This window comes from Rhipicephalus sanguineus, unplaced genomic scaffold (genome assembly GCF_013339695.2).
Source record: "Rhipicephalus sanguineus isolate Rsan-2018 unplaced genomic scaffold, BIME_Rsan_1.4 Seq3116, whole genome shotgun sequence".
Taxonomy (NCBI): Eukaryota; Metazoa; Arthropoda; class Arachnida; order Ixodida; family Ixodidae; genus Rhipicephalus; species Rhipicephalus sanguineus.
In genome coordinates, this window is record NW_023614995.1 from 1 (window position 1) to 54812 (window position 54812).

Sequence of the window (54812 nt, forward strand, 5' to 3'; positions counted from 1 at the left end):
ACTTCTGACAATGTGCGGAGTTCAGTTGAATTCAACCAACCGCGCAACGCTAACGGTATAACGCGAATGTGAACGTTCAACAACGACGGGTAGGTCTCACGAGCACGGGGAATCAAAACACAAAGTTGCTTCACCTACAACCGTAACTGGACTTTAACAATGCGAGAAGACAGCGAGTAATCATTACTGTAGTCGCTGCGTGCATGCGTCCCGTTACTTACCGATTCAGGTAGTCGGAACGAACGAAAGCGATGAACTCAGACAGCCAAAATAGAAGGCGCTGTCAGCTATCCACGCTTGCCGCCTTTATTTCTCGTGCGACACGCCCGGGAACCGATACAGTTTAACACGTGAATCGTGTGCCTTGTCTGCACTGTTGTGGCTGGCCACTAAACCGCAATACTTCGGCCACGCTTGCGCTTCCGCGGGGTCGCTTCTGCCATCGTGGAAATGCGCAGCTTCGCACAGCAAGCCTCTCGGTTCAACGTGCCGAGCTGACGGCCCACAGTTACCCGCACCGAGACAAGAACGCGAGCGCACGTGCGCTACCGCTACCGTGAAAGGGGCTGAGTCGGCCGCGCGACGGTTCAGTTGGTTCAGTGTTGTCCGACAGAGCCGCAGCGCGGCTGGCGCGGCGCTGTCGTCGCGCCGCAAACTTGAGCTTGGGTTCCCTATGGCTTCAATGAACTCGCCAAGGGGTTGCCGGCTCGCCGTAGTGCGAGCCCTTAGCGATAAGGGGCCTAACAAAAATATTTTGAGTTCAAATTTCGCGCTAGTGACAACAAAATGACGTCACTGTTTACCAGATATTGCATCACATCCGCTTTATTTTTTGTTCCGCCGGAAGTGTTCCCTCCTCACACAGATGGCGCTAAGCCCCATGAGCAGCTGATGAGCCGCCATTTTCTGAACGTATGGGCTTCTAAGGAAGCTTCGCTACCATTTACATTCACCTTGGAATATCCGCGACTGAAGGCGATAATACAACGCTTGTCCAGATGGTGACTAGTGGCGCATGCGCTGTTCGGTATTTTTCGCTGCAACGACTGGTAATAGAACGAAGACCGCTTTGCGCGAAGACACGTTAGCAAAAGTTCGCTCTGGCGATTCAGCTGTCCATAAAGGGGCTGACAACAGCCGTGCATGCTCCTAAGCGAGGATAAAGCGATTTCAATGGTGCCCCAGAATGCGAGGCACCAGTTAATGCAGCGTTGACGCAGAAAGGATGACGTACCACGTGCCCAGCACAGACGCCTTTGCAATCGCAACAATTTGTGAGGCTCTTCGTTTTGATAAAGGCTTCACTGTGAGGCTTCAGGCAAACGCGATTTTTTTTCAGTGTCTACTTAAAGCGCTTCGAATGCTGCAACAAATGGCGACTTGGTGAATGGCGCGACGGACAGGCTGCATAGACGACGCTCGCCAATGATTCATGTATCGCGTGTGTGGTTTCGGTGACCACACTGAATGGGAGATCGTCGAGTTCCTGGAAGAACTAGACGACGTGCAAGTTTGCAGCTGGTGCGGCGTGGTGTCGACAAAAGCAGCGGTGCTATCTTGCTCGCACATGGTCTGCGAGGAGTGCTGTGCAATTGCTTACAAAGCAGCTGTTCCCGTGTGCTGGACCGACAAACGACAAACAAACTCTAAGTTCAGTAGTCCCACAAGTCGACCACTCATTGCACTCGGCGCTGCAATACAGGAAGGTTCATTGTGTTAACTTCGACAGAAGCTGCGACTACGCCGACCGCATCGACCAACTTAACGAACATCTACGCAGAAGCTGCGCTTTCTACCTCAAGGAGTGTTCGAAGTGTGAAGAAGCTGTAGTCTATAAATACCTAGTCAGCCACTATAAGGCGTGCAAAGGAGTGGCGGGAGTCTTTGTTCGTGCCGTGGACGGTCAGCCTCTCCTAGACGACATCGAAAACGCCCGTAGAGAGCTGGAGCAGGCGTTCGCCTTGACAAGCTCGGAAGTTCGGGACACGGTCGGCTCGCTCACTGATCAACTCGTAATGCTTCGAAGCCAACTGACGATGCGTTTAGGAGGTCGAACGGACAACGGGAAGTTGAGCGACTGCAAGCAGTGACGCGGTGCCCTGCAAGACTACTTACAGAAGACACCAACAGCATGTGGTACGCCATTGGAACAGCTTAGTCGCCGTACACTTGTCTGCTTCAACCCGGTGTCCGTTGCTCACTTGTGTTACTTCAAGTGAAGTCAAGAGCCTTAACATTTCAATGCAATAGCCTCGAATAACTTTGTTGTTAACGTGCTTTTCTTTTTCTTTGTTATGCACCTACATGATTGGTGAAAGATAGCGAAACCGTTCTCGGCAATTCCGCATTTTCAAATTGGAATTGCGTCTTGACGCGCCGTTCATAACATGCGAGTTTCAAAATTGAAATAAAGATTGTTGTGAGCCTACCCGCCGATGGTGTAATGGTTACGGTGCTCGACTGCTGACTCGAAGGTCGTGTGATGGAATCGTCGCCGCGGCGGCCGCATTTCGGTGGAGGCGAAATGCTAGAGGCCCGTGTACTTAAATTTAGGTGCACCTTAAAGAAATCCAGATGTTGAATGTGTTCCGGAACCCTGCACTACGGCGTCTCTCATAACCATATCGTGGATTGAAACGTTAAGCCGTAACAATTATGATTGTTATATATTGTTGCCAGCCACTTCAAATTTCCATTGTAGCATTTTAGCACTGTCCTTGTGTGGTCAGAATAGCCAGACGTGCAATACTGATGCCGCATGTACACGTGTATGTACATAAACGAAAATAGAGCTCGTTTGCCCGCACACAAAGTCCACTGCAACAAAATCTCCCTTTGGGTAAATTAATAATTTACGCTGTCCAAGCATACTTGACAAAAGCTACAGTGCTGGTAAATGTATACACAGAAATATGTAAGGACCACAATAGTGCAAAGGCTACGCGTAGCCCGCTAACGTACTCGGCGGCCGAAAATATTGAAGAAAATTGACAATCGTCCCTGCTCATATTATTCGCCAGCGAAGCTGGTGACCACGGCAAACGACATTGAAAAATAAATTTGGCATCTTTGCGATGTTCGCGCATGCGCTCGTATTCTCAGTTGACAGATGCCGGGGAATTTATTTTATTTATTTTGTATTACTGTCAATCTCCCAAAAATCACAACAGGGAGGGCAGATTTATAAATACAAAAGAAGCACAATCAAATATTTTGTACCACGCAAAACGCTAAAGTAATCAATACATGAAGTCCGGTAGTACAGCAATGCGCATGGTAGGACTACCGATCATGACAAAACTACAAATTGAGAGAATTACAATTCCAGGGACTGCAAACGTGCACTCACCCAAGTTATTGAAACGCAAAATACGGAACAAGCTACAAAGGGAAAGAAGTTCACAGAAACTGCTCAGCATGATTGTACTGTACATCTAGTTCCACCGTAGCTAAGAACGTACTTAAATATGAAGCGTTAGTAGCTAAGGACTAAGTTGATTCCATTGCCTTAATATTTGATGAAAATATGCATATTCAGAGCACTTTCAGTTGAAAGTCTATTTATTGCCTGAGAGTGCCTGTAGTGTGTTGACTGCCTGCCCTGGCGCCTGCGGTCAGCTGCTTGGGCACGAACTGCTGTGCACCTTGCCTTGCTTGGCGCATGTTCTCGGCAACTTGTATGAACCGGAATTATACAAGATATGCCGTATCATATGTTAAATACGTTCGCCTTCCTTTTCATGCTGTTACGGCTGCGTTGTCAGTACAAGTTTTGTAGGAAGAGTGACGTAAGGAATCACATATACATATATAAACTTAGTAATCTTGCATTTCACAGTGACCCGTACGCGTACAATGTTCTTTCTCTATTTTGCGTGTCATGTACAGGGGTCCAAAAAATAATTCGGAGCGCCGAACCGGTGGCCGCTCTTCGACGGAGCACACCCGCGGAAAAAATATAGCCATGATCTGCATGTGAGCGACATCCCTAGCAAGCAAGTCTCGCTCACTTGTGTATTTAAATGGGCGTTGCCTTGCTTTAATAACCATGCTGCTTGTCCCTCTTAGCGCTGCGACAACACATCGGGAGGGGATCGGGGCTTGTAGGCTACAGCGTGCTCGCACTCTGCAGTGGAATCTCTGAACGCACGCGTAAACTTTGTGGCGCAACCCTAATTAACTCTCAGTTATGAATTTTTAGTCAACTCCTATTGATTTACTGAACACAAATGAACTCTTACTTAGTCTTAATTCGGCATGACTGGTCTTTTTACGGAGTCTTGATGTCGAGTATAGTCTCCATTACTATTCACAATGCTTAATTCCTTTTAATTTTATGTAATTGCGTTCATTTAGTTTGTAATACACTTTAGCACGCTTTAATAAAGGTGTCGTCTGATGTCCGTGTTTTAGTGTTGTTAATTACTCTAATTTCTTTAAAGTAGTCTCGTGACCCTTGAATTACTCTTACTTACTTGAAATGGCAGGAAGTGGAAGATGGAAGCTTGCGATGAAAAAATCCGCAAACAGGGGGCGGGTGCTTGCGAAGACGTTTCGACAAGTAGACTTGTCTTCTTCAGGCAGTTCCAGCCTTGAAGAAGACAAGTCCACTTGTGCAAACGCCGGCTGGAGCACCCACCCCCATGTTTACGGATTTTTTTTCATCTTACTTACTTTTTTGTTTAATTAAATTTTACACGCTTTAATAAACTGTAGAGGTGTATTAGGCCGCTTAGTTCGTTTTGCTACGGAAGTGTTTTGGGCGACGGGCGACCGGACGGCCACCTTCCGCGACAAATGAACCAGTTAATTATTTCGCTTTCAATGGAGCCGATGCCGGTTAACTAGCATGTACGCGCGTGTGCTCCACCGCGTGCACACGCGCGCACAGAGCGTTTGAGAGACCGCATCCGCACTCTCCCTCTGTGAAACGCTAAAAGGCACACAACTCTATTCTTGGAGCAAGGCAACACCGATCTAGATGCACTGGGTAGCGAGGCGAGCTTGCTAGGGATACCGCATAGGCGCACACCCTGGCTCCGGCACGCTCCGCCGACCTGCGGCCACCGCTGCCACGCTCCGAATTATTTTGTGGGCACCTGTACGTGTTCGGTACGAGTATAATTCTATGGGTGCTAAATACGTAGGACAACTAAATAAGCGTCGTTGTTGCGCCCCACCCGCCGGCCGCTGTTCAGCGCACGCACGATAGGCTTAAACTGCGCATTCTATCCCTGCGTTAAAGAGGACTTAACACAGGGTCGCTGGTCGGTCTGCGCTAGTGGTAGCCCAGCTGCTTCTGCCTCCGACGCTGCAGTGACAATAGGGGTTCAGTAATCACACTCCTTGTGGCAGCACTCCGAGCTGCAATGGGAGTCTTGCCCTATGACTGCCCGGTCCGCCCGCTCTGTGTCGCAGCGCTGGCCACTCAACTGGCATTAACCAGTGATGGCGAGTAACTACCACCGTGAAATTAAGCCGCGCATACTGCAGTGGAACTGCAACTCACTGCGCCGCGACAAGCAGTGCTTGCAGCGATCTTCCCCTTGCACGGATACGACCTCCTGGCGTTCCAGGAAACGAAGGTTCGCGCGGAGGAGGTATCGCTGCCCAGCGACGTCGGCTATAGCAGTTCAACGCAGCGTGGGCTGCCTGATTGCAAGAGTGTGCCGTGCGGTGACGCTCTCCACCCACCTGGGAAGCCGCGCGCCGCGCTGTCCATTCGCTCTAGGCTTCCACACGCTCTCATCCCCACGGGACAATTCAGAAGTGAAACGTGTGAGTGTGTGGCCGCCGTGGTGCGCGTAGACGGTGTTGACACCTCAGTCGTGAGTGCGTATGTTCGCCCCGTCGCCGTGGCCAGCTACGCGTTCGTGCCGCCCCTACTCGCTGCCCTCTCGCGCGACCACGTCCTCTGCGGGGACTTTAACGCGCACCACGTCAGCTGGTTTGATCCGACCACCGACGTGCGCGGTCGGGTGTTGTGCGACGCGATACACAGGGCTGGTCTCGTTGTCCTGAATAATGGGGAGGCAACCTTCATCCGTCGCAACACGGCTGCCACTGTGATCTACCTGGCCCTGGTGTCAGAACGATGTTCTTACGAGTGAAAGCGACACTCTGACACGGCCGGGACCGATCACTTTTCGATCGCGCTACTACCGTGCCATCCCAGCCGTGGTTCCGTCCGCGAATACAGGGTCGTGCGCTGGCCACTCTTCCGCGAGCTCTGCACGGGTGTACAGTCCAGTGAGGACTTCTTTGCGCGCATCGCTGACTGTGCCGAGCGTGCAACCACACGCTGTGTGGTCCCCGCCGGAACGCCATGCCCGGACATCAAACTCCTCAACCTTCGAGCAGTTCGCCAGCGCGCTCAAAGGCGGGCACTCCGCTCCTCTGGCCCCGGTGCGTGGACTGAGTATAACCGCCTCGACGCCGTGTGCCGACGCCACGCGCAACGACTGCGCAACCGCAGTTGGACGGGCGTGTGCCACTCTCTCCGTGACCCGCGCCGGCGCCGCCGCGGATGGCACATCATGAGGGTCATGATCAACCCGAAGGTCTCGCGCTTTCCTGTCCTAGCCATCGCGGTAGCGCGCGGAATCACGGAGTTAGAGCTCGCTGAGCTCATCGCCGCGTCCTTCGAACTACCGCCCGTTGCTGCCCAGGTTCCTACGCTCGCCTTGGTCCACACCGCCCCGCCCCTCCCACCTCCCGAACCGGATCTTACGGCTCCCATCCGCTCCCTTTGCGAAGAGGATTTCACCCTCTCCGAACTAGAGCGGGTAATCCAAAGGAAGCGAGGACGCACCGCTCCTGGTGCGGACGGCATAACACACCAGTTATTGAGAAACTTGGACTCCTCCCAGCGCCCTCTCTTGTTAGAGGCATACAACCAAGTTTTCTCAAGTCCACGTCTCCCGGATCAGTGGCGCTCTGCGGTCGTTGTGCTAGTCCTAAAGCGAGGCAAGCCGCCCCGCGAACTGAGGACGTATCGGCCCATTTCCCTTACATCCGTGGCTGGGGAGACCATGGACAAAATGACCCTTTACCGTCTGCAATGGATCGCGGCGGCGCGCGGCGTGTTCCCACCCGAACAGTGTGGCTTCCGACATCGCCGTGCAACAGCTGACTGCCTCGCTGCATCGTCAGCACGCTGGAGCAGGCCCTACACGATGGGGAGATGGTCATGCTCCTCCTGCTTGACGTCCAGTCGGCATTCGACTCGCTTCCCCACGCGTCCATCATCAGTGCTGTCCGCGCGCTTGGTGTGGAGGGCAGGCTCCTGAACTATGTGCAGCTTTCCTCACAGACCGTACGTCTGCTGTGCGCGTGAGGAGAGCGACAAGTTCATCGCGCCCCGTTAACTCTGGTGTGCTACAGGGCACCGTATTAAGCCCGTTTCTGTCCAACCTGGTACTCGCACCTCACGTGAAGTGCCTCCCAGCAGGGGCGTAGCCAAGGGGGGGGGGGGGGGTTGGGGGGGTTCAAACCCCCCCCGAAATTTTTCAGTTTTGCTTGCGTATATATACACGCGCACATACAAACGCACGCACGAATATACATAAACTATGGTTGAACCCCCCCCCCCCCGAAAAAAATTTCTGGCTACGCCCCTGCCTCCCAGAAACGGCTGACTCCCTGTGCGCGCGGTGATATATGCCGACGACGTCGCCCTGTACGTGCGCGGCCCCACACGGAATTGCAGAGCTCTGCGCGACTGCATTCAGGCAGCTCTCGTTTGTGTTGCTGCTTTAAATGCGAATGCATTTCTTAGTCGGGGGTTGTCGTGCGTCCCTGGTCGGCGTGCGCACAGATCTCTCCGCGCGCGCTCCTCCTCGCTCCTAGAGACAGCTGCGCCGCGCCTAGCAACCGGAGCAGGTGGTGAGCGGCGGAGGGTAAGGGGCAGGAGGAGCGCGCGGGCGTGTGATGGCGCTCGCATCGCGGAGCAGCGGAGGGTAAGGGAGAGGAGGAGTGTACCCGGTGAGGGCGCTCGAATCGCGGAGCTCGCTCCGCGATGCGAGTACGGGAACTGATATCGCACGCCTTTGCCACGTCTCCCGTTCGAGACGCGTCTCCGTAGAAGGACTTGTACACCCTTGCCTACACCGGAGACGGAGTCTTTGTGGTGACCGCGTACCTCGCGCCCAACCTCGCTCGGGACGCCGTTGCCGCGAGGCTCGACGCGGCTATGGAAAGTGGGCGTGTGCGCTCCAAACCCTCTGATCCCATTGTCTTGGTCGAGGACTTCAACGTTGACGTGTGCAAGAAGAGTGGCGAGTGGCTGGTGGAGTACATGCAGACCAAGCACTCTATGCATTGTCTCTCTGCCGCCTCCGACAACACGTGCCCCACTACCATTCGTGGGAGTTACATTGATCTGGTCTTTACGCGAAAGTGTGCCGCGCGTATGCTTCTCAAAGACCATTTGACCGTGCACTTCAGCGACCACAAGACGGTGATTGTGGCTGTCAGGTACAACGATAACACGAACAGGTGCTGACGTATGAATAAATAATGCTTACGTGCACACTCTCGTCTCTCTTCATTAATTAATCGCACACTCATCGGGTGCACGCAAATGCATTCGCATTTCCTCACGATCCCCTTCGGGGAGGTGCGGCTTTTTAACGCGAAAGCGTTAAAGAGCTCGTATCGCAGAAATTCCGCCGTTGGCGTCGGCACCGTTGGTTGTGAGCGAAAAATCATCATCTTGTCCGTGACCGAAAAATCGAAAAAGCTGCAAATAAAATAAATAATAAAAATGTTGGGTCCGAGTGAGAATCGAACCCAGGCCGTCTGCGTGGCAAGCAGGTGTTCTACCACACAGCCACGCTTCTGCTGGGAGCTGCACTGAAAATAACTTCCGTGCTTCCCAAAAATACGCGTCCTGTATAAAGGTGTCGCAGTACGAGATGTAATATCGCAGTAATATTGCGTAGTAAAAGCGTACATTGCCATCGGGCGTCACACCATATCAATATCATAACGACTTGGTGGTTTAAAGACAGCCACCCATTACAAAAGGCACACACATTACTGCGCGTATTTCCTTAAGACCACGTAGTGGGTGCATCGCAACTTCGAAAACCTTTCTCGCGCATAATTGCTCCTGGTTTAAAGCATGCTACCCATTACATAAGGGACACACCTTATTGCGCTCATTCTGTTGAACACTCGTAGTGTTCGAAGTGCGCACTAGGGGCAAGATATCGCTATCGCGTTCAACTCTTAAAGGCGAAGCTTAAGCGTCCCCTAATTTTTTTGCAGGGCATCGGCCTGGCACTCTCTCCCACGTAGACTGAGGCACTCGTGGTGTATCTCAGAGCTGCTGCGCACCGCCACCTACCATGGCTTTAGCTCCACGGTGCGCCGATCGCCTGGCGAAATCGCGTGCGCTACCTCGGGCTCACCATCGACAACCGTCTACGGTGGCTGCCTGCTGTCAAGCGCATTCGCCAAGACGCCCGTCGTGTCGAAACCTGTGTTCGCCGACACCTCGCCTGTGGTGACGGCTGCCCCCCTTCATTTGCCTGCACCATCTACGAGGCAATGGCTCTTGCGGCAGTGCACTACGCCCTTCCACTGTGCAGTGTTCGTGAGGTGCAGCGGCGCGCGCTGGAACGGGACTACCTCCAAGTGATCCGCATGTGCTACGGATTTCCTCGCAGTTCTCGTGTGGCAGAAACACTTGCGGAAGCTCGCGCGTGGCCTGTTTCTTTAACATCTGACCTGGCGCGCCCTATGCCACATAGAGCGCCTTCACCAGGCCCCAGACGCCGGCCCGCTCCTCGCCCGACTTCGCGCAGTGCCCAACTCGCGCGTAGGCCGAATCATCGACTTCTACGACAGTGTGGTAGTTGGCGAACCGTCGCCCACTACACGCTGGCCCGCCACTCACTGCCGTGAGCCCCTGCGAGTTTCCCTCGAGACCCCTGGTGTCCGCTCCAAGCGCAACACCACTCGCTGTGCCATCGTGCAGGAAGACGCAGCGTGGATGCACGAAGACCTCGCCGGAAGGATCCCCGTCTTCTCCGACGGCTTTGTTCTACAGGACCGCTCCGCTGCTGCAGCCTGCTTTGCCCCCGAGCTCGGCACTGAACTCCATCGACGCCTGAGCTACTATGCTTCTTCTACCACAGCCGAACTGGTGGGTCTGCAGCTAGCTGCCGATCTCCTTCGCGACTCGCCGGCTGTCACGAGCGCAGTTATTTTCTGCGACTCTAAACCAGCCCTGCGCCAGCTCGCGAGGCAGGACTCCAGCACACCACTCGCACAGCGCGTCATCCAGAGTCTCCTGGCACTTCGGGAGAGTGGTTGCGACGTTGTCTTGCAGTGGCTGCCATCCCACTTCGGCATCGCAGGTAACGAAGCAGCGGACGAGCTCGCAAAGCGAGCACACTGCGCCGCGACCCCGCTGAAGGATTACGCCACGTCGTTTGACTCTGCGCGCATCAACTTTCATCGAGAGTTAGCGCGCGAGCATCCTGACACGCGGATTGCCGCTGGATGCCCCGCCTCCCCCTCTTCCTGCAACTGGTTTCAGCCGCCGCGATCGCGAGCTCTGAGGACCGCTCTGAGGACCGGTTCTGTGTGGCGCGCGGAACGTAAATATCGTCTCCGCGGCGCGGCTGCACCCGACTGCGTCGATTGCGGTGCGATGGAAAGAGTGAACCATCTGTTCTGCGAGTGTCCTGCACTTGATGACGCACGGAAGCGGCTCGTCACAGAGTACCGCCTCGTCGGACTGCCCTGTGCGACCCTGCAGGAGTTCCTCTTTCCCACCGGCCACGAGGATCGCCGCCGTGCTGCCCTTACAGCCCTAGTCTCCTTCATGGAGGACGCGAACCTGATTGTACGTCTTTTCTAGCCGCTCGACACGGTGAACTAGCGCTTCCCCAGCCTCTTCGCGAGTTACAACCTTTCTCTTAACTTTTTAAAGACGATAGTCTTTCTTGGGGAACTTAAACGCAGAAATTTTGGTCTGTCTTTCTGTCTGTCTTTCTGTTTGTCGGCACGTCCCTCGATTCAGCCACTCGGCTAAAGTTGAACCACTTGCCCAAGGGCCAGCCATCGTGAACGGCTGACTAGGTTCATACTTGTGTACATTGTTGATCAAAAAGCAAACATTACGCATATCTGAGGCGCAACATCACTAGGTAAGTATTAGGTGGTGTGTTCCTTTATTAGAAAATACATAGATACGTAATACTAGAGACCCTAGTTTCTTAAGCTGCGCTGAAAATGCGACTGCGCCGAAACGTGGCTTCATCCGTGCCCTCTGCACGAGCTCATTGTTGTGTTTCGGTTTCGGTTCAGTATTGCACTGTACGAATGCCATGGGGCGCCGCTCTGGCATTCCTGCTTTACCCAGGCGACGTGAATACAAAAGAGTGTGTGGAGAGTACTCGTCGAGTGCGGACGTTTCTTCTGCTTCGGCGCTTCGCGCCAAACCGCGTGTTCGGGCTGGCTGGCGTCCCCGCCGGTCGCGTTGGTCACCGCCGGTCTTCGCCTGCTGCTGAGCCGGGACTACCAACCTGCAACACAGCATTCACGTTTCCCGACGTATTGTCAGATGGCGTTCATATCTCACGCAACGCCTCTTCTATCGTGTTTAGACGACATTTGCAGCGAAGCACGCAGATACGCGTTTTTTACTGTTTCATTTTTTTGCATTCTCTCTCTTTTTTTTCTTCCTTTATACTACCTTCACGCTCTCTCTTTCATTCCCATCCCCCGCGAGTGTTTCGGTTAATTTGTCCTCACTGAGAGACAGTTATCGTGCACTCCTCCCCTCTTTCCTACCGTCTTCCTCGTTCTTTCCTGTTTAATGAAATCTACAATCACTCTGCTCGACTCCTGTCACGCGAAAGCTTGCCGCTGCTTGCCACTCGGCGTCGCCGACGCGCGTGGGATACCGCCACGGCATATGCTTTCCGCGGTAGTTGCTGCTATCGATCGACAAGTTTGGTTTAGCTCCGTTCAAAGACGGCATTTTTTCTGTTTCCTACCTTCCTAATATTAGGACTGAAAGTTGGACTGAAAGTGATTCATGACAGCGAATTAAAGAGTGCGATAGGCTCATAACACAACGGACAAAGGAACTGACGACAGAAGCGTTGTGTCGTCAGTTCCTTTCTGTGTCCCTTGTGTTAGCGCTGTGTTTAATTAACCTGTACCTTAGATGTCATTGCCACTAAAATAAGGTCATAGTCTTCAGTGCGGCTACAGCTCCACTGACACAAACAAAAGCCTTTCGCCTGGCTTTCGTGTGTCAGGGGAGCTGCAGCCACAACGAAGTTTACCAACTCGTCCAGTGTTCTATCTTACTAAAGGTGTAGTCGTACCTCTCCTAAAAGTTAGGCGTGAACATTGGACACGCCGTATATTGTCCTCGGCCGCTGGACGCACAGGTCTGGAGTTGGGCTGCGAGGCGAGTCGGGACCGAACGCTCCGATAGTGCTGGGCACGAAGAGGCGTAGTTGGTACTGCTTGCTCAGTTCCATCACGTTGTGCACGCCTTCGACGTTGACGCGCATGGCCAGCTGCACGTTTCTCTCGCCGATGGCCGACCGGAGAGCGCTGAAGTGGATGAGCCAGTCGACCCGCTCGTTGACCACGAGCCCCTGTAGATTCTTGACGTCTAGGATGCTCGCGTAGATGTACGGGCCTGCGAATACGTTTGGTAAGCAGTGACGCTGCGTGTTTGTGTCATTTATTTATTTATTTATTTATTTATTTATTTATTTATTTACAGAATGCCTACGTTGCCTCGAATGCATTTTTGTAGAAGAGTTTGTTTGAGTACTATGTGTTTTCCAATTTTACAGTAATTAGCAATAAAATACACAAAGCAAGAGAGAGAGAAGAAGAGTAGAAGAAAGACACGGAGATTAACCAGCGCTGATTCCGGTAGGCTACCCTGCACTGGGGATGGGGGGAGGGGGAACAAAAGTTAGAGAGGTTAACATCAGGTAAGCAAGGTGAAACAGACAATAGGTTAACATTCTCAAAGGTAACAAAGAGAATGTTCAAACAAAACTAGGACAATAATACATTATCATAAACACAGTTGGGAATATAAATCATGACTGCCAGATATAGAAATGTACTCTTCCGGTAACAAGTTCAAGCCTCGTACAGTTTGGGGAAAAAAAAGAAATATTTGGAAAGGATCTTTTTCTTTCGAACGTTCCCTCCGAGTGGGAAAGAATGTTTCGCTGAAAGTTTTTTTTCGCTAAGAACGGAGGATCCCATGTGGAAAGACCAATGCGCGGCAGGCTTTCTACAGAAATTGGAAAAGGAGAAAGGGAGATCAGCTGGATGCGCGCCCGGTTTGCTACACTACGGTGGGATAAGGAAAGTAACGGACTTGAAAGAAAAGAAAAGGCAGGCATGTCATACGTACTACGCAAACACATACATGATAAGCAGCTGTTTTGATGTCATAGTGGCCATTTGATTGCTGTGCTGAATACCACCCCACTGAATCCAGCTGAAGCCTCGTGTTTTTTTCTGATGTCTGCGAAGTTTCCATGGGTTGAGTAGAAGTGTCTTGGAAAAGAAGAGGTCAAACTTTTACAGTACTACATCTGGTAATATGCGTGGGCTGTATGCAGCTGTCCTTACACTGACGGCGCTCGGCAACTAAACCTGTGTTTACAACAGAGCGCGAATGCTTTACAATAGGCCTATCTAAGGCTCGGTGAGAGGGTTTTTGGGAACGTCACTATGACCAGCTTCAAGGACAAGTAAACACAAGCTTCGCTTGAAGATATCCAGGGTGTAAGACAGTGCAATTCACTAGAAGATGGGTGCAACAGAAGTTACAACTGCCGCATTCGGTAAGAACAATGACAGAGCACAGCAAGTGGAGCCACTCAGTTACAAACGCTATACTTCATCCTTATCCTGTTCTACCGCCACAGTTTCTCAACACAACCAGGCCGCTTCCCGGTAACTACGCTGTTGATATTTGTGTAAAACGCGACGGCGATGATGCATGAATAAAATTTTCGGTAAAGCATTGCATCTCTTAGCAAAGTGCCTTACTAGGCGCCAGAGAATGTAAACTTTTCTTGATTTTTCCTTGCACCGAACGACGGATTACAGCAAGAGGCGGACCTCACACGCCTTTAGAATAAGAGTGTCCGTTGCGGGTCGGTAATTAAATATATTTAAAGACTACGCCATCTCCCGCTCAAGGGGACCACGAGGCGACGCGAAGCCGGAGCACTTGTACGATCGCGTTCCGTTGGCGTTTGTTGCGCATGCTACCGACCTCGGTCAAATTGGTATCTATCCAAAGTAGGTCGCACACGTTGCTGCTGTGCCCGAAGCTCCGGTGCAGCTGTGCTCGAAGCCTGGGCGTGCAGTTGTCTAGCAAGGTGTTCTGTACGGGCGTTGGACTCACGTCGTCTGTTCGCAGCCAACGTGTTGGCTCGATGTTGACGCTGGGCTTCGACGTGGGCGTTGCGTACGGCGGGGTTTGCTTGCCGACGCTGCCGTTGCGTTTCGGCATGTCGAGTCCGCGTTTCATCTGTAGGAGTTTCCCGCCGACGTTGCCATTTGCGCTGGGCTTCCCTGGCCCGGAGCTCGGGGTCTCCTTGTCGACATTTACGCTGCGCTTCGGCACGTCAAGCCTTCAGCTGCTCCGCGATCTCGGCAGGCGTTAAGGTATTATTGCAACTGGCGCCGACGTTGAAACTCATGACACCGGCGCAGTGACTGAGCTTGTGTACAACCTAACGCAAGCCTTTTATCCAAACTAGGAGAGGGAATGGAGAAGGGAAAAGTGGAGAGGAGATGGAAAGGGCAGAGTGGGTGAGTGGGAGTGGAGAGGGGGAAATGGGAGGAGAAAGGGGAGAGGCGGTGTGTGGAGAGGGCTTGCGCATGCGCAGTAAGGGCGGTCACGCCGCACACCGTTTGAACTCCGCTATTAGATGCTTCGCATCTAATAAACGTCAGTGACATGTGCAGTAGTGCAGACGTAAGCGCGTCCCTACCATTATTAATGTTTGCATACTGAAAGGATTCATACTACCGCATAGGCCCGAACACAAATGTGGAACGCACATCCGTACACACGCGGGCAACACCAGGTTGCGAATTCAACAAACCACGCTGGACATACTAAAAAATCACAGCATATCCACGGAGTGAATGATGATGAGTGGGCGAAGCTGCTGAGGTTCATCGGTAAACCGTGAATCTTCCGTGAATTCTGCCCAGTACATCATCACCGACGTGAGATCGGGCGCGTTTATACTAAAGGTTCGATGAGAGTTATGACGACTTGCAGCTCACTTTAATTTTACATGTACGCTGTGAATTTTCATTGTTTAGAAAACTATTGCTTTAGAAAACATCTGGCGTCTTTTCGTTTTGCTTTTAGAAAAAGATCTGGTGTCTTTCGTTGGTTTATTTCATCAATCAACGGCGTCTTGAACAAAATGTTTTATTGTTTAATCACACACAGGAGAAATCTCACCAGGCACTACCGTGGAGGTAAACAATGGTTGCTAATGGGAATGAGAGGACGAAGAAGTCGGCTTTTAGCTAACACTTACACTTCTACTTCTACTAACGTTTCCTACTGGAACATGCCAATGGCTGTAATGGGGAATGAGAGACAGAAGAATTCGGCTGTTAGTTAACGCGCACGCTGCGAATTTTTTTTGTTCAACAATGCACAGGAGAAATCTCCCACCGGTACCACCTTGGAGGTCAAGATCTGGTACTAGCGTTAAGACTGGTTACGCACTACGAGGGACGAACGGATGCCGATTTAAGGAGCTTCGCCCCTAAAAAGCGCCGTGGTTCAACTTGTTCGAGCGAATTACGTAAAAAGGCAGACATTAATCACAATTTCTGATGCAGTTTGGTAATTCGATATCTTTACATGAGAAACTTTCATATATTCATTTTAATGATATTAAGGCTAGTGCTTCAGTTGTTGAAAGACGGGCTGAGAAGTTGAAGATGAGAAGTGGTGCAGTAGGAGGAATCCGAAGATTATGAAATCATCGCGCCTTGTTCTTCCCTGTAATATACGACCCCGGCATCATATTAATAAATAAATATTTATTTATTAATAATATTATTGAATAAATAATTATTTAGACGACCTCAGCAATAAAATTTCACGAAAAATTGACCCGTGTCAATCGTGACAGTGAGTGTGAATAGGAAGACGGCAGCTCCATTACACGCAGTCAGCGTTGTGAAAATGCGTCTAGCGTCTTGCATACGCTCCCTTCCAAAACTCCTTTCAAAGAGTTTTATTCAGTCTGATGAGGCATGAACGAGCGGCGTAGTGGTGAGGAGATCAGAAAGAGGCCCACAGTTTTGCCTTCGGAACATTTGTAACAGATTAAGCGGCGTCTGAAGCAAAAAAAATTGCACCATCTCCCACTAAAGGGAACCATGTGGGGATGCGAAGGAGCGCATGGGTCGACTTAAAGTTCCGGTCATCACGGGCACCTTGCCCGATGTTAACGCGTCCTTTCATGTGGAACACACCATGAATTCACTGCAGTTGCTGTTGCTGTTACTCGTCCCGAACTCCTGTTGGAGCTCGCCACGCGGGTTCATCGCGCGTCTGCAGAAACTCGTTCCCCGACGCCATCACGTTATTGCTGAGAGAGTGTAAGGGGGAGAGGCCACAGCGTCTTACCCAGCTCCTTACACAGGCCCGAACGCGCTAGCGCGTGCCAGCGCGTTCTGGCTAGGATACAACGCGTTGGTTCATAGCGCGTCTACAGAATCTCGTTCGCCGACGCCATCACATGATTGCTGAGAGAGTGTAAGGGGGAGAGGCCACAGCGTCTCACCCTTACACAGGCCCGAACGCGCTAGCGTGTGCCAGCACACGTGGTTTTGTCTGCGTTACGCCAAGCTAGGACAGCATACGGCAGCCCGGACCTGCAAGTATCTCATCAAGTGCTCTGCAAGTGCTCTGCAAGTATCATCATCAAGGTGGTCGAAGAACAAGACGAAGAAGACTGCTCCTTGGTGCGAGTGTGCGCTGTGCACGAGTCATTATCAAGGCGGTCGAAGAAGAAGCCGAAGATTTCTCCTTGGCGCGTGCGCGCTCAATGTGTTACAGATGGCTATGGTAGGTTTTAGAAAGAGGACGGTCGCCAATGGAACTACGGACAAAGCCCAGCGCAAAAGCTGCTCCGCATCTAAAAACTGCCGCGGGCAAGCCTATAAATATGAGGCTTTCGAAGTTGCCGCAAGAGCAGCGTCGGCTGATCCAGCGGGCACGTGGAGTGCCCGCTGGATCAGCCGCGGGCACCCTACGAGGAAGATCGCTCATAATTGTACAAATAAATGTTTTCTCTCTCTCTCTCTTCTAGGTGCGCAAGTCACATGCGCATTTTAACAGAGTAGCTGTTTATGCTAGCCGTGGGTAGTTTTGCAGCAACCAAAAATTATCTTCGTCATGAGCCGGAACGCTCTATGTACGTCCTCTTCTTCATATTCTCCTTCGCTTCCTGAACACCTGCACCGATTTGTCCGGCGTGAGATGCAATAACTCTCATGGCCGCGAGAACGAGTAGAGAGAGAATGAAAGAATGAAAAAAGAAGAAAAAGAGAAAGAAATAAATGAATTCTTGGCTAAAAAAATTCTTCACAAGGTGGGATCCGAACTAGCGACACCTCGATCAAATGCAAGCATCGTAACCACTCGTGTGTCCCAGCGCGCTAGCAAGGCATAACATAGCTTCGTATGGTATAGAATACTGAGGGGTGGGAAAGAGAAGTGAGAAATAAACAAAAACAAACAGATGAGATAGAAAGACAGAAAGAGAGAGAATGAAAGATTCAAATCGATAGCCAATTGATAATCAGAGTGCGTAATATATTTTTGGAAATTGCGCACAAATTCCTCGACATGCATCGTAAAATGTAGTGTAAGCCAATCAATAGCCAATTCATAGCCAATAAATCAATAATCAATACATTGGTGAAAATTACTTATCATTGCTCAGGTAAGCATTACAAGGCAAATCGATGGCCAATCAATACCTTTCTAGAACTCTGTCTTGACTACAGGACACAGCGCAGGAAAGTCACAGTTTCGCCGCAACGGCGAAGCAATGAATGCGATAGCAACAAATTAGAATGTCAAACGAAGAGCGGCAAGCAGCTCAATAATGGCAACGCGCCGCTCGAGCGCAAATGACTGGGGAAAAGTACACACACATGACGACCGCGAACTAACAACGGTGACAGCTCTACACTAGCAGTGCACTCCTCAAACACAAGTAAGGACACTCGAATAGAGCGCACAGGTACACGCAGGACGAGCGCGAACTGTTACGATTGTTACTTCGTGTTTGAGCAGCGCGCTACAACCCAACGCTCTTAGATTTCTTTTAGGGGCGAAGCTTCTTATAGCGGCACCCGTTCGTCCCTCGTAGCGTAGTATGTAACCAGTCTTACGCTTTGACCTGCAAGGTGGTACCGGTGGGAGATTTTTCCTGTGCGTTGTTGAACAATAAAAAATTCGCAGCGTTAGCTAAAAGCCGACTTCTTCTGTCTCTCATTCCCATTAGCAGCCATTCTTTACCTCCAAGGTAGTGCCTGGTGAGATTTCTCCTGTGCGTGATTAAACAATAAAAATTTTGTTCAAAACGCCGTTGATTGATGAAATAAACCAACAAAAGACGCCAGATGTTTTGTAAAAGCAAAACGAAAGAACGCCAGATGTTTCTAAAGCAAAACGAAAAGACGCCAGCTGCTTAACGAAAGACGCCAGATGTTTTCTAAGCAATGGTTTTCTAAACAATGAAAATTCACAGCGTACATGTAAAATTAAAGTGCGCTGCAAGTCGTCATAACCCATCGAACCTTTAGTATAAACGCGCCCGATCTCACGTCGGTGACGATGTACTGGGCAGAATTCCCGGAAGATTCACGGTTTACCGATGAACCTCCGCAGCTTCGCCCACTCATCATCATTCACTCCGTGGATATGCTGTGATTTTTTCTGATTGCCCGCAGGGTGCGCTTTAAAGCAATGATAGTGTGCCTCGATGTGTGCGCACAAAACGCGCAACAAAACGCGCATCAAGGCACCCTAATGATAGATTTTGCTTCTGTTTGAAAACTGCCCTTGAGACGCGCACTAAAAAGTGGCGCATTTCTGTACCCACACGCGATGTGGAACACCGGGTACACAATGCGTCGAACGCCACCGCGCGGCAGGAGACGCGGAGGGGCCACTTCACGCACCGCTGTTTTCAAGAAAACAAAAAATATCTAAGAGCGTTGCATTGTAGCGCGCCGCTCGGTCATCATGTGCGTGTTCTTTTCGTGAGTCCTATGCGGTTAATGGGCGTGCTGCAAGGATCGAGCAGCTTGGTGTTCTTCTTGCGACTTTGTAATTTGTTACTATCGCATTCATTGCTTCGGCTTTGCGGCGAAACTGTGACTCTTTCGTTAAAACTGCGGCGCGTGGAATGACCCCTCCGCGTCTCCTGGCGCTCGGTGGCGTTCGACGCGTCGTTTACTTTTACGTTTACCTGGCGTTCCACATCGTCAGCGGGTACAGAAATGGGCCACTTTTAGTGCGCGTCTGAAGGAAAATGTGGGAGCGTTGCTTTAGAGCTCGCGCTTCTGGCAATCTCGCGGGTGATACTACACATACTGAAGCACCACCGAGCTCTGCGTGCTGTTTGCGTTATATGGTGTAATTAGTGTGTTGTCCTTTTTGGAGCGGTCGTGAGGAGCTCCCCGCTCCTTAAGCGCTTCTTGGGCCGTTTGGCTTTAACTGGAGTCCGTAGCTTCTTGCAAGGCACTGGATGCCGGCTCCACAGAGCAATCTGTGCGTCGCTTAGACTTCGCCTCGATCGACGAAGTCTTAGCCCCTCCGAGTTGGAGGTCGATAAGACCCCGTTGGCCTCGTGATTGCCCTGGATGCTGCCAGAGCTTGTGGAGGCCACTGGTGTGGCGAGGTTGAATGTGGGCTGGGCAGCGCTGGCTGCTCCCACCATAGGGGCTCGTGACGTTAGCCTCGGCACCCAAGGTGCGGTCAGGGCAACTGCCTTTGTGGTGCCGCCCCTCGTTGCACCACTTCGGCGAAAGATGTTTTTAGTTCGAATGAAGACGAGATCCGTTGTCTTGCTTCCCTGAATGTGTTACTTTCCTTAACTTTTACAGTAATTATTTCTTTTTTTTCTTCCAGGCCGGGGACGCTCTAGAGTATGCGGGTTGACTACCCGTCGCAGTTTGCACAGAGCACCTCCTCATGACTGCAGTCATCAGCACAGTCACTGGTTGTGCCGCACTTAGCACGCGTCGGCTGCCCTCGGCAGCTCTGGTTTGCATGGCCGAATCGGTGGCATTTGAAACAACGCCTCGCGTTTGGAATGAACGGTCGGACATGGAGTAGTTGAGCTGAAGGTGTGTTTCAATTGCTTTGTTGCTATTTCGTTGTTACGTCTGATTTTCATGCGCTGGACATGTGTCGCACCTTGGTCCTTCCATCCATCAATGAGTTCTTCATTCAGTGTCAATCAACTGGGCCGAAAAGGTCGTGGCAAGCTACTTGCCACCACCATTCGAACCACCGGCAAGCTAAATTCAACGACCTCGCTATGCCGTCAATAAAGTTGTTTCTCTCTCTCTCATTCAGTGTCATCAAATCTTCGTCCGATACCACGCCCTTCACCCTATTCATGGTAAGATTTGAGCTCACAGAGACGGGGATGTTAGCAAAGGCTACGAGATGTGACAGTTTATTGTACTCTTCCTTGTCTTTTAGTTCGAGGAGAAAATCTCCACTTGCCATCTTTGTGGCCTTATAACCGGTTTCAATGGTCTCTTTCAGGCACTTGGCCACAAGAATGGGTGAGATTGCTCTAGCTTCTGTAGACGATTGTTCGCAGTGGAGGACATGTTATTTCGGGAAAGTTTCTCTGTTTTTGAGCCGAAGGGGTGAAGTTGCGTCGGTGTGTACCCTTTTAGGGGCACGATCGGTTACAGAGGGGGTCGAGTATTCCATGGGAAAAGTGGATTTTTCGGTAACGGCGCCTACCACCCACCACGGAGCCCAACAAGGTGAATTCGCAGAACATGTGGAAAACTCTGCGCAACGCCAGCAGTACGCGGTTACTATGACCCAATATGGTTTACCCTAGGTCTGATAGCCACACAATGTTAACCCTTGCCGTCAAGAAAATTGGATGTTACAAGAAGGAGAGGACTGGAAAGGCTAAAAGGGAGAGAGAAAGACGGACGTGTGGGTAGAGGGAGATAGGAAAAGGCGGCCGCCCATTTCCCCTGGGTGTTCAGCCAAGGGTTACCGTCTACGTGAACCCGGGGCCAAAGGGGCGTGTTGCCTCTGCCGAGAGGCCTTAAAAGGTCCAATAACCCGGCGTCGGCTCAAACCCCAGGATTCCCTTTTCCCCGTACACGGCAATTCCACGCACGGTAAGGCGTGGGAGGGCGTCGAACCGCCCCCCCCCCCCCCGGCGCCGTTAGCTCGGGGCCGTGGTGTCGCTACACAACAAACGCCTGCTTGCGCAGACGCCCCTGCGGGACACGCGTAGGATCAACAGGCGTGAAATTAGGCTGAGGGAAATATATGCTCTCAATTTTTTACAGCAGAGTTGTTTAGCCTTTTCGTTGCGCCGTGTAGTATATTATTGTATAGAATGGGGGTGGGAAAGAGATGTGAGGGTGAGGAGGACGGAAATGAGGAAAGGACAGATCGAAGTATAGCGTGCAAAGAAAGATAAACAGAGAGAAAGGGAGGAATGACAGAAAGAGAAATAAACATAGGGAAAGAGTGTGAAAGAAAACACAAGAAGTAGAGTGAGCGATAGAGAAAAAGAAAGAGGAAGCGAGAAATAGAGTGATAGAGAGAGAGAGCGAAATGAAAGAACGAAAGGAAAATAGATAGAAAGAATAGCAGACAAAAATACCTGGAGACAAAAAATCCAAAAAAACGGCAGGAACTAGAAGATGGAAGTTGCGATGAAAAAATCCGTAAACAGGGGGTGGGTGCTCGAGCTGACGTTTCGACAAGTGGACTTGTCTTCTTTCAGTTCCAGCCTTGAAGAAGACAAGTCCACTTGTCGAAACGTCGGCTCGAGCACCCACCCCCTGTTTACGGATTTTTTTATCGGAGACAAAAAATACAGAGATAAGAGATGGAAAGGAAGGAAGAAAGATAGAGAAAACGAAAGGGAAAGAGAATGCGCTGATTTGGCCGCTGTGGTATGCACTAATTTTGATGGGTCAGAGAACGAGTGCAGAGAGAGAAAATGAAATAGACGCAATTGAAGAGAAAGGGAGGAATAGAGAGAAAGAAACGACAGAAAACATGAAAACATAGAACAAGAGAGAATGAAATACACACACAAAGACAGAAAGAAAACAGACACAGAAAAGAGAGAGGAAAGGAGAGCAAGCGAGAAAGCGAAATAAAAAAAAGAAAAAGAGGGAAACAAAGAAAGAACCAGGAAGAAATAGAGAAAGGAACAGAAAGCATGTTATAGTGACGTATAGCATGACGCAGGAAGGTGGAAAAGGGAAGCGAGGGTAAATATTAGAGAGGAAGAGGAAAGAGGGTGAACCAAAAAAAGTGAGCTAAAGTATAGTACATGAATGATTGGGAAAACAAAGTGAGGGTGAGGAGGGAAATGAGGAGGGGAAAGGCTGAAGCATTGCTTCGCCATGCATTGTGAGGCACCGCAAGGGTTGGGAAAGGAAAGTGAGTGAAAGGAGGAGCAATACAACACCAGCTTCGCTGATTCCTTAGTATTCGCGCCACTAGCGTATAGCTGCCCCATTCTTTTTCTCTTGAAAATCGCCTATAGCTGCTAGTTTCACAATAGCGCCCGTTAGTGCGTTTTACTCGTTATTTGCTCTAGGAAAGAAATACTAAATATAAAGCATTCGGTAAAGATACAAGGCGGAGGAATGTACATACTTTGTTTGTGCATGAAATACGCGTTTCGTTATACGCGAAAGTAATTATTTTAATTTACCGCATGTGTTTGGAACACAAGCAAATTTGTCACTATGTGCTTGTGCCACTAATAATGAAGGCGAGCTTGGGCCAATTGCATGGACAATGGAATACAGGACAGCCCGCGGTAGTGCGGGAGCTAGATCCGAGCACTCAATCCTGTACCTTTATAATATTTATTGATTTATTTATTTATTTTATATCCCGCAGCCGTAATTGTGGGCTGTAACATATGTACTTATGTACTCACATATAGAACTGCTTTTTTTCATGAGCGCGATCCAGCGCGATTAGTCACTAGTAATTTTATTGCGTGGTTTGAGGAAAAGAAATAAATGATTTAGCTTACGTTGTACTTGACCATGGAAAAGCTTTATGAGGGTGTCTTTAATGCTATCGCACTTGAATGGAAGCACAATCTATTCAGCTCGACAAGTGAATCATTTAGAGTACCTTACCATAGGAGAGATCTATGCAGCTGTGCATATAAAAGATTATCAAGGAGACGATTGTCTTAGAAAGAATTTTAAGAACTATTGGTACTCTACCATGGTAGATTGTTGATTAGGGAACGTATAACGCACAGTGCTTTGTGTTTTGAATAATTGTGGAAGATTTATAGGGCTATATGTACTATTCTATGGGAGAGCAGTGAGCCGTGTCGAAAATAAAGATGAGTGTATTCTACGAATTCGTGTACTGCACTGCTCAGAAAATGTTTATTTATACCATGTAATGAACAAACACATGACAAACATTCGTGTGTTCACGGGTACATTTCCGCTTGCGCAGCGATGGGCCATGACAAACATCACTATCTGATAGAAACAGAAAGTTAGGAAAGCATGACCAAGGTGTGTCGCAATGCACAAATTACAGAAAGTGTAGTTATGCGTACGCATATACATATATATCGTGCACATAAACCTTGTAGTGGATGGGGCCTCTACATGAGTTACATATGATGTTTATTAATACATACAGGACCCAAGGGTAAGTACACATTCTCCAACAATGACCCGAGCGTGGGACTTAGCATCACGTTGGGCGATAGAGAAGCGGCACCCTCTCGTTTTCTGTATTCACGAATGCGCATGAACAGCGGCGCAAGAACTCGTGGTCCCGAAAGAAGAAGAGCTGCTCGGAGAGGAAAGCGAGGACCGCATGCCCCATGTGTCCCGGTATTGGCCACAATGCGCGCGGATGGCAATTCCCAGCCCTGGCTTTGCAGCGGTTCCTCCATAGGTTGAAAAGCTCTGCCACTATCAAAAATGCCGCGAAACGTCTTCGTGGGAATCTCCACCCGACACGAGATCCCGGACGCCCTGACCCCGAAATCCGGTTTGGACAGCGCTCCAAAACAGACCCGCACCACTAGCCAGCGCTCGGGACGATCACGTGTGCGGAGCAATCGCCAGCCCATATTCGCAGCAAAGTCGAGAAGGTGTCCTGGTAATGTGGCTGCAGCTATGCGTTTTCACTCTGTATGTCAGACTAAGGGTCGCGGTGCTGATGCACCAAGGGTCGCAGATGTGCGGCCATTGTGTCGACCACCTTATTTGCGCTAACGTCGGCTTCTGGACAGGCAGCTATAAGGCGCCTTTGAAATGCGAGATTGGCTCGATAGATCAACGGCAATTCGGATGATTGCGGGCCTCGGTTTGTGGAGCTCGCCAGCATGGGGACACGCAGCGATGTTCCGCGATAGTAGCGCGCCAGAGCCTGTGCGGGCGGACCGTCGTTACTTAAGATCCGCATTAAAGCGCAAAGCGATAGGATATATGCGGTGATGGAGGCGCCGGCAAAGGCAAAGCCATAGTCGCGCCTTCCTTCCAGCTTAGGCTGTCCCAACGTTGGACGTGACTGCAGTTAAGTGCCGTCTGAGGAGAAGAACGCTTTGACATAGCTCTGTATTTTTCTGGAAACTTGGAGAGGAGCTTTGATGGTGTGGACATTATGCCAAAATTTCCATAGAAATAGTGACTGGTTTATGTAACGGCAATACATATTTGCAGACTTGTAGGTTCTTATTTGTAAACTAGACCTGCTGCGCAACCAGCAGGAAAGAAAGAGGGAGACAGGAAAGAGCGCAGACTGCGAACTGTTTATTGTCAGTTTTACGAAGTCAATATATATAGGCATGCCACACTGCGCCATCACGATGCGCACAACACAAAGATTCATATACAAAACTGTACCGTTGACACAGCAGTGATAAAACGCCTCATTTCTACCAAGCGCCACAGTTTTTTTTTCCTTTCCTACGTAATCGCAGGGTGTACACCTCTAATTTTATGTCCTTATTTTTTATCTTTATACTACTCTAAGCGTCTGCGATGGCGCGGACAACACATGAAAAGACACTGTGAAAAGTGTAAAAGCCATGCAAAATGAATAAAACTATAAAGCAACACTATTCATATCATCCAAAGCCGTCTACAAAAAAACAACGATGAAGCACACCAATGAAGAAAAACACTAAGAGAGTCACAACCTTAAAACCTTCTAAAAACTTTACAAATGGTCATACTGGAAACAAAATAGCCGAAAAGAGTACTCAGCAGCTGTCCCTCATCTAAAGGTTAACAGAAGAAAACCCTTCGAAGGTGTACCCACAAAATTAAATATGGCCATTTAAGAACACTATCTATTTGTCCGAAAGCGATATCGACGGCATGCTTATGCATTTGTCATTGTACTGCATGATAAAATACGCTTCTATTATTTTCCTTTCAGTCTTTTCCCGTGCCTTTGCCATGACTGATACTGTCACTGATCCCGTTAATGGGGATGGCTATCGCCGGGCTGATTCCAAGGGCGGACGTATCGGCCTTCCGAAACGCACCACGAAAGCGCGGGCAATTTAGAGTTGGTCCTTTTAGTGCGCCAGCGAACGCCGGTTGTGGTCTAAAGACCGAGTCAGAGCCGAGAGTCGTAAACACAAACGAAATATATTCTCAGGTAAGGCAATACAAATATCACAAGCACATGCACACTCGGCTGGTACTAGTTACAGCTTGACAAAAAAACTCAGACGGTGTTAACACAACGGGCACTAAACAAACAGATCACACGCTACAAATGCAATCTCATGCAATACAACTATTCAAGAACAGTTAAAGTCCTGAATAATCAATGGCGTATCTAATCCACAATTCTTGGACGGTAATCGAATGCTTCACTTCTAGGAAACACTCACGCCAGCTCGAGCGTTGATCGTCGTAGTTCAACCGTCGTCGTAACTTGTCACGACTCACAAGGCGTCGTCATCGGAGTCTTCTAGATCAACGATCGATTCACCGCACGCCATCATAAACACGTCTTCTTTAGCTGACGGAGCCACACTCAGCACACCTTCACCATCTCCCGGCCGACTGACTCACTGACTGACTGACTTACTGACTCCCTCACTGACTGGTCGTCGTCACACGCTTTTATTCCTTCTCCCCGGCTTCTAGAAGTGTCGGGAGCGTTCTTCGGGGTGCAGTACAGCCAAGGCTAGGAAAAGGGGCGAGAGTTTTCTCGCAGGTTCGAATCGCGGCGGCGTCGCTTCGCATTGCGAAAAACTTGGCAGTGGGCTAGTTGGTTAAACATTATCGATGATTTTTGCGCAAACTTTACAAGTGGCTGGGGACAGAGAAAGACCACACACACGGCACATATGAGCGCAAACTAACAACTGTTTATTAGAACTATGGAATGAAATATATACGGTGACCCCTGCATGCGCAACGCTGCCCTAGCTACGACGCCCCCTGCTCTCCTTTATCATCTTGATTTCCATATCGGTGAGCGCAATAGAAGGCGCGCTAATACGCTTGCCCTCTGCTGCCGTTCCGATCATGAAGGCTTCGACGACCTCTCTTTTGGTGCGCTTGCTCGACGTGTGCAAAATGTCCGTTTCTTCAAACAAAGGATGACACGTGCACCTGCTGCAGTGTGTCGCATTGTTCATGCTTCCAGATGTTTCCAGGTTTTGCCGGGCGTTTGATCGAGGGTTTTGTGCCTGGCTCGAGTGGGTGAGAAGGATGCGGCGCGTCGGCGTCTTTTGATACTTGTTTTTTTTTTCGTTCTCGCTTCTTCCTGCTGCTGTTTGAAAGCGGCCGTGCACGCGCTTTATTTACGCGCACGTTTGTGACAGATACATTCTCGAATCGGGCGGTACAGCCACACGTCCTACAGTGAAAATCTAAATGACCACCATTCTTACCCCTTACATCCAGACTGTGCTCACGCATGCATTCGTTGAGGCATCGCCCCATCTGCCCTATGTATGCTCTCCCACATGATAAAGGGATGTGATAAACTACAGCAGAAATACACAGAGTGAACACATTTGCATGCTCTTTTTGAGCACACCGCCTTCTTCTGTTTGGTCATTAACGAACAGATCTGCCCTAACCTTCTAGGCGAGGAAAACGCTAGATCAATATCGTACCCATTAGCAACCTTTTTCACATTGTGGAATATCTTATGCAGGTACGGCATAACACGTACAGGTTTCTTCTCCTTTTCATTCACTTTGGGATCACCATCCTTGAATTTCTGAACAAGGCTTTCGCAAGCACTGGAGATAATCTGCATGGGGTATCCAGCTACGTCCAGACGAACGACCTTGAAGCTCTCACGCATCAGATGTGCGCCGGACTTTGAATGAGCGCTTTCTTACGACAACAAGCTTTTCGTGGATCGCGGATTCTATTTGTAGCAGACGTGCTCCTTGGTAAACTTCAGCCGTAGGTCCAGGAACTGGATCTCATTTACGACCGGCATTTCATGAGTGAACTTTAAGCCACTTGAGTGTCTGGCTAAAGTGTCTAGGACATCATTCACAGCATCATGCACACGTTCATCTGGTATCTTCCTAAGCACAATAAGGTAGTCGTCGACGTACCTAAAGGTGCGAACAACATCCAAGAAGGACAGCTCATCTTTCAGGTGCTGGTCGAAAGCTGCCAGGAATATGTCACTGAGGACAGACGCGACAGCGGAACCAATGCAAATTCCGGCATTTTGGTGGCTGATTACAGTGTATCGCTTTCGGACAAAGAAGTAGTGTTCTTAAATGGCCATATTTAATTTTGTGGGTACACCTTGGAAGGGTTTTCTTCTGTTACCCTTTAGCTGAGGGTTAGCTGCTGAGTACTCTTTTCGCCTATTTTGTTTCCCATTTGACCATTTCAAAGTTTTTAGAATGTTTTATGGCTGTGACTCTCTTGGTGTTTTGCTTCACTGGTGCGCTTCATCCTTGTTCCTCTTTTTTGTGTTGGCTTTGGATGATATGAGGAGTCTTGTTTTATAGTTTTAGTCATTTTTCATCGCAGATGCTTGGTGTGGTAAAAAGATAAAAAAAAAATACGGCAGATCCACGCACTGTCGGAATCTATGTAATGTGAAGCAGCCGGCAGACAGCTGCTACATCGCCTTGTTTGTCTTTGAGACAAGTGAAGTCATTCATGCCATGGCAGCTAGTACACTATATATCGCATGTTTGACATGCATGCATGCATGTACAATCCGGTGTATGCCTTGCTAATGAAACGTATATTCTGGAATATACAATTCATGACCTGTCATTTATGTTCATGACGCACTGTGTAATGCCATGCCAATTTTGGTATATATCCAGTTAACAAAACGGCCGGAAGCGCACCATGACAGTGTCATGTAACTCATGTCGTACATGACATGCATGTATTGATATTCATGTTACCACCTGCCATTTACGTTCTCCATACAGTCTCGTCGCACAATACCAATTTTGGTGTATTTCAAGCAAGCGAAATGGCTGCGAGGGCACCATGACCGTAGCATGTAAATCATGTCGTACATGACTTGCATGTCCTGACTTTCAAGTTTCCACCCCTCATTACGTTCATCATACAGTCACGTCCCGCAGTACCAATTTTGATCCATACCCCGCGAGCGAAACGGCAGCGATCGGGCAATGAGCGTGGCATGTAAATCATGTCGTACATGACTTTCATGTCAAGAGTTTCACGTTACCACCTCTGATTTACGTTCATCATAGTCTCGTCGCGCAATACCAGTTTTGGTGTATATCAAGCGAGCGAAATGGCCGCGAGGACACCATGAGCGTGGCATGTATATCATGTCGTACATGACTTGCATGTCATGATTTTCACGTTACCACCTCTGATTTACGTTCATAATACAGCCTGGTCGCGCAATACCAGTTTTGGTGTATATCAAGCGAGCGAAATGGCCGCGAGGACACCATGAGCGTAGCATGGTAATCATGCGGTACATGACTTGCATATCATGATTTTCATGTTAACTCCTCTGATTTACGTTCAGCATACAGTCTCATCACGCAATACTATTCCTGGTGTATATCAAGCGAGCGAAATGGCCGTGAGGACACCATGAGCGTAGCATGTAAATCATGTCGTACATGACTTGCATATCACGATTTTCATGTCACCATGTGTCATTTATGTTCGTCATACAAAAATGTCTCATCATGTCAGTTTTGGTAGGTATCTATCCATTTAAACGGCCACGAGCGCCCCGAGATCATGTAAAGTAAATAAAGATGTACATGACATGCTTGTCATAATTTGCACATTAGGACCTGTCACTTGTGTTCGTAATACACTATTGTCACGCCATACCAATTTTGGTATATATCAAATTAACGAAACGGCCGCAAGAGCCCCTAGATCAAGGCATGTAAATCATGCATGTAAATCAGGCATGTATAGCATGTTCATGACATGCTTATCATGATTTTCATCTTATAACCTGCCATTTATGTTCGTAATACGGTCATGCTATGTCATACCAATTTTGGTATACATCCCATTAACGAAACTGTCAGGAGAGCTCAATGTCGTAAGCGGCTAGGTAGATAGATAGCCAGATAGATAGATAGATACGCTCAAAGCCGCGGAAGTTTGCTAAGAAATGCTTCGCTTTTAATAAAGAGAAAAAATGACAAGTGTACACCTTGTCATTACGTAGGAAAGGAAAAAAATGTGGCGCTTGGTACAAATGAGGAGTTTTTTCACTGCTTTGTCAGCGGTACAGTTTTGCAAATGAATCTTTGTGTTGTGCGCATCGTGATGGCGCAGTGTGGCATGCCTATAGGCGATGCGCAAAGCGCCGACGATGCCATCTGCCGCCACGGCTCGGAAGCGCTGATGGGTCCGGGCGATCAGTGTTCCCGCGAGCGTCTACGCGAGTGCACGGATGGATGCCTTTTCATCGTGATTTAACGACTCTGTCGGGGCTCAGCGATGTCGAAAAAAAAATTGGGGCCCGCTTAAGCCTCGCCTTCAAGAGTTGAACTCGACAGCGATATCCTGTCCCTAGTGCGCACTTCGAACACTACGAGTGTTTAACAGAATGCGCGCACTAAGGTGTGTGCCTTATGTAATGGGTAGCATGCTTTAAACCAGAAACTTTTTCGAAGTTGCGATGCACCCACTACGTGGCCTTAAGGGAATACGCGCAGTAATGTGTGTGCCTTTTGTAATGGGTGGCTGTCTTCAAACCAACAAGTCGTTAGGCTATTGACATGGTGTGACGCCCGATGGCAATGTACGCTTGTACCACGCAATATTACTGCGATATTACATCTCGTACTGTGACACCTGTATACAGGACGCATATTTTTGGGAAGCATGAAAGTTACTTTCAGTGCAGCTCCAAGCAGAGGCGTGGCTGTGTGGTAGAACACCTGCTTGCCACGCAGACGGCCTGGGTTCGATTCTCACTCGGACCAAACATTTTTATTATTTATTTGCAGCTTTTTTGATTTTTCGGTCACGGTAAAGATGATTTTTCGCTCACAACCAAAGGTGCCGACGCCGACGGCGGAATTTCTGCGATACGAGCTCTTTAACGCTATCGCGTTAATAACTGCTGCGTTGTCGGCTTCTCAAACACAAAGACAAAATCGCCAGGATCGCATTTCTACAGGTTTCCGGTGCTATTTCATGAGCGAAAGCGACGGCGGCGGTGAATTGCGGCTGTACGACGTAGAAGGTAAGCAATCGCGCTTTGTTTACAGCAGTGTTAAAACGATTACCACGTTTTAGGGGCGAAGCTCCTTAAAGCGGCACCCCTTCGTCCCCGTCGTAGTGCGTAACCAGTCTTAACGCTAGTACCAGATCTTGACCTCCAAGGTGGTGCCGGTGGGAGATTTTTCCTGGGCGTTGTTGAACAATAAAAAATTCGCAGCGTGCGCGTTAACTAAAAGCCGAATTCTTCTGTCTCTCATTCCCCATTAGCAGCCATTGGCATGTTCCAGTAGGAAACGTTAGTAGAAGTTGAAGTGTAAGTGTTAGCTAATAGCCGACTTCTTCTGTCTCTCATTCCCATTAGCAGCCATTGTTTACCTCCAAGGTAGTGCCTGGTGGGATTTCTCCTGTGCGTGATTAAACAATAAAAGTTTTGTTGAAAACGCCGTTGATTGATGAAATAAACCAACGAAAGACGCCAGATGTTTTCTAAAAGCAAAACGAAAAGACGCCAGATGTTTTCTAAAAGCAAAACGAAAAGACGCCAGATGTTTCTAAAGCAAAACGAAAAGACGCCAGCTGCTTAACGAAAGACGTCAGATGTTTTCTAAAGCAATGGTTTTCTAAACAATGAAAATTCACAGCGTACATGTCAAATTAAAGTGAGCTGCAAGTCGTTATAACTCTCATCGAACCTTTAGTATAAATGCGCCCGATCTCACGTCGGTGATGATGTACTGGGCAGAATTCACGGAAGATTCACGGTTTACCGATGAACCTCCGCAGCTTCGCCCACTCATCATCATTCACTCCGTGGAAATGCTGTGATTTTTATTTTCTCATTTATGTCGCTACGTTGTCAGCGAACGCTACTACGTTTACACTTGGTCGCCTCGCCTGCATTGTAGACGCTACAATGCACATGAGGTTGTTATTACTGATAAGACGCGATGCCTAGGCTCTCTTGACAAACTAATGGCGCGAAACGCAGTGCCAGAGAATGTGGGGCGGGTGATAGCTCCTTTACAAAAGCGCCGTGGAATCTACTGCACGAAATCGGCTGCATTCTACCTAATGATGGAACTGGAATGCGATCACCGGTGCAGAATATGCTAGCAACTGGTTGCTGTGTTTTCTTTAGCATGTAAATGGTGTGTCTGGCGCGGCTACAACGCCACTCCTCCCGAACGCGCATGCCAGAAGAAGCCTCATCCAGCAGAGAAACCAACATTTTGTGCCAGAACTGTTTCAACCGCTTCAAACAGATCACCGTAGAGTCTCCGGATGCATCTCATTCTGACGAAAATTTTAATCCCGAACAAATTGCTGTCGAAGAGCTAAACGTATTCGTCATGGCAACAAAATATATTTTTTTCAGCGAAATTGCAGGGGGTCGACGGACATGCATCGACGTTCTTATCTGAACACACAGGAAATACGTAGCCAAGCTGCTATGACAAGCTAGGTGACCACCAGCTCCGCAGTGACTCAGTTCCGCGCAACTAGCGCAAGCTGCCGAGATACTTTTTCACATGTTTATCGTGCTGGTTTTAAAGTTTTACCAACGCTGACCCTTCGCGCGGCCGCACCCGTGATATCCATGCGCCGGTGCGACAGCGCTCCCTCAAAATCTACTATATAAACACATGGCACGTAAACGAAGCTATTGTGTCGAGAAAACACGTTGGTTCACGCGTCAACGCATGCGGGCATCAGTGATCGGGACGTTATAAAGAAAGCGGTGTACTTACGATGAGCTCCACTTCGCAGAGAAGCTTGTGCACGCTTGTCTGTGGCAAACACTTGGCGCCTATGGTGTAGTTGAAGTGTGAAACTGCAGTGACATGTCACAATTACGCTGTTGTTCATGCCGTCTTGAACCAGAAGACGGACGCCCGCTTCTTGCTTGTTCAGAATGTAAATTCGCATTCCACCTAGGTGCATGCTCAGGCGTTTCGGAAGAAGCGTACAAAAAACGGGGGAAAAAACATGGAAGTGCGATAAGTGCAAGACCGGTGGCCAGAAATCTGGTACTGATGCGGAAGGGGTGTCAAGTGATAGCATAGTAGCGCAACAACTCCACTCACTAGAACTTAAGATTGATGCACTCCTAGCTCTGCCAAGCAAGCTCCAGGCAATGGAAACAGCTATGCAGCTTCTGTCAAACAAGTTTGATGAATTCAGTGAACGACTGCACGCCCAAGAAACAGCAACGAAAGACTTGTCGAAGAGAGTCGATAAGCTAGAGAAAAGCAAGGTAGATAAAGATGTGGCTGTGATGGCACAAGATTTAGACAAGCAAGAATATCGTAGCCGACGTATGACTCTAAATATACATGGCATTAAGGAAACTGAGGGTGATGATCTTCTGGCAAAATTGAATGAAATTGCGAAACAAATATCACTTCCCTCCCTGACCCGAAGTGAGCTAGAAACCATCCATCGGCTACCCGCTAAACCAGGCAAGACTCGTGGCATTATTGTGCGCTTCTTGAATCAGGAAACGAGGGACAAGTGGCTCTCAAAGCGGCGACAGCTCAAAAGCGAAAACAGTAACACGTACATTTGTGAGAACATAACTCGACAGGCGCGTGAACTGCTCACTATGACCAAAGAATGGGCTAGGAAATCGGGTTTTGCATTCGTATGGCATGCCAATGGTAAGGTGCTAGTGAGGCGAACAAATGGCGAAAGAGCAGTGGTCATTCGAGGAAGCGAGGACATAACACGTTTGTCATGAAGAGTGGTACCAGTTGTGTACTTTTCTGGTGATCCAGTCCCAAGATGTCGTACTCACCATCCGAATTCCTACGCGATCTTCCAACCTTAAGAAGCGGCTCTGCGCTTTCGGTTTATCATTTAAATGCCAGAAGTTTAAGAAAGAATTTTGATGAAATAAGCATGTAGTTGTCGGAACTAATTATCCATTTGATATAATTTGCTTTACTGAAACATGGCTCTCATCAGATGATGATTGTACTTTGATTGACGCTTATGAGGGCATCTCTGCATGCCGATTACGAAAGCGTGGTGGTGGTGTTTGTGTGTATGTCCGTACAAACCTCCCATATAGAATCGTTGCTGAGTTCAAGGTCGTAGGTGATAGCTATGAGTGTATAATGTTAGAATGTTCGAATGTGTTATTTTCTGTTATTTATCGCCCTCCTTCTGGTTCAATAGAAAGTTTTTTGAATTTCATTGAAAAATTACTGAAGAGATCTCTAAGTTCTCGCTTACAAACTGTCTTAGTAGGTGATTTTAACATCAATGTGTCACTAGATAACCCCAGCTACGTACGCCTAAATGAACTAATCGAAGTATATGGTTGTATGAATGTAATTAGCACTCCAACAAGAATAACCGCCACGTCGGAAACAACGTTAGACCTATGTATTACAAGTTTCGATACTACTGATGTCAAAGCAGGTGCAATTACCGCCGACATCAGCGACCATTTTCCAATATACTGCTTCCTACCAGGCAATCGTGTAATCAAAAGTAAGGATGAAACGCTTTTTAGGAGTTACTCTAGCCGCAACATTAAACGTTTTGAGAACCTTATCTCTAGAATTGACTGGAGCCCGGTAATAGAAGAAACAGATCCTAATAAATCATACAACAGTTTTTTAAAACACTTGACATCTCTATGTGACGAGTGCTTCCCTCTTAAGCCATGCAAGAAACACAGAAAATGCAGAAAACCATGGGTGACAGTGGAACTATACAACAGAATTAGAGTCAAAAACAACCTTTTTCAAGTTTTCCTGTCTTCCAGAGATAAAAACGATTTACGTAATTACAAAAAATTTCGTAATACACTGAACAAAGATTTGAAGATAGCCAAGACGGAATACTATATTAGTAAATTTACCACTCATTCAGGAGACGCGCGCCTGCTGTGGGACACAATAAATCAGCTTATTAACAAAATAGAGGTGTCCAGACGAATAAAATTTAAAAAACCGGGAATGAATAAATCAGAAATTGCTGACACTTTTAATAAACACTTTTTAACAGTTGGTGAGTTTACAACAGAGCACACGGAAACGTATTGCGATAACTATATAGCGTCAAATCACCCGTCTAGTGTATTCCTCTTTCCTACTGCTGATCAACATGAAGTGGTAAAGCTAATCTCGTCATTAAAGGATAACTGTGCTTGCGGCCCAGATGACATTAAGCCAAAGCCTTTAAAGGCTATAAGTCACTTTATCGCTACACCATTAACGCATATTTATAATTTGATGCTATCTTCAGGTGTTTTTCCCGATGAAATGAAACTTGCGAAAGTAACTGCCATCCATAAATGTGGGTCATTTGATGAGCTCAACAACTACAGACCTATATCTGTACTCTCTGTGTTCGCGAAAATGGCTGAACGAGTAATATATAAGAGGATTACGGGCTTTCTAAACGCAAACAATATAATAGCAAAAGACCAGTATGGATTTTGCAAAAACAAATCTGCTGAGTCTGCTCTACTCAGCATCAAAGAATACATTCTAGACAACATTGAAAAGAAAATCTATACACTAGGAATATTTCTGGATTTTAGAAAGGCATTCGACAGCATACAACACGATCTTTTACGAAAACTTCCGTATTACGGCATTCGGGGTACCACAGCTCAACTAATACAAAGTTATCTTTCGTCTAGAAAACAATATGCCGTTGTAAATAATACAGACTCTCAAGTTGAACACATTAAGTATGGTGTCCCCCAGGGATCGATTCTTGGACCTGTGCCATTCCTGCTGTTCATTAATGATATCGTAAATATCGAGGGACACAAAAAATAATATTGTACGCTGATGACACAAATGTATTTTTCGCAGGTTCAAACGTATGTGAGCTATATAAAGAAGCTAACGTTTGGATGGAAAAGCTAAATTTATGGTTAAACGCAAATAAACTTCAACTGAATATTGCTAAAACAAAGTACATGTTTTTCAAGCCTAAAGGAGTAACTTATATACCATGCACTCCAATTTACTTCCAGAGCACCGAGATTCAGCGCACAAAAACGATAAAATTTCTAGGAGTTCTATTCCAAGAACAACTTTCTTGGTCTCCACACATTGACGCGATAAAAAAAGGTCTTTGCAGGAGAATCGGCATTTTAAATAGACTGAGATACTACGTCCCAACAAATGTCAAGCTACAAATTTACTACGCTCTAGTACATTCACGACTAACATACTGCTCCTTGGTGTGGCTCACAACGACCGCCACAAACCTTAATTATCGGTTGATGTTACAAAAGCGTGCTATACGTGCAATATCAAACACTCCCCTTTGCGAAAGCGCTCGACCATATTATAAAATGTACAAAGTATTGCCTATAAAACTGTTATACATACATAAGCTTTGTCTAGAGATATTACACCAGTATAGACTAAATACATCACTATTCTTGTATACATATTATGTGTAACAAACACCGTACGAGCTGAGAAAGAGCTGAATATACAAATATAGATCACGAACGAACTACGGTGACCAACGATTAGCTTCACAAATTCCAGACATAATTAAACAAACACCCAACTATACTACATTTACTGGAAGATAGAACTTCAGCTAGAGCATTTAAAAAAATAACAAAAGAGTTTCTAGTTGAACAAAGTGATGCTTTTCTCGATTTTTAAAATTTGTTATTCATTGATGTTTTGTACTCGATGCACCTTGTTCATTATTGTCCCTTCGCCTGTTGTTTGTTTGTTTATATTCTAATTTGTCTTGTAGAGCAACTCGAAACCCTAGTCAAGAAGTTTCTTGTTAATTTATTTGATAAAAAACATGCATTAGTTTGTATTTGCCACCACTCGAATAAGGACTCTGTTTATATTTCAATGCTTTTAGTCATACTTCTGGTAGTTCTGTTCCACTATGGTACCCGTGTAAGAATTTTCTGCGTACTGTGCATACTGTATGTTTCTGCTTTGCTGCCAGGGTGGCACGACCCAGTCAGGCATTTACTTAGCCTTTAGTCGTGTCCCCCAAGGCAACGTTGTTCAATTTTGCCTTGAATAAAGCAAAGCAAAGCAAACCAAATATATGCCTGACGGAACAGCATCCTAGCCTCCATAGTTAGTAACTACGATTACTATCTTTCTTCCTTTTTCTGTGACTCAAGACATACTTTGCCACGGCCGCACATGCTTTGCTTGCGCCGATCCTCGTTGTCTTGCATGCGTAATCATTCGAACCGCAATCAAACTTTGGATATGTCGGAGCACGGATATGCTAGAAGAATTTTGGGCATTTCACAGGCGTACGATTGGTCTTCTATCCTGCTTAAGTTGAATCTTGAGTGTTTAATTGTCACATTTCCTTTTTGGCATTTTTAAGGAAACAAACATCTGCTACTGACAAGTCGCTCTTATGTTCTGCGATGGCTGCATGGTCATTCATAGACGGTACGCGAGTGAAGGATCCAATCAGGACAGGTGCTACGCGCGAGCGAATCCTCTCGCTATCTCTCTCTCTCTTTCCCTCTAAAACCGGGCACCTTACTTAAGAAAACGAGAGGCAGTTGTCAAATGGCGAACTTGGTACTTCGGTGGCGCCTCATCTATCGCGGTCGGAGAAGGTGCGTCGATCAATCCGCTTGCACAGCATGCTTCCATCATCTGAACTGTCTTACGTATATAGAGAGCCGCGCTTCTCGGGCAAGGAGTACGCGGCAAAGAGGACTGGCGGATACGGGGTATATAAAAGCCGGGACCAAACACGCCGCGTGCAAGGACGTAAATGATGCGACAGGAGCCTTTCTGGAAGACAAGCACGCACTCGACGGCAGCATCAGTAGTCAGTGGCACGTCCGATTGGACCGGGTTCTCCAAAATATCGGCGATGCCTCGCGGCATCGAGCAGCCGCGTGCAGCGTAGTTTCGTGCATCGCTGTCAACGCCTGAATGCTTGCACAGAGAAGTGATGACCGAGGGGTGTGCGAAGTGCAACGTCTATGCCACTACATACCGTCCCTCCTGGGAAGTCCTTATGAATGTAAGCTTTCGCCGGTGCACACTATAATTCATAACGCACTCGCAACGCGAATCATTAGAGGTAGGCACGTAGTACTGTCTAAACTGAACCTCTCTCTCTCTCTCTCTCTCTCTCTCACTGACGTGCTAGAGAAGCGACAGGCGAGGAAGCGATACGGCTCGACTCGCCGACCTCTTCGCCCCCTGGCAGCCCATCTTGTTAAAAAGATCGGGTATACATCTACAGAGGCGATGCGCGAACCTCTAGCTTCCGGTGTTCTGCGCGGAACTGCGGGGAATGCGGTAGCCGCTCGATCGGGCCTTCAGCCACTGCCGCGGCATGCGCCACGATTTACGACTCTGCGGCGCCGCGACGCTGGCGGCCCGGTCTGCTATCGCTTCTCTCATCGAACCTCTGCGCGACCACCGCGCCACAGGACTCGCCACGCATGTGACGCTCGTCGCGTCCGCGTGGAAATGCGCCCGTCCTCGCTTTTGTGATGGGCAAGCCCCCCCCCTGAAATCCCCCCCTTCTGTTTCGGAAGGGCGGTATAGGTACTTCGTACGTGCATGCATGCGTGTGTGCGTGGTCTAGAGTCAGGACGAATTCGCTGATGTGCCTGAACTGTCGCTGACTGCACGGGAGCGAGTTTCTTCTCTCAAATGAAGCGCAGTTTTCTCTCCAACGAAGCGTTATCGGCGCTCTGAGAGTGAGCAGGATTAATTAAGAGTGAGACCCTTCGCGAAGGGACGCAGTTCGCCGCTTGAGAAGCATGCCAGGAGTTGTTTGGGATTTACGACGCTATCTTGGGCGTCGTAAACTCGGAAGAAAGCAAAACAGCCCGAGTGCGGCTGCTGCGCTTCCCGTGGAAACACGGCGCTTGAATGCTCCCGTGGGAGCCGAGAAAATGTCCGCGGCAAGGATCAATTTGTCTTTGAGCATTTTGTCTCCAGTGACAGTTGGAGAGGTGTCATAAAACCGACTATCCGCGGCCAAGAGGCAGCCTTATTTGCCTATCTGCTCGCTTTTAGAAGACACTTACTATTTGTTTTTTCGTAATGTGAAATTCAAATAATAGAAACAGAGCCACCTTTTATGTAAGATCTACGCGAGATACTTAGTTTATATGGAGTGCCAGTTGACCGTCATGTTTTATAAAGTTAGTTGTTCTGAAATAAATCAGGAGCACCCTTCCACTTGTGAAGTTTTCCTTGCCAACCAAGCTAAGATCATTCCTATTACAGCCGGCAGATAACGCACCTGTTTATATAAAGCGAAAATTACAAAGCAAAGCTGCATGACAAATTGGGAGGGACGCGCTCGCTAAAGCCCATGCAAAAGTTTTAAAAAGCCATCGCTTATGAAACAATGAACACATATTAAAGAGTCTAACATTCTTAATTTATGTAGGAAAGTACGTATCCACGTCTCTGTATACGTATAGGCCGAAACGAGGATTACAAACTCAGCTGCCAACAGAAGCAACAAGCCTACGTGTTTTACTTCCACTAAATAATTTCTTTCAAAATTGTGTGACGGCCTGATGTACAACATGCACGCGTTTTTGATGCAAGCACACGTATTGTGCATGCACTGGCCGGACAACGCAGCTATAGTGTAGAAATGATAGACATGTTAAAAAATCTGCCGTAGCCCACATTCCCCTTTAAAATGACAATGCTCTACACTCATGCGGCTAACGGCAAACGTTATTTGCGTGCTTGTAGGTATGATAACCGCCTTATACATTCGATAAACTTCTCCCACATGTATAAACGGTACAGTTCTTCAAGTTAAGAACTATATAACTCAGCGCAGTTATGTAACATATAGCTGCGTTCACAAAGACCGTTACGCGTGAAATTCCGTTTTCGTTGACCGATAACGTTGATAATGGAATATGCGAGAAAACGTTACAACCAAGACGACATGGTATACATGAGACGGCAACCTGCACTTCCACAGTGCTGTGCTGCGGCTTCCGGTATCCAAAGGAGGTCATTCGCTGTCGCCATCTTGGACGATTAATAGTGTACCCATCTGTATAACATTCTCCTAACGGTTTGTGTTGGTGCCTTGGTATCCTATGCCAGGTTCGTCATTCTCAGAAGGCGATATTATTTTGATGCTGTTGGGTTCACAAGTCGAGTCGTGAACGGCTTGCCACACATCTGACTCATTTTTTCCTCCTCTTAGACGGAACTCCAAGACAGATAGCAACCATACAGCGGTCTACACTCATAGAATTTTAAGCGTTAACAACAGTGCAGCACAACACAGACAAAAAAAAAAGACAACAGACGACACTGTGCGTTGCTTCGACTATGTTGGTCCGTGCTGTTAACTGTTAGCATGTACATACTACCATGCAATTCGTCCAAACAATTGCTCTCGTAGTTATTGCGTGTTTGCGGTTCGTGGAAAGTTTCGTGGAGCAGTGCTCTAAGAATATGAAGCATTCATATTCCAGGTGGTCTGTCCATACGTGGCACGGGCACCACTATGCGTTCCCATGTTAAGTGACTTTGAACTTTTATGTGAGGGGTGACGTATGTGCTAATACGGCTGAGCTTTTCTTTATTTTTATGGTAATTTCTGACGATAAACTTTATGACAATGCAACCGGAGAAGTGATTCTTGGAAGCTCACCGAGCAGCTTGCTGACGGCGCTCTGCGAGGACAGCAGGTGCCGGGCGAAGTCGTACGGTCTGAGCGAGTAGGGCGTCAGGTCGGGCAGAACGCGACCCGCGGCCATGGCCGCCTCTCCTCCACCTCCGGCCAGACGAGATGATGCCAGGTAGACGGGACCCAGGGCCGCCGCTGCGGCCACTGCTGCAGCCGCCGCGCTGCCTCCGCCTCCGCCTGCGTCAGAACAGAGCCGCGTATGTAAATACCAATGTTATACATGGTTGAACCTCGATATAACGAAGCCGGTGAAATCGGCAATTTACTTCGTTATATCTAAACTTCATTAAATTAAGCAAAAGATTGTCGACAAAAGCTTCTTTTTGCACCGGAAGTGCCGGCACAATGTTCGAATAATACGGCAGTACAAAAAAAAAACTAATTTCAATAACATAAAAAAATTGGTTTTTGTGAACCTGAGATCCGGTGACCGCGGCCTGACGCGGCGCCGGAAAAGAAGTCACCTTCACAGCATCCAAACGTCACGCGTGAACCCGAAAGAAATGCAGGTCCAACGCACTGTGGCAATATTGCATAAGCGTTCGCAAAAACCGCTTAACCATATGACGACTGGACTCAGCGAAAGTTCTAATTTATCGCCTCGGTCTTTCTCTGGGGCAGCACTGAAACTTTGTTATATTGAAATCACGGATAACACATTTCGTTGTATTGGTGTTCAAAATACATGGTGTTCTATGGACATACAGCTGTGAAAAGTGAAGTACTTCGCTATATCGAGAATTTCGTTATATTGAAGTTTGCTATATCGAGTTTTAACTGCATATGTATTCAGGAAGAGAGTGAAATAAAAAAAAATCACAGCATACCCACGGAGTGAATGATGATGAGTGGGCGAAGCTGCGGAGGTTCATCGGTAAACCGTGAATCTTCCGTGAATTCTGCCCAGTACATCATCACCGACGTGAGATCGGGCGCGTTTATACTAAAGGTTCGATGAGTTATGACGACTTGCAGCTCACTTTAATTTTACATGTACGCTGTGAATTTTCATCGTTTAGAAAACCATTGCTTTAGAAAACATCTGGCGTCTTTCGTTAAGCAGCTGGCGTCTTTTCGTTTTGCTTTAGAAACATCTGGCGTTCTTTCGGTTTGCTTTTACAAAACATCTGGCGTCTTTCGTTGGTTTATTTCATCAATCAACGGCGTTTTGAACAAAATTTTTATTGTTTAATCACGCACAGGAGAGATCTCACCAGGCACTACCTTGGAGGTAAAGAATGGCTGCTAATGGGAATGAGAGACAGAAGAAGTCGGCTTTTAGCTACCGCTGCGAATTTTTTATTGTTCAACAACGCACAGGAAAAATCTCTCACCGGCACCACCTTGGAGGTCAAAGCGTAAGACTGGTTACGGACTACGACTACGACTACGAGGGACGAACGGGTGCCGCCTTAAGGAGCTTCGCCCCTAAAACTGGCGATTATGGGATACCGGTTGACTGTACTCCACGGCGTGTAAGAACGATCAGGAAAAGATGAGCATGTACTGGGGATGAATCGATCGGTGCCAACGCATTCTCTCAATTTGAGAAAGCTTGTCGTTAAGTAGTAAGCAGTCGCACGTATAAGCGAACTTCGTAAAACGTCTACTCAGCACACTATCGCAGCAACAATGCACAAGCCTAGACGTGATCTTGTACTTTGGTGCCCTGTTTTTGGAACACGACGACGGAAAGTTCCAGGTCGAACTTTCTAGGGGGTATCCCGTATTCTCAAATGTCGCCCTTAAAGAAAAAAGTTTTCCCAAAATAAAAAAAAAACTAATTAAGTAGTATAATTGGAATTCTGTCATGCCTTACGCACCTGGGCTTGTTTGAACGAAGTTTTGTTTCTTTAACAAGTATAGCTAAACCTTAGTACGCTGGCACTTTCACTCCGCACCACCTTCGGGATGTTGCTCCTGTAAAAACATCGCGTATATTTGTAAACGGGAAAGCTCAAATGAATTAGAAACGGCAAGTGTAACTGCGTTCCCAACAGGAAAGGACGCGCTGATCGTCAAGCCGCGGCTTAGTTTACCGCCCTTAACTTTCACCACAGGTTTGAGCCTCGAGGCAATTAATTATGTAACATCAAAGCCAATACCAGCGGCTTTCGTATGATGTGACTGGACTGGGCAATCGGGCCTGGACTGAACGAGATTGCAGTGGATCACGACGTCAGCGAGACAACGGAGGAAAATGAAACAAGGCAGGCAAAGTCCGACCAGCCCCATTTTCTTGTCATTTGTGTATGGCTATCTTTTTCTTTTTTTAATTATTTTCACGAGAACACAAAGAGGGCAAGCAACCTGCGGGCACTGCTCCTTGTGTACAGACACGACCGGAAACCGAATGCATGATGATAAGTGTCCGCTGCGGTTCGTCGCCGTCATCGTCAACCACCACCACTGTGCACAGGTGTGCGCCGTCGCCTTTTTCACAACGCGCCGTCGAAGTAGGCGCGGGCGCGCGCGCGCGCTCTTCCGAGAGAGAGTCGTGGCATGGATGCCTCTCGAAGACGCCTTCCTCCGGAAATGGGTCCGCGGTCTTCAGCGGCTTTCTTTTCAATTTGCGCCGTCGTCCTGCGGCTGCTGTGCCGCGCCCCTTTTCTTCGACGGCTGCCGCGGCGACAGACCTGAGGCGCGGCGCCGTACTATATACAGTACGCGTGGAAAGAGATGGCTCGTTCCTGCGGGGGCCCGTTCCGTATACAGGCAGCCGTCGAGTCTGTGTTTAGTTCCGCTTCGACCGTCGCGGTCACGTCGTTGCCACATATCACCGCTTCAGCGCGTGCCCCTGGGTACACGGCTCGCGTGTACGTGTGAGGGAGAGAACATTATACACATGCGCCTATATGGACGAGCATAAGAGTCATGCTGTTTGCCGTCTGCCGCTCATATATACTGTGTGCGCGCCTGTGCGAGCAAGCGCGCTGAATTTTTTTTTCTTTTTCTTCCTTTGATTCGCTCACAGCCAGTATTCACGCTATACATTAGAGCCTTCCGGTTAAGATTGCTGTTAGCGCTTCCGTTCGTCCCTTGACTGCAACCTGATGCGTCGACGAAAGGCGTCCCAAGAGCATTTTGCGGTTTCCGGGCGCGCTAATGAAACATGGAGGACGCTGCCCCGCAGAAACCACTCTCGGCTACGGAGCAAGGACACGATGGAACAACACTCTTACACGTATAAGTTCAAAGTCAACGCTTCACGCTTCTCCTTCGCGCACTGACTGCAGTGAAGTGCTCTTCATCTGCATTCCTGCAGGTGCTCCCGTACTTGGAGAAGGAGACCTCTGGGAAGGCCCAGGAGAAAGAAGGTTTCCTTGTGACCGTGTTGAAGAGTTAATTTCCCGGATGGACACGAGAACAGTGGGCAAGGAAGTCAATGCCACGCATTCCTCTCATATTTCTTTCGAAAGACAGGATTCATCGACTCGGGGGGATAGATAATTATGACATTAAGAAAGACGTCGAAGTATATCGACTTGGCTCACACTACCATCATTACACCTCGAGCACGTCCACTTTTTTTGTTTGTTCGTTCGCCTGCTCAGATCAGTGTGCGTGTACGCATGTGTATACGTGTATGTACGATTACGAACTGAAGTGGCTGCAGTGCATGGTAGTCTCACAGTCAGGCTACTAAGACGCGGAAATTCTACACCCTCAGAGGCGTCCTAGTGTGTATATTAGCCCCTCGTTGACAGCCATGCTGCCCGTGCGCCTTAGGGAGTGGGCGCGAATGAGCGCCCCCGAACAAGCACACGAATGCACGGAGGAGAGGTATACAGCAGTTTGAGCGGTGCTAATACACTCCAGCGGGGCTGTGCACACAGCGCCTCTTCTTTTTTTTCCCGTGAGATCGTGACACTCGACTAATAAAGCGTTCCCCGCACCTCAGCGCGCAATTGCTGCATTAACGCAGACACGGCGCATAATTCGAAAAACGCGTCCGTATCTCTCGCTGCCATCGAAAAAAAGAACGCTGCCGATCCGACGAAGGAACCATCCATCTTATCTCAACCATCACGCTATCGCCGCTGCTTATTAGATCGTTTTATCTCTCTCGCCTTTTTCGTCACCCTGAGCGAAAAAGGGATTTCGTGCTGCTGCTGCTGCTGCTGCAAGCATTACAAAAAAAAAAAGACACAAATAAACGAAGAGAACGACTGGCAGTGCCTAACTCGAGCACCGCGAAATGATACGACTAACTAAAACGGTGCTGTTCGCTGCGCGCATGCGCGGGGTACGACCGCACGAACACACACACGGGCATTCGCGGAGGGCAGATTGATTGCAGTGCCGCAACCGCCCGCGAATACGCACTTTGTCGCGGGCGCGAATCGCGCGATAAGGCCGTTTGTCGCCCCCTTCTCGTATAATGACCGCGTCGTCGGCGCTCCCACCCCGCGGTCAGCGGCTCTCACCACCACCAGCGACACTCCACCCATGGAGGCTGCTTAAAAGAAAAGCACGTTGCTGCTCCCTTCTTCTTTACGTTTGCTTCGTTGCTGTTGGTGTTGTCGTGTTTCGGATGGTCAGCCATGCCGACGGGACCGCCACCTGTAATTTGGGTGTCCCCGCGCGGTTTTCCAGCCCTCGGCGGCGGCGGCGGTTATGGCGGCTCGCCTTCTTTTCCGTTTATACGAGAGGCGCCCCCCTTTAACTCGTGTAGTACATGTCCGGCTATATTTATACACCCGTGCACCCGCGGCAAGGCGTGTGTACGCATGCAGCAGCAGAGGCATGCAGGGACAGTTCCCAACGACGACGACGACGTCCCGCGGCAATGCTGCGTGTCGATGTCCATTCCGGGCGCCCCATTCCTGCTTAACGCGGCCGCCCTGCTGCATGCAGGCCTCGATCCGGTTCAGCCGGGCGCCAAAGGGACGCAACGGCGGGGGAGGCCCCGGGCCAAAACATGACACGCCTGTCGACAGGCTTGCGCCATGCCTTGCGCGCTGACCGTTTCTTGTTAGCTTTATTTGCTCGTGGTATCTCACTTTTGCTTTTTTTGTATTTAATCACTGTGAGACGCGAGGTCCCCAATGGTCAGTCCTCGTAGAGCGGTCTCTAATGTACCCGTGTTTAAATAAAATGATGCAACACCTTTGAAAGGCAGAGCGTGGCGCTAGCTATCATTCCTCTGAGATTTATTGCATATGGCTGCCGACGCAGAGTCAGCGATTTGTATACGCCTGCTAAATTCTCTGCCTTTCAATACAGGGTTCTCTCTCTTTCTCCCCCTCCCTAAGGAAGTTCATTGGGAGCCATATACGGTAACTCTGAGTCACCAGAGTTGGTCGTGAGCATTCGATCTGGAATATAAGACTGCGCGCACGCACTGGCCATGGTAGACCAGACGAGTCACGCTGTAACTTTGTTGAAGGAGCACAATTCAAATTTCTCGTGCGCCTATAAAACGATAATGAAATGCGAAAGAAGAAAGGACACGAGAAAGAAAGCAAAAGATGTTAGGGGTTACATAAAAGGGCGTGTTCAACTCTGCATCTACGGTAGGCTTTTAGCCACTGTACTTTTAGCGGACATTTACACGTCGAAAACGATAGGATATGCCCATGATTTATGTGCGATCCTTCACTAAAAGCCTGTCATGATTCGTGACTCCCAAATCGCCCAAATAAGAATACCTGTTTACTTCCGTAATTTTAGAATCGAAACTATAAACACTGCTCATTAACATTAATGCTTCCGTGCAAGAACGCGAAATTACTTTTGCATTGGCCAGCTCGTTTTGTATGGGACAGCCGTTTAAGCACGGTGACCGAAATTAGATACCTCATGGTACACAGTTGTGACGTTAATCGTTTGTTCACATTAGGGCGTGAGATCCTGTGTCGAATCGGTGCCTCCTTGTGTATATACTATACCAAGGCCTCAGCCTTCACAACACTGCACGCTTTTCTCTGGCAGTACAGGAGTGAACGCGGTCTTTGCGCGATGGGTTTGTGCAGGGACCCACATCTTAAAAGAACCACGCGGCAGTTTCTGTCGGTCGTTCATATACAGGTGGCTGCCACGAGCACTGCCCGCATAGCTCGACTCTGTCGCCTAAAGTACCATCGCACCACTAGCATCCTTGCCAATGGCCCGAATTTAATTATAAGCGCGGATCCTTCTTGTTCGCAGGCTCCCTGTTACGTTGCATGCACTTGACCCCACATCGTATTCGTCACACTTATCGCAGCAACAGGCTCATCCCGGCGCGCCGCCCAGCTAAATCACTAAACCCGTGTTTTCGGTCACGTCTGACACGTTGTATATCCCACCCCCTTCTTTATTACGCCGCACTGCATGTAACCGGATCTAATTATTTATCGGCAGGCCGTGTGGCAACGCTACTACCGCGTTTTCGTTTTTGGTGTCGCGAGTTACATGCGACGGCAAGGCATATATAGGCGAAGTATCCGTCGAGAGTTTCGAAGTCGCATTTCGCGTAAAAATATCGGTGCAGCGTTGCACCGCGACAGTGCAACGTTCGCACAGGTGCACAAACTCTACCAACGACAAGTTCTTCTAAACAGCACCGTTGCACGTTTGCTGTAGAGACTGTGGCACACTGAAGCTCAGGAAAGTGAGGCATACTGTCGAAATGAACCTGCAGTTTTTTGAGTAAGGCAATGTTACGGGAGCCTCAATACACTGCCCAACAACCACAACGTGCACGCACCTGTCACGAGCAGAGTGGATTCGAAACACTTGGCAAAGCATGCACTTATGATATTACTTGTCACCAGGGCGAAGCACTGGGAGCGTCTAACAGCTATGAAAATCTTTGTGGTTTTAACAGCCGCGCGCACACTCAATTTGCGGTCACACCGCAAAGGATGACCTCGAACACCGTATGAATTTCACAACGCTGGCGTGGTGACTAGAAATGATATCATTAATGACAAACAACATAATTACGGCTGTAGGAGTGACCTACCATGAGAACCGATGACAAAGTCCCCGTGCCCTTTAATTGTAGCAGTTCCCTTGTGTAAACATTTTATTTTTTCGTTCGATCTTTCGGAGAGCACTGAAAGCGAGGAGGAGAAAACAAGGCGCCAGTAATAAGTTATTAGCAGATAAAGATCTCACTCGACTGCTCGAGGGGACCGTGATGAAGACCTTCCTGTTACACTTTCGTACTCGGGCAGAATAGAAGCGGAAAGAATTGCATCATCACGTCGACCTACTTCAGTGACAGGAGAGAAGGCAGTCTTTACATTATGCCGACGCGTGCCTTGATATGCCAGGTTTGAAATATTAAAGAATGCTTTGTACTGAATGCAAGACCACAGAATAATTCGAGTGCGCAAGAAACTCTGTCGTCAAAGCCACATCGACAGTTATCTTTAATAGGGAAGAGAGAGAGATCAGATTCTTTAATGAAATGCCCGGAGAGGTTAGCCTGGTTTGTCGCCTGGCTTGCTACTCCAGGTGTCGGGTGATTATGGTATATACAATGATCACATATACACCATATACACACAAATAGTACATACCAGTCACAAACACACATATATACATAAGAAGAGTCCTTCACAGGCTTTGGTTAAGCTGAGTTGTTTCTCAAAAACGCCAACAGCGCTTTGTGCTGCGCATCGCACAACTGCTGTCTTGCCACGGGCCGAGAAGGTGCCGCAGCTCCAAGCTCGAGCCGCGTTGCAAATGAAGTGCCTCCTTAAGAATCTGTCGTTCTGCGTCGTAATGGGAACAGTCGCAGAGTACGTGGTTTAGGTCTTCCCGAGTGCCGGGGTTCAAGAGCAAGAGAACACACCTGGGCCAGCGTTGACATACGTCGCTCTAGAACACATCAACACCAACTATAGAACCCGCCGTCACGTTTATTACAGATGGGGTCCTGTCACAGATGGATCATCTGCTATAGGCGTGCGGATACCGTCGGCGATGTCACCATCACAGCCGCTCTCGGCCACCGTACATCCGCCGCTGCCACTGAGCTGGCTGCATTGCGGAGGGCGCTTGCATATATTAAAGATCAGAGACCCGACTCTTGGGTGATATTCTCCGACTCACGAGCCGCACTGCAGTCCCTGAAATCTCCACGTACGCAAGACCAACTAGTCCTAGACATCAGGCGCCTAGGCAATAATGCTCATGAACTACACCACGATGTAGTACTGCAGTGGCTGCCCGCTCACTGCGGCATCGAACGGAATGTTCGAGCTGACTCCGCTGCCAGAGCTGCGCATGACACAGCATCTGAGGAAATTGAAATTCCTTTTTCAAGAAAAGACGCAGCGATTCTGGTGTCTACGTTCGCGTGTAATCTGCAGAGAACAATATGGAGCGATGCCAACAACCAGTACGGACCGCTGCACAGAATAGACCCGACGTGTAGCTTTCATATGCCACAGGGATTAACCAAACAAGATGAAACTTGCATTCATCGGCTGAGACTCGACGTTGCCTACACGAAATACTTCAAGCACAAGATCAGGCAGTCGGACTCACCCACGTGACTATCGTCCAGGAAGGAAGCTGCCATGGAGGCCCCGTCAATATCGACGGCTTTTCATACGTCGGGGGGAGTAACATTCGCACCTCAGAAATGCTCACTGAAGCAAGTGGATGATCGTGTACCCTTGCCGCAAAACGCAGACAGACTCGGAGGAACTCTTGCTTCGTTAGCAGGGCGGCCGAGAGACGTTTGCTTTCTGTCAAGGTCCCTACTGTCAATGTATTTTTCGGTAAACCTAGGCACACCCTCAAGGCTTTGGCTTGCATGCTCATGAGCACCTGAATATTTGATTTGGTGATGCCCTGTAGACTGCACCGCAGGAGACCTTCACATAATGCTGTATACATTCGCAGTAGTGCACTCACGGAGCAGCCTTCAGGTTTACTTGACATCATGCGGAAGATGTTCGCGTATGATGCGAGCTTCTCTTTTAGTGATCGAATGTGAGGAGACCACGTCATGGATCTATCGAAGATCACTCCCAAGAATTTGTGACTTGACACGTATCGGATCTGAGAGCCCGCAATCTTTAACTTGTAGTGCGACATATCCCGTTTGGTGAAAGGCAATGTGTGCCGCCATTGCCGACCGCGTGAAAGGCAATGGCGGCACACTTGTCGGGTGACATGGACAGTCCACGTGTTCGTAAAAAAGTCTCAATGGATTTAATGGCCTTCTGCAGTCTTCCGCGTAGTACTCGACGGTTGCGGCCACTGCTCCATATGCAGATGTCATCTGCATATAAGGATATCTCAACCGATGCAGGGACACCTGCATGCAACACTCTGCACTGAGTCAACTGATCAAAAACTCAATTGCTTGTCAGGTTCTGTTGGATATGGGATGGCAAAAGGCTGAATGTCACAAATGGTGGTGATTCATCGTCTAACTCCCGTGTGGGCCTGCAATACAACGTTTTCGAAATGCCGTTGACCCGGACGAATACGAAGTCGCTTTACAACACAAGGCTGATTTGGCAATTAGATGTCGAGGCGACTATGTCGACATCATCTGTAGCTTCGTTCTATTTGCCTCACACTGACTTTTTTTACTGCATTGTTGGAAAGGGAGGAGGGTGCTGAGGAGAAGGGAAAGCAAGGCAGCTACGGGCGGATTTGGAAGTCGTTGTACTCTCTTAGGAGAGTTGTGGGAGGCGCCACCCTCCAAAGAGAGCGTGTATCATTAAAGAGAGTAATCTATACGTGACAAGACAGAACTCACCGAAAAGAGTTAAAGTAACCCTTTTTTTCCTTAGAACATACACTCAACAAAGTTCACTCCGTAACCAATCGGACTATCTGCTGCATCAATATTAACCGATTACTGACTCACAGCCTTTCTAAAGTTTAGTATTAGTTTGTAAACTTCGTTACTTATTGCAAGGCGCAAGGTGGGATATCCATCTATAAGGAAACGCAGTGTCTTTGCGGGAGGACCAATTTCTTCGCATTATATTGCATGGGTGCCCGGATGAAGCTAATATTTCCTTTAATTTGTTTAGCGCCCTTTAGTCACAGTTGTCCTTGCACACAAAAAGAGGTTTTACCATCTATTTCTTTCAATTATTCTCTTTTACACACCTTAACTAGTCTATATCCCAAGTCTATATCCCAGCACCATTCGGCTTACAAATATTTATTGTGTACACATGAGGATGCCATTAAAGTATACCACTCAGTAGTGTCTATAAACGACACATTTACTGTATCAGTTTAATTTCTATATCGTAGTACTGTTTATTTACACTTAGAAATATTCTCTCTCTAGTGTTATCAACAGCGGCCACACCCTCATTACAATGGCTGTTTGGTTGAAGGGAAACTACTTTTCAGGCCGTTAGCATGCACGATATTAATGTGATCAGTTCTACAAAAGCATCGTAGCCATCCGTTATAGAATGTGTTGAAGCAGCTGCTAAGGGTAAGCGGACCATATTAGCCAAAACCAGCCGTTTATTATTATTATTATTACTATTAGTCCTCGTTTTTAATATATTCATTCTTTTGACACCTCGTCGGTGTAATAAAACAGTGCAAGGCTCATGTGGCTTCGCGTGTATCGCTATTCCGTCAGGAACATTAACTCAAAGGATCGGAAGTGGCTTGCGTATACAGCGACCGCGTGAAAGGCTTTTCGCTGACTCTCATAAATAAGGCGCATCGTGTTCGGACGTAATTAGGCTTGGGATATTGGAATCTAATAGAGTACGCGTGCTCGCAAGGGGGCGTTTTACCAGCTCCTCATTAACGATCTCGGGATGAAAATTTTCTGAGGTCTCGCAGTACCAGAGGGCTGGTGGATAGAAAAAAAACATGTTTAGCGTGGTCTTGTCATCGGCTTGTTTCGCGCAAACCAGGCGGATGACCACGTGGGTTTTTCCTATTCAGCAGGTAATCAGTGATAAGGTATTGCGTCTTAAATTTGCGCGTGGCTTACGAGAAACGCTGTTAATCGCATACTTCTCGTAGTGACAAATACGGGTACCAATAGAAAAACTAAAACGGTTGTTGCGGTCGGTGCTCGCGCTCGCTTCGCTTGGCCGCTGACTTTTGCCCGTTGCTCTTGATTCTATAAGCGCTTACCATACCTACACTTTTAAAGGCATACTATCAATCTATTTAATTTTCACCGCCTGGGACCATTTATATGTAAGCTGACATTAAAAAAAAACATAAAAAAACCCAGACTGATATAATTGCCTCTCTCTACGAGTACCATCTTCAGTCATATTTGCTCCTTCGATGCGACTTAGCCTTTGCCCTCGGGCCATAGTTTCTCTGGACCATAATGAAGTTCTTGCCATGCCATGCCATGTCGGGTTCAGCTTCAGAATTCCGTATACAGCCGTAATCTTGCTCCGAGCGGCGCAAACGGTTAACCTAAAATTTAAATCATTAAGTTGCTGTGAAACTATATACTGCAGTATGTTGTGAAGGGAGCCGTCGATGAGTACATTGGCAATTTTTTTTCGACCGCTTGACGTTTTTTGACGTGCACGCTACGAATGGTACACCAGTGTTCCTTTTTTCACCCTGCAACCCATCACATGCGGCCGCAGCAGCCAGGTATCGAACTCGTAACTCTGTGCAGTATGCAGCGACGAGTTTGAAACGTACTGATGCCTGAAGCTCTAATTAGAACCCAAATTTCGGTTTGAAGATAACACTATTTATAACGCACTCGACTGGATTTCATAGCGTTCTACAAGAGGTGCCACAAAATTCCTGAAATGCATATTGCGTAGTCTTAAACTGCGCGTACTTGTGTAGCGCAGACTACTTTTGCGCACACGCAAAGCGCCAAACTGTGTTTACGCTCTCTCTTAAACCGGTTTGGTTTCTTTTGTACTCCCGGTGGTTTGCGTACACCCTAAATTTTGTTTAACGTCATAGACGCAACATCTAAAACCCCTTATTTAATGCGGCTTTACGTCGATAAGCGACATCTGTAGCAATGTTCTCGCTTCATTAAGCAACCCCAAAACCCACATGCACCCATACTTGTTCCATACGATCAAAGTATGAACATATACGAAGGCCTCACTAAGGCTTACATAACTATTAGTTCGTATGAATTCATGCAATCATATGGGAATCGCCCCGTATATGAACACACACGAGTTCTAGGAGCGGAGCTCCTTATAGCATCACCTGGTCGGTCGTCGCTCCATCCGGCGTGTCCCCGCCGTCGCGTCTCCCGTATCATTTAATAGATGGCGCGATCCCATAGGGATGCATGCAAACTGCAGTTGGGTGACGATATACTAGATGGCGCTGCCCCACAGATACAAAAAAATAAAATAACATAAAATAAATAAAAAATAATAAAACAATAATAATAATAATAAACAAAAAATAAAAAACAAAAGATAAATGAATAAAAAATAAAATAAAAATTAAAAAAAAATAAAAAAAGAAGAGAGAAAGGAAAAAAATCACAGCATATCCACGGAGTGAATGATGATGAGTGGGCGAAGCTGCGGAGGTTCATCGGTAAACCGTGAATCTTCCGTGAATTCTGCCCAGTACATCATCACCGACGTGACATCGGGCGCGTTTATACTAAAGGTTCGATGAGTTATGACGACTTGCAGCTCACTTTAATTTTACATGTACGCTGTGAATTTTCATTGTTTAGAAAACCATTGCTTTAGAAAACATCCGGCGTCTTTCGTTAAGCAGCTGGCGTCTTTTCGTTTTGCTTTAGAAACATCTGGCGTTCTTTCGTTTTGCTTTTAGAAAAACATCTGGCGTCTTTCGTTGGTTTATTTCATCAATCAACGGCGTTTTGAACAAAATTTTTATTGTTTAATCACGCACAGGAGAAATCTCACCAGGCACTACCTTGGAGGTAAACAATGGCTGCTAATGGGAATGAGAGACAGAAGAAGTCGGCTTTTAGCTAACACTTACACTTCTACTTCTACTAACGTTTCCTACTGGAACATGCCAATGGCTGCTAATGGGGAATGAGAGACAGAAGAATTCGGCTTTTAGTTAACGCGCACGCTGCGAATTTTTTATTGTTCAACAACGCACAGGAAAAATCTCCCACCGGCACCACCTTGGAGGTCAAGATCTGGTACTAACGTTACGACTGGTTACGCATTACGACTACGACAACTACGAGGGACGAACGGGTGCCGCTTTAAGGAGCTTCGCCCCTAAAAGGAAAGATAATCAAGGCGGCGTATCGCTTTGATTACTGCTGGGCGAAACCACTGAACATTTCAGGGTGTAACCATGATTGCTTCAGGAGCTTCGCCCAAGCTATTCGTCATTCACCCGTGGATATGCTGTAATTTTTATATATGACAAGCATACACTTGCAAGGAGATCATATGGTGCATGTCACATAGATATGAGAACATAGGTGTTTTAAAGCGCGTGCCCTGCATCACTATAAGGTGATCATGTTCATATGGAGATCATGAGAAAGGAGGAGGCGGAATAGGAGAGGGAAATGCCACTGGGTTTAGCCAGTGTAAATTACTTTCTGGCTACCCTGTGCTGGGAAGAGGACTGAAGGGAACCAAAGCTGGTCATCCGAGACATGACCGCGCGACACGGATACGCGAACAGTTTTTTCCGCGTAGTTCATATGACATTGCATACAATTGAGTATATGGATTTCTTTTATGATAAGGTTATTCTCCCGCCGAGGTTCAACTGCTCTTAGGCGACTCGACCAGCACTACAGGAGTGCTCGGAAAGGACCAGTTGAAGACGTTATTACTCCCTGTCCACCATACTATGATGTGAGTTACTTTTTTTATTGTCACGAGCGGCGAATGGCACTCTTGCTTTTCTTCCAAGCACTTCCGGTCGAGCACTTCCGGTTTTAAGAACATTCAGAAAAAGAAAGTATTCTAAAAAAATCAAGCTGGTACGAAATCGACGACTTTGGTTCAAGTTGAGAGTTATATTGGATACGCATGATGTAGTATCATAAGTTTACTCGAGATACGGGCTAAGTCACATTCAGGATAATGTGTGAAAAATCAGTTGAATGATTTCCTTGAGAGAACAGACTTCTTGGGCAGCTGGGATTGTTGCGGCACCTGGCGCAGCAGATCTCAACCACGTGCTTCTTTCTACGTGGTTGCGCTGTTGGGTTTTCTCTATAGAATACCGGACTCGCTCACCGACTGTGATGTCAAACGCGGAACTGTTACGCCGGC

The 54812-nt window shown here is 48.1% G+C and overlaps 1 protein-coding gene across 1 annotated transcript; it reads right to left on the reverse strand.

Moving 5' to 3' along the window:
* Positions 1-12359: 12359 nt before the first annotated feature.
* LOC119376999 (inactive L-threonine 3-dehydrogenase, mitochondrial) lies at positions 12360-40818 on the reverse strand (the record flags this gene model as incomplete). Its single annotated transcript, XM_037646645.1, has 2 exons — positions 12360-12670; positions 40606-40818. Coding segments are annotated over 2 exons (524 nt in total), but the record flags the coding sequence as incomplete, so codon positions are not given.
* Positions 40819-54812: the final 13994 nt, after the last annotated feature.